Here is a 72,089-nt window from a genome sequence, read left to right as displayed (position 1 = left end):
GGTACCAGTCAATCGTTTCAATAGATTGAGTCTATTATAGGCTTTTGTAGTAATGACTTTCAGGTGTTGGGACCAAGTAAGGTGGTGATCATAGGTAATTCCCAGATATGTGACAGTATTACTGATTTGAATAGGCACCCCATCAACGTACAGAGAGAGATTGCGTGGATTTCTGCGGACTTTGGAAGTTCTTTTGGGTGGTAGGAATATGATGGCTTGGGTTTTAGCTGCGTTGATAGTAAGCCGCCAAAGAGTGCACCAAGTGTGAAAGTCTGTAACTTAATGTTGAGCTGCTGGATAGTTGTTCCAAGTGCGAGAAGGGCCGTATCATTCGCATATTGGAAGAGATGGACCTGATCTGGCAGTCGGGGCATATCTGCTACATACAGAAGGTATAGTAAAGGAGACAAGGCTGACCCTTGTGGTACTCCAGAGAACAGAAAGATCGGATGTGACAAACTGCCTCGTACTGAGATATAGGTGATACGATTCGTAATAAAATGGTAAATGAGGCGAATGTAGGAGATAGGGAGCTGAAATTGCAGAAGTTTGTATATGAGCCCATGGTGCCAGACTTTATCGAATGCTTTCTCCAAGTCAAATAAAACTAAACAGGAAGGATTTGCTGAATTATAGTGTTGAGTAATGAGCGTTGTGAGTCGAAGTATTTTATCATTTATAGAGAAAGCTGGACGGAAACCTGCTTGTGTGACTGGAAGTAGGCCGTGATCTGAAATGAAAATATGTAATCGTTTAACTAGGATACGTTCCAAGATCTTACTGAATGTGGATGTAAGTTGTATAGGCCTATAAGACGCAACATCCTGAGGAGGCTTATGTGGTTTGGGAAACATTAGCGTCTTAGATGTTTTCCAAGCTAAAGGAAAGAAGCCAGTTCGCAATATGAATGTATAGATATTCGCAAGAAGTAGTAATAGTGAAATAGGGCATTCCTTGATATGGCGATACGTCACATTATCTAAGCCAGGTGCAGTATTTCGTTTATTATTGAGAACTTGAGAGATTTCGTGAGTGGTGATTGGGGCGGAAACAGCAGTATTAGGAGGTAAAACATGAGTAGGATTGAGTTGTAGTTCTGGTGATGAAGTATTGAGTTTGTCTGCAGGGTGAGGCGTTTTCTCAAATGGCGGTGTGAAGATAACTTGTAGGTGATCTGCAAAGGCATTTGCTTTATCGCTATCGGTACTAACAGGTGTATCATCCAATAAAATGGGGTAGGGTGTACTAGAGAATTTTCCACAAAGCGCATTGAAGCGGGACTAGAATTTAGTAGGATGCGATGTTTCAGACAGGGTGTTGCATGTCTTTACCCAGCACCGGAGTTTATATGCTTTGATGTAATTGTGCACTGTACGTTGAAGTTGTTTGTGATGTCGGAGTGCTTCTGGGTTGCGAGTGTGGAGATATTCTCGATAGAGCTGACGTGAACGTTTGATCATGGAGAGATAGTGTGGCGGAGTACTTTTTAAAGTCATAAAAATTATTTTTTCTCGATTTTCTCTTAAATTACACATGAGTGTTTACATTTACTATATCATTTGGTCAGTTCATTGAGATCTAATGATGGTATTTGTGGACGTCTGTTTTTTTTATTTTTTTATTTCGTTAAAAGTTAATAACAGTGCAAAATTTCTTTGAAATGAGGCGCGTAGTATCAACAGCCGTTAAATCCATTTTCCTTTTTTCTTTTTTTTTTTTTTTACTAAAATTGAGTTATATATCGCTTGTTACATGTTTGATCTAAAGGAATTCCATGGAAACAGAATTTAGTTTAAAAGCTTAATATTTCATACTAAAAAACTAGTTCAAATATGGGGCTTTGTTCGCGTGTATATGGAGCTTCACTGCACGTTTTGCGAGATTACCTGAAACTAAGCGAAATGGACATGGCGGATTTTGATAGTAGGCGCTTCAAATCTTTTCCTTCTCTCTTGCTCTGACAATTCCAATTCACAGATTTCTTCCAATAGAAATAGATGCACTTTTCGAGTCCATATATCATTTTCACGACATATTTATTTGAGACGAGACAGCCTAAGCGTTTGTCTCATGCTCCCAATTTCATATTTTGGGCTCATCTGTACAACAAATTAGTTATCTCTAGCTCGATATAGTCATTATATAAGAAAAAATATTCTACAATGTAATTTGCCTGGCTATCGATACAGTATACCTCAGTATAGTTAGTCTTGTATGAAAGATTTCAAATGAACGATTGAATATCTTTGTCCCTCATTATAGTCGTGTGGCTATTTTCTGTACTGGGCACCTGGTCCCGGGTTCAATCCCGATGCTTTCTTCGCATGAAAGTCCGAGTAGTGTCTCGGACTCAACTTTAAACAGTAAATCATGTATCATATTGTCTTAATTCTGAAAAGGGAAGTTAGTTTCAATCAATCTAATTTACTATAGCCTACTCACATATGTTCGTTACAGTCGAACATATAGGTAATGATAATTGATAATCTTTTGCTTCTGAAAAAGAAATGTCTGAGCGAGTTTGTATCCGAGGGTGATTAAGTATGCTTCGACCCTTGCTCCTTTCTAGTTACGGCAGACACTTGTAATTCTAGGCATAACATCATATATCCTTTAGACCGATGTCCACAAAATATGAAGTTTTTTTTTTCATTTTTTCTCTTTTCTTTACAGGTTATTGATCAGCAAGAACTGTAGCTGATTGCAACAATTTTAAAAGAAGCTCCATCTAACTTCCAAAGAAATCCATGGTGATTTAATGGGAACTCTTGGGTACTATAGTCCCTAATACGACCTAATGAAACGATGGTACCACATTTTAACTGTTACCACGAGGAAAAGAATAGTCAAATTGCACATCATTTTGGCAGGCAGGCAAGTGACTATCCATCACATAGCAGAGGCATGAGTCATTTCAACTGGAAGTATGCATTCAATTATTCTTATATATTAATGAAAATGTTCTCTGAACGGTGGGTTCCTAGCATGCAAACGGTCGGTCTAAAAGAGGACACGTTATGTGACAACTCGAAATCTTAGATTGATTTTGATACTGTTATTAGTGCCTGCTAAGAAGTTAATAAAAAGAACATCCCGTAGAAAACTCCGGTGCCTATCACCATGTAATGATTTTATAGGTAGAGGCTAAATGACGGTCCGAGCTAGTCTTTTCCCTTTCACCAATTTATTATAAAAATTGTTAAATACAAATGTCTTTGACTACAAAGAATAAAATAGTGACTATCTTGTTATTGATCAGATGAGAAGAAATAGGTGTTTTGCACGATGTCCCTTCTCTCAAGACAGTCTCCAAGGCACCTGCTGGTTCTGGCGAGTCTTGAAGGATAGCCCCCTCAGCCCAAGGCAGCTTCGCGAGGCTTGGTTGTAGTAAAGATCCCTAGTCCAATGTGACCTCGGGTAAGGATAGGTGTACCCCTAGTCCAATGCGACCTCAGGGCGGGTGTTGGTTAGTTGATCAGTTGGTCGACTGATGCCAGGTCCCTCGCCGGTCGGAGTTTTATCTGTCCTCTTCAGGTGCTTTCGTGAGGTCCGCCTTGTTTCGGTGTTCCTCAGTGTCTTTCGTGTCGGCTTCTGGTCTGCTACGCTGTTTACAATCAATAACACGTGTTGTGTTGGCATGTCCTTCTGTCGTGATGTGGGGATCTTTACATCCCCCACACTGAAAAAAATAATCTGCAAGATTAATTTTGAGAAAAATAAACAATTGTTCAATTGCTGAAATCAAATAGTTGATGTACCGGGGTATTGTATTCCCACTTCTTTTCGAGTATTTGGCGAATGGTAAATATTTGGTCGATAGTTGATCGATTCCGTCTAAATCCGCACTGATAATCTCCAATAATTTCATCTGCGTATGGGGTCAGTCTTGCTAACAGAATATTTGAAAGGATTTTATAGGATGTTGACAGAAGAGAAATGCCTCGATAATTATTACAGTCGGTTTTGTCGCCTTTCTTGTGGATTGGAACAATGATTGATTCTTTCCACTCTTGTGGCAATTCTTATTTGTTCCAGATAAGGAGAATGAGTTTGTGTATCTTGTTCCACAATTTTTCGCCTCCAGATAAAATTAACTCAGCCGGAATTTCATCTACACCCGGAGATTTGTGTTTCTTTAATTTCTTTATAGCAGTTTCTACTTCTATTCGGTTGGGTTCTGGAATATACGGTTCTGCGGTGTGTATCTCCTTTTCTCCACGAACCCTAGTTTTTGGTTGCGTGTTAAGCAAATCGTCAAAGAAATCTTTCCATTTATTTAAGATGCTATCCGTGTCAGTGAGAACTGTACCGTCAGATTTCTTTAATATATAAGCACAAGGTTGATAGCCTTTCTTAAATTCGTTGATTCCCTTATACATGTACCGGATGTTTTTATTTTTACTATTATCTTCAAGTTCCTTAATTTTAGCTTTCAGAAAATCGCGTTTCTTTGTTCTAAAAGTTTTGGAAGCTTCCCGCCTGATATCTGCGAAATTTTGTGTAGTCATTTCATTCGGATTTTGTAGCCAGTGTAATTTTGCCTGTTTTCTCTTCTCTGCTAGTTTTATGCATTCCTGGTCGAACCATGGTTTGTTCCTACGTATTTCCGCGTGTCCCAATTTTTCTTTTGCTGAAATTTTAATGCTATCTCTAATTTCAATCCAAGTATCCTCAACACTAGTGCACTCCGAATCTTCTAAAGCCGAGAGTCTATTCGAAACTTCAATCTGGTATTCCTCTCTTACCTGGCTCTCTTCTAATTTCTTTAAATTGAATCTCTCCGTTTTCGGACAATGAGTATTACCATTATTCAACAATAACCTCTCTCGTATTATCGCTGCTACCAGGTAGTGGTCAGTGTCACAATCAGCCCCTCTAAACGACCGGACATCAATTATGCTAGATTGCCTTCTTCTATCTACTAAAACGTGATCAATTTGATTATGTGTTTTTTCGTCTGGTGATGTCCAAGTGTATTTATGAACGTCGCGATGTGGGAATTTTGTACTCTTCACGATTAGGTTTTTGGATGTTGCAAAGTTCACGAGTCTAACACCGTTGTCATTACTTTCCTTATGCAGACTTTCGTTCCCTATAATCGGTTTGAAAATATCCTCTCGTCCTACCTTCGCATTGATATCCCCTAATAGAATTTTCATATGGTATCGCGGGAGTTTGTCAAATATCCGTTCCACTTCGTAAAAACTGTCTTTTATATCGTCATCCTTACCAGTTCATTAATGGTTGGTTTCTATGTTTATGTCACATCCGGTGTTTATAGCCTATATCGGTTGGGTGTCACTTTCATAGTATTAGTAGGCGCCAGTGAATTGAGTCTTTCTAATGGTTAAGATATGTTTAGCCAATTGGTTAAGTTTTTGTTTTGTAACAGGGCTTATGAGAGGTGAGGCACAAATTAATTATTATTAGAACTAATGAAAGGAGAATAATCGGTTTTGGAATTTGGAGACTTTTCTTTTTCTTTTTTAAAAAAGAAAAATAGAGAATGTGATATTTTGGTCACTGTATAATGTTGTCAAGAGCCTGATTTTATGAACATCCTGTATAAGGAGAAAAAATGACGTTAAGCATGCAGGTACTTCGTATTGAAGAAGCGATGCTAGAAACGAGAAAGCATTGTATTTCGACCTTGCAAGGATTAATGATTTTGAGACTAAAAAAAGAAAGAGAAAAATGTTGATCTTGCATTTTGCTAGAAGAACGGAAATACTAATGTAGCAAAGTTAAATAACAGAATGAGATACAGTTTATAATTGAGATAAAGAAGTACAATGTTATGTCAGTGCATCTTTTTTTCGTTTCTTCTGTTCCCGGTAAGTACTTGGAATTTTGTTATTCTTCTTCTTGAATTTGTGCCTCTCTCCTTAATTTTGTGTTCCCTCAGTTTGGTAAGCGTACAATGGCTTCAAGCAGTCGATCGCAATTTCTCGAATTCTGTGTTTGAATTTAGGTGGTAATTCGACTCGATATAAATTTGAATTAAGCTTCTCCACAATTTGATCTGGTCCTTCGTAGTGAATGGTAACGTGTTCAGGTAAACCAACCTTTCTTTTAGGGTAAAATACTAAAACAAGGTCCTCTGGATTATAAGTTGTCTGTCTATGACGTTTGTCATAAAACTGCTTCTGTCTTTTATATGCCTGTTCCAGGTTATTTTGTACTTTCTTCCTGATGGTTGCTAATTTATCTCTGTCAATTTGTATATGTTGTATTGATTCGAGCATACATTCTGTTGGGATCCTAGGTTCGTATCCGAATAATAAAAAGCTTACTGAATATTTGGTCCCTCCTTGTACGTATTAACATCAAAAATAACTTTCGGTAACCATCTCTCCCAATCCGTATGGTGTTCTTGTACGAAAAATTTGAGACAATTTTGTATAATTTTGTTGGTTTGTTCTACTAATCCTATTGAAGCATGGTTATATGCGGGCGAGTACTTATAGGTGAAATCGTACTTCTGCGTTAAATGTTGCAAACAAGCCGCCCCATGTACTGGATGTTGGTCCCAATACAGCGTTGTAAATGCTCCGAATTCGAGAATGATATATTCCAAAAATGTCTCTATATTTTCCGCATTTACTGCGTCGACTGTTTTTGCAATCACATAACGTGTAGCTAATTCCGTGGCTACCAATATGAATTTATTGTTTCCTTCTTTACTTGGGTATTGCCCGAGTTCGTCATATACCCATGTTGTTGCTATCTCTCCCACCGGGTGATGTAGTAGTTCGGCCTGTTTCTTTTGTGGTAGTTTCTTTAGGCGTTGGCAGTCCTGACACGTACGTATTTTGTGAGCAAGGTAGTTTTTGAGATGTGGCATATAACATTTCTTTATGGCGGTTTTATACGATTTTTAGAAACCAAAGTGAGGGTTGGTCGCTTGGCGGTGGAAGGTTGTGAACCACAAGTTGGCTAGCGATCTGGGTATGCATAGAAGATATAATAAACCATAATCAGGATGGTTTTCTTTCTATATAATATGTCGGTTTTAAGACAAAAATCTTGCTGATTTAACTGTAGAGATATTGTCCGGTTCTTTCCCTTCTAAAACATAAATGATGTCCTTATAATTGTTGTCCCTACGTTGCTCTTTTGCGGTATTTGGGAGAAGGTTGTTATTTTGCACTTCTATAGTATTAACTTAAAGACTATTTGACTTGAAGTAATGATAATTTTCGCCTTTTAAGTCGCTATTTTCTTCATTTTCTTCTTCCTTCTTGATGTCTTGCGTTTGTTCGAGCCTACTGATTATGTATTCTGGATGTTTGGACCCTTGTTGGTACTGTATATCGAAATCATAACTAGCCAAGAATAGTTTGTATCTGGTATATTTTCCAACTTTATCAGGTTGTGTGTTCATTGTCGCTATGCACTTTGCGTCTACGTATAGATTAAATCTTCTGTTTAGTAAAAAATAGCGGAATTTACGCAAAGTATATATGAGTGCGTATAATTCTTTTGCCATATGCTAGCCTTCTGTTCAGTTTTCGTCAAGCTTCGAGAACAGTAGGCAACCACCTTCTCAGTGTCAGTTTTTGGGTCATAGCAAGCGAGTATTCCAGCTATTTGCATTAAACTGCTATCGCTATAGACGTGGATTTCTAGCGAGTCGTCAAAATGACCGAGTGATGGGGCATTTAAAATGCCTTCTTTCAATTGTTCAAAAAGAGCATCGTGCTTCTCTGTCCATTTAAATTTAGATTTAGATGTTACTAATTGCTGCAAAGACTCGATTTTTATCGCAAAATTTTTTATATGCCTCTAAGGTACGAACATAGGCCGAGAAAACTTTTGACAATCCGTTTTGTAGTCGGTCTCTTAAAATTTCTTATTTTCTTGGCTATCTTTGGAGATATTTTAATGGATTCTCCACTAACAAGGTGCTCTAATACGTTAAGCTCACGGTAACCTATGTGTGTCTTCTTGCGTGATGCTCGAAAATTGTGTTTTCTAAGCTTCTGAAATAGTAGTTCTAAATCCTGCAAGTGCTGTGGAAAGTTATATGTACTGCTGACAAGGTCATCCGCAATCATATAATTTTCTGTTATGACTGAGTTCGAAAGTCATGTATTTACGGCACTTAGGATGCAACAAAATTTGGAAGTATGAATTCGAAAGGTCAATGGTTGTTATAAAGGTTTTCCCTTTTATAGAGTGTAGAACGTTCTGTGTTGATTGAAATGTCACCGATAAATACTTGGTATAACTGTTACACTTCTGTGGATTAAGAACTATCCGGAATTCTTGCGTATTAGGTTTCCTGAGCACCAGAAGTGGAGAGCAGTATTCATTATTGCCTGTGATCCGAATTATTTTTGCCGTGATAAGGTTTTGAATCTGTTTGTCTACCTGGATCCTGATATGTAATGGAATTTGTGGGGAACAGTCGTGAAATACAGCAGACTTAGAAATCCTAATTTTATAAACATATCCCCTAAAAATCCGATGTCGTCAGGAGCATACGTAAAAACGTCCATATATTTAAACAATAAATCATAAACTGCTTGTTTTTGCTTTCTGTCTAAGTTGGGGTTGACGTCAAAGAGCTCTTTATTGAAAAGTTTCTTTGTGTATTTTAAGCGTTTTTCAGTTTCTTCTTTTGTCTCAAACTGGTACGCTTTTTCTAGAAAACTTGGTTCTTCTAAGGCGTTAAAAGAAACTTCTTGCCCTTCCTGAAGAACCGCCATTGATGTATCCCTTTTTATAGTGACGCTGTTGCCATTAGGATTTGAAATTAAAATTGTCATTTTGTTTGTTTCTATCTTCTGGTCGAGAGCATTTAGACCAGAGACACCAGCGTGGCAGCCTGTGAAGTAAAAGAAGTTGTTATATTATGGGATACCTCCTACCTGTGTGTCCCATAATATCACCTCACGTGTATACTACCACTAACCTATCCATTAAATTATCGGATTCACATTACTACTACATTTAACTCACTACTATGTAGTACAGAAACGCACATGAATTATTTATTACAACTTACGTATTAATCAGGGTATTTGTGTTGCAATCTTCCTCTACAAAATTTTTCACTCGTATACAAATGAATGCCAACTTGCCAGAACAACACTTCTTAACCAACTGGCGCCCGATGCCTTCTAGGACCTTCTAGTAGCCTTTTACATAGTATGACAGCACCACCAATAGAATGCAGTAATACTTCCAGACATACACATGTGTCCTATTTTCCAACCCCATCCCATAATACCACCTTTTCCTCTTTCTCTGTCTCTCTCTCTTTCCCTATATATATATGTGTGTGTGTGTATATGTGTATACAGGGTGTATCAAACAAAACGTCCAGTCCTTATAAATACTAAAAGGCTAAAGGTGAAAAGATAAAACAAAAGGTGAGCTAGGGAAATGTCATAAAATGCATTAAGGATACTGTATTTGTTACAGGGTCCTCTATCATCTATCACTGGGGACCACTTAAAATTTAAATAGGAAATTATGTGGTAGGACACATTATTGAAAAAAATGGTAAAACAAACTACGGTTGTTAGCGGCAGTTGTACCTGTGAAGAATCGATTATGAAAACCATGGAGATCCAACGGCTGAAATTGTTAGCACTTAGGCAAAGCAAGATACTTTTCAGATTTAGTAAGTGCATTAATTTCTTTGGGTATTATTCTTTAGTTTTACGTTTCTTTCAAAGTTAAAGTGCCACTTTCAAGCTTCAACACTTCTTTTCTTAATTAAAATGAACAAAGAAAATACAAAATGTACTTAATTTAGATAGGATATTCCAATTTCAATGGACCCCATACAATCTTATGTAGACGGTGGTTCAGTGATAAGAGTATTCAACTCTGGTGCGTGGGGTCAGTACCCTAGTTCAGTACCTGCTCGAGCCCACTGGGCTTTGTGGTGGACAAACACCCGTGTTCTTGTTTTTTTTGGCTTTCCTTCCATTTTCTTCATTCCACCATTGAATTCATTTTTCATCATCACCGCCTCCTTTAGCCTCGCCGGCATAACCATGAGACGTAAAACAGAAAGCTTTGATTTCATGAAGTTAATGATTAGTGGAGATATATGTGTGCCGTTCACATCTGTTCTATTATCTTTCTCTTCTGCGTTCGTATTTCATTACAGTGCATACTTATGACACTATCAATGCTTCACTATAGTCATACAGCATACCATGCGATTTCTATTTCACTTTGCAACTTCATTTTTACACTGAACACCTTTGGGTGATTGTCTGAATGTTGTATTTGTTTTAATTTTCCAGTCTTCCGCTATACCATTTCGTATTAACAGCTACTGTGGCAAAAGCTTTCATTTGAACGGTGTTCATTTCATAAATGATGCCCCACATATGCTGTTTTATGATATGTTTGATGATACAATAAATGACATAGTTTTTCATTTAATATTTTTGATTGATTGCCAGTGCTCTATGACTAGGAGGGGAACTGTGAGAGATATAATATTGTCCATGCAGTGCGTTCTATGATATTTCGCTATCTCAGGTTTTCTTCAGCCTTTTTATGCCTTATACCAGTAAGAGCTAAACGTTTTATCTGACTGTACAAGAACTTATATTTAAGTGATGCCCATTTTATAAACAGTGCCCTCCCCCACACAAATTCCTACAAAATGTGTTAGTTTTTTGTGATCTTTTTTAATGATATATCTTCCCATTTAAAATTTTCGAGTGACTCCCCAGCACTCTATGATAGGGGACTGTATGTTAAAAGCAGCACCATCCATTTAATGGCCCCTATGCTATTTCCTTATCTCACTTTTTGTTTTTTTCTTTTTATCTTCAGCCGTTTATGATTTGAAGGGATTGGACGTTTTATCTAATACACCCTGCATATTCTATATAGGCCAAATTTTAAGTTTAAATTCTACAATATCATTAACGTTTAAAGAAAAAAGTCTAAAGATAAGTTTTATAGCTCCTACCAATCGATAAATCCAATTGGCCAGAGAAAAATTATATTGGCACAAGTGGCTTGCAAGGGAAGTCACATCAGTAAAGATTAAAGTTATTGAGTTGATTTTGAGTTTAAAGTCCCGTTCAGCAGCGAGGCTATATGAGAGTAGACCTACTGATTAACGTGGAATCCGAACCACATGAGCTCCCTCCGGGAATCGAACCCGGGTCTCTCATGCCAAAGGCGCGTACCCTAACCGCATAGCCACGAAGGAGCTACAAGGTTAAAGTTGTCTAATGTACTGTAGCCTATAGGTAATTCTTAATTACAATAATGAGTAAACCTATGTTAGGCAACTTTTCTTTCGTCAGTTTGATAGGACAAAACTTTAATTCTTAGTAGTATGACTTCCTTCGCGAGTCGCCTCTGGATATTGATAAGCATAAATCCTCATGCATAGTTTTTGAGAAAATCGATGGAAACGATCTTTACGTAAACGTGAAAATTGATGCTGGACGATTACCGCGCCATCTATGAAGATAAATCTGAGACTGAAGTACTCTCTATATTATCATCAAGCTCTTCATTGTGAGACTAGGAAGATGACAGTACACATCATGATTAATGATACATAATCCAAAATTACGATTAACTATAATTTATGATTAACCACAATATTGTTCGAAGATAACACATCGTTATAATTATATATAATATAAAACTGAAAAGAATAGCATGCTTGAGGGTTAATTCTCATAAGCAGAGTTGGCATGGGTCAATGAAAACTTGACCCACGACCCACTGACCGACCAACCACCGTGACCCACGACCCACTGACCCACCATGACCCACCAACCACCGTGAACCACTCTGACCCACGACCCACTGTGACCCACTGTGACCCACCACGACCCACCCCCACCGTGACCCACTCTGACCCACCGTGACCCACCACCCACCATGAATTACTCTCATCCACTGTGACTTATTCTGACTAACCAAAATCCATCGTCATCAACTTTGAACATGATCCACGGCTTCTTCTGTACTGACCAAAGAGTTTACACTTGTAATAAAACAAGACTGTGAAATTGTCACTAATCGGAGTTTGAATTTCTAGTCAATCGCTCAAGCACCACTGTGTTAGAATAACGGTGGATCTGACCTTTATGATATAAAATGGTAAAGTTTTTGTCAGTGAGGGAATTGAAACAGTTCGAGGTGGGGGGAAACTAGTGTGTGCCTAAAATATACTTGTAGTAAGACAGTATTCTTGCAAGTGTTAATTTCTGAACGCATTGCAAAAGAAACTTCTATTCGCAGGAAAATATCCCTGTACAATATGGAAAAGGTTATGGTTTCTCAGTTCACAGTATTTTTCTCACAAAAAAACTTGAAAAATCAGTTTTTTATAGTTTATAAAAGTGCTCGGGTACCCTATGTGAGAGCATCTCCATAAAGTATGCTCATAATTGTAATTTATGTAATCACTAAAACACCACGTTAAATTTAAGTTGCAAATATGCATAATTGCAATTATTATAAATATTTATTCAAAGTAGTTTACCTAAAGCATAGAAGAGACTTACTAAAAAAATAGGCACAAAGTTCAATAACACAAATAAGCCATTACTAATACAAATATACATTTTCTGTAACTCGTAATTTTCCACCTTAAAACAAACCTGAAATCGGGTTTATTTCCTGTTGGTAACTTTTTTGTAGTAAATCATCCGCAGTGGAATTATGTCCATCCTTCAGCCAAGAAATAACTAGCTCGTCTATTTTGAGCTTGTCTAGCGGTGGCCATTAACATTGATGAACAACAAGTTAGACAATGTTTGAGCACTTAGTCTATTTCTAATATCAGTCATCTGTAAATTCATAAGGGGAAATCCACGTTCGCAGTCTCTCGTGGAAATTGATAATACTTCTACCCGATTTCTGCAACTCCTCATCGACAATCTGCTTGTTAGACTGATAACGATTTTTTCTTGGTCAGTTTTGAAATACTCAGCAAGAAGTATCATCTCTCTATCACCAGACAACATCTTTTCCATATCGACCATGTCAGTTGGCAATGTCGACTCATGGAGAACAGAAACTTCATCTACCACGCCTTCGATAGGGAATCTTGTGAATAAATTATCAATTAAAGCCTGATAAACTGATGATTTCTTATTTGTTTATAAATGTAATTTTTGCAATTACACATGAAGGTTTGATGCCATTACCAAGTTCCCTCCCCCGTCTAGAAAGCAAAAGGAAACGAGGTTCTTGGAGTGTTCAGAGGTGAATGGGAATTTCCCTCCTTCTTCCCCTTCAATTACGACACTGCTGTTTGCCATGTGCCAAATTACGATTAATTTAAATTAAATTATCATAGTATAATTATTTCCTTGTTGAATTATCAATATTTTCAGTGGAAAAAATGATGAAATTTCAAAGTTCCTAATCAAGGTAAGTAGACCAACGTAAAGGGAAAAAAGTGTAAATTTTCCATATAATTATGCGTACAATCTAAACTTGAATGTTCCGTGTAATTAAGCTTACAGTACAAATTTTATGCCAATTTTAGTCACAAGTTTTTGGGTTGATTGCCCTGTGCTGTAAGTGCTCCATATAATAATCATAAGCTTCAGCAATTATTATAGTAGAAAGCAATGGATATATCAAGCCAAGCACTGTATTTTTTGTTTCCGATTTTTTTTCTTAAATAACATCGATCGTTTACGATCATTTTTACAAACCAACTCACTACCAATTTTCCATATATAGAAAGTGCCCCCTCCCCCACATAAAGGAGAATTTTTAAAAAAAATGCTAGGACACATTCTGTTTATTTTCAATAAAGAGTTAATACACTGGATTTCAGCTCCGTAAGTTTAACGGCTTGCGAGATACTCTTTTTTTTTTTTTTTTCAAAAATTCGAATCCGTTCTATCTCCTTAGGATATTATGCATTATAATAAAAACAATATAACATCCCAGTTTGGATTAAGGCCTAACTATATACCAAGAGTAATTTCATTTGACTTTGCAATTTGACCGTGATGATCAGGCACACATAGTTACATTCATTTTTTTATATAATAATTTATAATGTTATATTACAGTGATTCAAAAATGTATTTTTTCCAGTATTAGCTCCTCTAAAAACTCACAGATCTCGAAAGCCAAGTGTAGTGTAAGTCCTATTGCTATTATTACAATTTAAAATATCAATATCCAAAAGTGCCTGAAGTTCTTTTTTCACTTGGTTAGATATACTCACCTCAGGTAAGTAGACAGAAACAAGTGGAAAAGAAAGGGAAATGAAGGTGTCGAAAGTAAAACGGAGACAAATTTATCAGTCTTCAGAAGATACAATGCAGTGAGCAGAGAGGGTCGGTAGATCATACTGAGTCGGTGGGTCGCAGAGGGTCACGGTGGATGGTGGGTCACAGTGGGTCATGGTGGGTGGTGGGTCGCAGTGGGTCACGGTGGGTGGTGGGTCACAGTGGGTCACATGCTGTTGACCCACGACCCACTGACCCACTCAGAAAACTTGACCCACTGACCCACCGACCCACTGACCCACTCCATCTCTGCTCATAATTAGGAGGAGTGATCAGAAAATAAGATTACAAAGCCAGCAGTGAAACATATATTCATTGTTTCATAGAAACAATACAGCCAACAGACAGTACATACATAAGGTTATTTTTCGACATAGTCTCTATATCGGTTGAGATATCTTTCGCATCATGGGATGAGTTTGAAGATTCCCTCCTGGTAAAAATTCTTGTCCCTGCGTGTTCAGCCACGTTGTCACAAAATGTTTCACCTCCTTGAATGAAGTGAAGCGACGGCCTCCTAGGCGCTCCTTCAAGTGCGAGAACTGTTGCTTGGAGGAAAGTCCGGGCTGTACAAAGGGTAGTTGATGATGTCCCAAGGAAACTGCTTCAATAGCGCGCTAGTGATCTGGCCATTGCGCTCCTCGTCGGTGACGTTTTCTCTAACAGCCGCAAACCTTAGACACCATTCTCCGACGTACTGACGAGACATTCCAGTCTCTCCGTAAATGTCTACCAGCTGCCGGTGAATGTAAGACGCGGTTATATGTTTCGCCCACAGAAATCGAATAACTGAGCGGACTTTTTCGCGAGACCAGTTTTCCAAGCGAGTCGTCATTTGATTTTACCTATAACTAGCGCCGTAGGTGGTGGGTGGATGAAACTCTGCACAGTCGCTAATTCCATGTATTAAAAGTACCGCACACTCCCCACTTGTCTATAACAGAGGAAACTCCAGAAATATCGGCCTTGTAACCTTAGTTTCTGATCCTTCCTCGTACTTTCTTTATGGCTTTGCGCAATGCAGTCTCAAAAGCTCTTGCTTTTGTGTGAGAAGTCCTGGGTTCGATTGGTTAGGACACTTAAGAAAGTGTAAAAGTTTTTTTAGAGGCCAGCCGTCCTGAGTGAGTTTTTCTGGGTTTTCCTCAATCACGTCAGGTAAATGCCGGATGGTACTTAATGGTCCTAAGCCTCTTCCTTCCTTCCCCATTCCTTTCTCCCCCCCCCCAATTCCCCGGACAGTCTGATCGCCGAAGGACGTTATCTCGCATGCATTACGACCTAACATGGTTATAGATGCTGAAAGCTCAGAAATCCAATTCCTATTCCTAATCCTAAATTAGTAGTTTTCGACAAAATCGGTCCTAAAATATATGTCATGCGTAGCCAATAACAATTAGACTAACGGTTTTTGTTCTGCTGAAATAGATTATATTCTCCTAACGGTAACAAGCATACTTCTAATAGTCATACAGATACTGCTAACAATTGTAACAGTTTCGTCTATGATGAAGAACACGTTCGTTGCACAGAAATATGTTGTGTGCGTGGGTATTGTTATTTGGGAATTATGGGGAAAAGACCTTTTTGGCAGACGAAGAGAGTGAGATAATACTCTTAATTCTAAACAGAAACATCCCTAGCTACATCAGCTTAACATAGGAAAAGATGCAAGATTAACCAGGATGCCATTTTGATTATGTGGGGATCCATCCTCTGGATTCTTAAGTTATTTTATCAGGCTTGTAGCTAGGGGGTAGCCAGGGAGGCTGAGCTCTCTTGTCAAACTTTAGTTCTCACTGAAACCTTCAATTGTCAGTTTAGAGAAATATATGTTAAAAAAAAAACCACACACACACACACACACACACACACACAGCCAAGAAATTATTACAGCCTATTTTGTTGGAAGAAAAAAAAATGTTCCAAATTGGTTATGGAAGAAACGCTGAAAGAGGGATGGATTTACTCTTTTTCTTTTCTTTTCATGAAAGTTTGAAACGGTTTTGCCCCCTGGTGTACTGTATAGGCTATTCACTAGATAGAACTACATATTCATTTTGTAATCAGTTTTCAATTTCCAGAAGCTGTTTAAAATCACATTGAAATGAACTAATTCTTCAATAGTTTGGTTTCGACGTAGCTTATTAAGGAAAAACGTACTCGTAATAATACTATTTATGTACTAAAAATAACTATAAATGTAAGGTGAAATGAAGTTAACCCCCTCCTTCTCAAAAAGTTACTTCGCCCTTCAGTCTTAGTGTTCTGACTACGGGCCTATATAGATCTAATCAAGGCCACAATATAGTACAAATGAGCAGGCCCGCAACCAGAGGGGGGCTAGGGGGGCCAACCCCCCTAAACTTTTCGTGGCCCCTTCAGACCTCAATACAAAATGCTATTATTAATACAAAAAACAATTTGTAGGAGAATTTTTAATGACTTGCCCCCCTAACATATTCATGGCCCCCCAAACCTTTGAGGCCGGTTGTGGGCTTGCAAGTGAGGAGTGAATTGTACGTACTTAAGTGTTGAAAAGCATTAACTGGATTTTGTGAGAATAGCTGATTGCCCCCAACGACTTACAAGTCAGATTTACGAGAATCTCTAAATAGCATAGAAAATATCAATAATTGTCTTCCTTTACATGTTCCAAGAACAATCTTCGTCACTGCCTAAGTTAAATAAAAAGGTCATACCCTTCCCGTTACTTGTTTCATCTAAACAAAATACAATTGGACCTTATGGAACATTTTGTACCTTATACAAATGCATGTTCAAAGAATTTCTATAGTTACGCGACGTCACTGTGGCCAAGGAATAACCACTCAACTTTTTGATGAAGAACGTCAAGAGAGAGACAAAGTGAGAGATTAAAAAAAATGAAAGAAAGAAAAAAGTCGAATTCATCTCTGGGTTCGAGGCTATAGAGGCGGGTGGTGGGTTGGGTTTCCGTATGCTAATCTTGCCCCCCAACCTCTCCATCTACTTGAACCACGTCATCCCATCGACAGGAGGGACGGTTGCCCGCCCGTTGGCCACAATTTCCCCCTTCGCAGCAACCAGACGCAAACCAACGCCAGGGATTGGAGAAATATTTAGAAGGAAGAGGGGAGAGCGACTGTGGAACTGTAGCGGCGAGAGGGAGGGGAACATACTACGAAAAAAAAAGAATAAGGGTCGGATTAGGGTGAGGTGGGGGATCTGAAGGGAGACCTCAATTTCCGTTCTGGTGGACGTATTAAAACAGGTTTTAGAAATCGCGTATTGACGGACGGAATGGGTTTTTCTTTCCACTTCTAGGGCAAAGGCAAAACTATCGGCTAACGTCAGTAGGGTTCGGCTTCTCCCGTGACACAGATCGGTTCCGCGAGAAACAGCTTCGCACAGTCTCGGCAGCTCCCGGCTTGCAAGATCGGAAAATTCACTTTTTTTTTTGTTCCCTTTTTTTTCGTCCAATCTTCCGTCACGGCAACGAGAACGACGTTTGTGTGTGACGAAACGAAGGAAAAGAGAGCGAGCGCTCAAGGGCGGGGGGAAAAGAGTTTGAAATTGACGGGGACCCCCGATGGTTTGTGCCGGCGTCTACGCTGAGCGCCTTGCGTCTCGCCAGAAGTGACAGAAAAATTCTTCACACGCAGCGCATCACAGCGCGGTGAGTTTTCTCATGCGCATCTCTCAAACCAACCACTGAACAAGTTTCCCAACAGGAAGAAAGTCAGGGGGGAAAAAAGTACACGAAACAACAGCAAGAAACAAAAAAACTGCGCTAGTATTGTTGAAGGTTAAAGCAAAAATAAGGAACAAGAATTTTAACACAGCAATACCAAAAGTAATTCTGGACAAGTGACAATTTTTCAACTTGGCATTAGTGACTTAACATAATGAAACAGACCTTCGTTTGAAGTCTCGGAGTGTGTGTCCCAGTAACCCAAAAGTGTTATTCTACAAGTGTTATTTTTTTATTATTATTCATAAAAACAGTGAAGAAAAAGAAACAAACAAACGAAGAACTACAGTAATTTTGCCTGAACTTTGTACCTCTTGGACTGTCAGAATTATTTTTATTTTTGTTTCTACGAAGTTGATTTGCATTTTTCTCTAAATGCATCTCTCGCCCGAATTGGACCATCAAGGACAATATTTGGCCAAATCGGGCGCTACCATTGAGGAGAGAATGGCATCCGAATTGGCTGAAATTGGACTCCAAGATGCTCTTGCGGAACATCACGGGGAGTTGGTTCAAACCGGAAGTCCCAACTTCCTGTGTACCGTTCTGCCTACTCATTGGCGGTCCAACAAGTCTCTTCCGGTTGCGTTTAAAGTGGTGGCCCTCGATGAAGTTATGGACGGGACCTTGGTGACCATAAGGGCTGGTAATGACGAAAATTATTGTGCTGAGCTACGTAATTGTACTGCAGTTATGAAGAATCAAGTGGCCAAGTTCAATGACCTACGGTTCGTTGGAAGAAGTGGCAGGGGTGAGTAGTTTGTCTTATTTCTTAATTCCTTCTTAGGTCTCATTTATCTTAGAATTTGTATTTATTTATTTGTGAACAACACAGCAGGCATAAGCCCAATTACAGTGTTGATCTATTACACAATACTTTACTTAAACATGTTGTTCATATTGCAGATGTCAATTTCTTTGTGTTCTCTATATATTCTAAGAAGAAAGAACATTATCCTCCAGATTGGTTACTTCAATAATATATTGCTTTTTTTTTTTTTTTTTTTTTTTTTAACAGAACACTCCAGAGTTGTCAACACGAGTTTTAAGTTTCGGGACACGAAATAGTGTCGACATCAGATACAGTTGAACTTGTTTTGTATTATTTTATGGAGAAAAATCAGATCAATCATATTTCGCCTTTGTTCAAGTGCGGGGATGAAGTAGTTGTCTGTTGTTTTCGTAAGATCGGTAGATTTCAGTTCTCTTGTATACTATATACAAGTATTTGATGAATTTAGATTAGACCTTTTTGCATGTGGTATTAGTATTGCTGTTGCGATGGGTTCCAGATCACAGCAGCATATTCCAGTTTTGATCGGACATAGGAGTAATAGGCTACATTTTCGTTTGTGTGGTAATATTGTTAAATTCTTTTCCAGTTCTAATTATGAACCTTAACATCTTAAGAGATCCGTTAACTATATTCACAGCATGGTTATTAAATGTCAGTTTCGAAGCAAACGTAACTCCGAGATCATTGACTGAATTTAATCTATTTAATAAGATCTGGTACATTGAATAATTAAACTCTATTTGATTTTTGTTTCTAGTAAACGATAAAATACTACATTTTATAAAGTTTATACTAGTACTATTGACGTATTTGTTTGACCTAAGGTATTAAGTTTCACTTTGCAATACACAAGGTCCTATGCTCACTGGAGAAAATCCAGAAGGGTATGAGGGGGACATGTCCCCTCCAATCTTGGAACTGCGGGGACTCCCCCCCCCAATAATCCGATTTGAAATGTGTTTTGGGGGAGAAATGTGATTTTTGTCCGATTGCCACAAAGGAACGTACGATAAAATTGATGTCCCCCCAGAATAAGCCTCAAATCTGCCCGCCTCCCAACGTTGAAGACAACTGTGCTCTCCTGGTCCTCCACAACATTGATTTTCAACTTCATACATATTTTGGACATCGCTTAAGAAAAATTATGGGAACGGCCTAAACCCCCCCCCCCATGTTGCTTATGCTCAAATCCCCAGTGGTGTCATCATAAGTAGGTTATTTTGATTTCAGTGGTAGGCAACTCGCAGACTAACTTTCCATTCTCTGTACATGCCCTGAAACATTTTCGCCTCAGTATAACACTTAACAACTTCTTTTCATTTCTGACGTAATAGAAACGAACTTTTTGCGTTCGATTACATTTTATGAGCAATATCATCAGAACTTAGATATGAGGAGAGAAAGAAACTTCGATTAGAGACACATTAAACGTTAAATGAAGATTCTGGGTTCTATAGAGTATTCTATCAAGGTTTGTAGAGTTTATACGTGATTAGTAATTAAATTTCAAACTGTATTCTTATCAGTAATATTAAGATTATTTGCCTAACTATTATGCGTTCTCAGAGGTTCCTACAGCAGTGGCGTCATTTGGGAAGGACAGGTGGGCAATTGCTTCTCCCCTAAGTTTGATGTGCAACTCTTATGTCGGTGGTCAATCTTGCTCCCCCTCCCCCTCCTGGCGAAATCTGAAATAATGATACAGGCCTATAGGCAGGTCTTAGAATGTAACGCATATTGCGCCATCGAAATTATTTAGTGACATAATTTTTTATTCAAAACAGGACAATGAAACTGAAAAATTATAAATTTGAGGGAAGAAAGATATTTATTTGGGGAACAGATGATACATTTTGGGGGAGAAGAATGGCAAATTTTGAGGGAGAATGGTAAATTTTGAGAAGAATGGTAAATTTTTGGGGAAATGGTAATTTTTGAGAGAGAGAGAGAGAGAGAGAGAGTTGTAAATTTGGGGAGAAGAATGGTGAATTTTGAGGGAAAGAATGGTAAATTTTTGAGAGAAAATGGTAATTTTTTTGGGAGGGAGAATGGTAAATTTTGAGAAGGATGGCAAATTTTGGAGTGAAATGATAATTTTTGGAAGGGAGAATGGTAAATTTTGGGAAGAAGAATGGTAAATTTTGAGAGGAAGAATGGTATATTTTTTTTGGGTGAAAATGGTAATTTTTGGGGAGGGAGAATGGTAAATTTTGAGGGAAGAATAAGAAATTTTGAGGGGTAGAATGGTAATTTTGGAGGGAATGGTAAATTTTTGAGGGAAGAATGATAAATTTTGGGGGGAAGAGTGATAAATTTAGGAGCTTGTGCCTAAGCTTTTGGGAGAGAATAAGTTTTCATGTGCGTAACTATTAGAAGAGAAATAGATACAGTCCGCTACTTAAAAGCATTTTTGTATCACATATGCAGTATAATCTGTCAAAAAAGTAAATGCATGCTTTTTTCGCGGGATAGTATCTTTTGCCCCTTGAAGTATTGGAAAATATGAAAAAATCAGTTCGCTTAATAATGTAATTGACCTTATTAAAACTTTTAAAGCTTGCATTCTGGTGAAATGACAAAATATACTACGTATGCAGTTTACACAATACATAACATAAATAGTATAACAAGCAGGGAAAACAGATACAGGTATATGGTAAGTTCTACAGCAGGAACATAAAAATCACTTGCATGTTTAAAGTTTATAGTAGGAATGTAGCATGTGAATAAATGGCGCAGTGGGTAACATTGTTATTTCACAATAACTGAGCCATGTTCAAATCTTCATCAAGTACACTTTTTTTCTTTTCATGCAAGGAGCAGCAATTTCATTTAGTATTAGAGTTTTAGACATGTTTTCATTGTTAGATTTTTTTTCTTATTTTTTGTAAGATAGTAATATAAGACTACAAGTATGATTCTAGATCAAAAGTAAGGGTGTTCCAGATTTATTTGCATTAATAAAATTTAGAAATAAGCTTACATCCGAAACTATATACATAAATACGTAATTGAAACGAAAGTAGCAAGTGTCTACTAATTGACTCAACCAGCATTTGTGTCATTGTCCGTCCGTCTGTTCGCTATAACTCTGCTAAAATTTATTCGGAGTTTAATGAAACTTCGTATATCCCTTCCTTCAGTCTTTGAATGTAATCTTATTGTTTGATGTTGCAAGAATATATAAAAAATAAAGGGATAAAATCCTCCCCACTACAAGTTTTCACATACAGAAAAATCATTTGCCACACTGACATTTCGAACTATACTCTCTGTTTTGTTTAGAACTAAATATGAGTATTTCATTTTTAAAGAAAAAATATTTTAGTTAGCATATATTTAGTTCCAGACATAAAGCTGAGGGAAGGCAATAGCTTTATGGACTAATTAAAGAGAAATCGGTTTAGTTTTCAGTTGTAAACCTATTTATATTTTTTATTAATAGAAAAATCTACAACAGTCTTTATGTTTCTAAAATCCTACTTCATCTTCTTCACTTGACAGAAAAAAAAGAGGATGTAGAATAACACCTAAAATTGTAATCGTATTTTTCTTTTTGCTGTTGTACCTGACATGCAAAAAAGAAAAGAAAAAAAGCGCGATGAAGATTCAAACACTGGTGGTGGGGGTAGGAGTACTGTATGGATCCAATGAGCCACGGAATAGTATGGAGCAGAACATGTGTACTCTGTACAAATGTTGCTAATAACCGTAAGCTATGACGGAACATAGTTTTATTTTCTTCTATTTATTAAGTTTTATGATATTTCTACAGTAGCTTGTGTGAACTGCAAAGAGAAGGATATCTAATACATTTATAGATTTTGTTAGGGATTGGGCCTTTAAAACATTTAATTAAATCGCAAGGTTTTAGAAAGCTAAGCGCACCGATTCCACTCTCACAGTAAAGAGCAAGTGTAAAATTTCCTAAAATTTAGAAAGTAATTCAGATAGCGGATGTAGTCACAATCGAAGGGAGGAAAGATTCAAGACTGGGGTTACGTACTGGAGATGAGGTTGTTTTGTCTCAAAATGGTTTCATGAAAGTGGTGTCTCAGAATCCACTACATTCATGAAATTATCACAGTAAATGATGACAATGTAAAGTTAAATAAAGACCGTTACAGTAAATGCCTTTTTAAATTAATAGTCCAGGATTCGATTCTACGTCACAGATAGTGTTGTTCACGAGACAAAAAGCACTAATCGGTTAGCGTACGCGCCTTTGGCATGGGAGACCCGGGTTCGATTCCCGGCGGGAGCTCGTAGTTCGGATTCCAGATTAATTAGTAAGTCCCGTCTCATATAGCTCCACTGCTGAAAGGGACATTTGACTCAAAGTCAACTCATCTCAAATCAAGAAGAGATAAGAAATAAGGGTTTCTCGTCTCTTCTTGCACATTTAGTAGAAATCTCGTCTTGCCTCGATGTTGGAAGAATTCTTTCTTGTCTCGTCTCGATTCTTGGAAAGCCTTTCTCCTGTCGTAAAAATATATACAACACGTATGTCCAGAGTTTTTTTTCTTAATTTCAGGAGGTTTGTTTCAATTCGTTCCCGTGTCATTTGATCTCATAAGCAACCTAGTTATGACCTTAAGTACTTCATTAAAATTTGATGTCAGAGTGACCAAAATGAAACATTTAAAACAGGAAAATGAAACATTTATAAAAAGAATCTACAAATTTATAAAAAGAAATCTTAAAATTTATAAAATTTATATAGATAATGCATCATGAAGAGAAAGAGGAGGAGGTTATAGTACATCAAAAGCATTCTGAAAAAGTTGAGAAGTGGATATTGACTTTGTGGGGACATTTGTCCAAAGAATTTAGGAGAGTACATCAGTGAAAATTTTTGTCCATGAGACGAGATGAGACGAGAAATGAGGTTTCTCATCTCGTCTCATGAATTTTGATGAAGATCTAATCTCGTCTCGATTCTTGAAGAATGTTTCCTCGTCTCAATTTCGTAAAATAAAATAAAAAAGTTCTTTTTCAAATCCGGGTTCCGGAAAATTTATTTTCCAGAACTGGCCACCCTTAATTTAAATCATAGTGATTAATGAAGTATATTGTGAAATGACTTGTCTACCTTTAAACGTTGATAAATACTCTTTATTGTACTTTCACAATCGTTTTATCTACTTATATAGCTTTATAGTATGAATCATGTAACACTACAATAGTCCCTGACAGTGGCGTATTTAGGGGGGTGGCTATCGGGCTCAAGCCCCCCCCCCCCCCCCGAAATAAATTTGTTATAGACACAACTTCATTAAAATTTGTTGGCACACAAGAGGAAAAATATAAGTGCTTATTCACGTCTTATGCATACTCCCCTCCCCCGAAACAAAATCCTAAATACTCCACTGGCTCCTGAGATCTAAGACTCGGATGAACTATTTTTTGCTCTCGAGACTAGTGAGATTTCTTGTCTCCTGGACATTAGTCATGAACCTTGGGAAGGGGGATGGACTTCCCTGGAGATAATGAGTCTACAAATTCCAGTTCAATTAACTGTTTCCGGATAATTTCTTAAGGGCCGAAATAATGATTTCGCCGTTTATGACGCTATAATTATCAAACAGTTAAATTTCACTATAGTAGGAAGGGTCTTGGAAACAAATGTGAGTTCATTTAATAACATATCGTGAGTATTATATGGCCTAGTTTCCAAATTTATCATATTGTTTATTAAGTTATATAGAAAGGTACAAGCTCTGGAACACCCTTAAAAGTAAATAATGTGAACGTATAAAAAAAGTTCTTTACAAAGGAAGAAGAATAATTATATCTTGGGTACACGAAGCTTTCATGACAAAGCTTTCATGTCATGGCCTGTAGAGTCTGACAGACACTTAGGTAAATTGAATTGAATTGAATTGAATTTTATTGCGTTCAATGACATTGGCTGATTGTCATATTGTATAGAACATGCCAATGATGTGATTATTCAAGTATATTTTCATATTATTATACTAAAATCATAATAACTATTTTTACAATATTTCCTAAAAAATGTGGTTTCCTTATACAGAAGATACAGATTTAGAAAAAAATATAGAAAAATATAATATGCAGAAAATTTACATTTACGACCTAGCAGAACCTAGATCAGTTTGCAAGTATTCCTCCACACTGTAAAAACAATGATTTAGCAACAGACTTTTGAAACTTTCATGTTTGGAAAGAGACTTAATTTTATTAGACAATAGGCTAAAAAGTTATATGCAGTTGTTTTCGGAAACAAAGTACAGTGGACTCTTCTTAATTCGAAGTCCTAGGGGACACGAAAAAACTTTGAATTATCCAACAACATTCATTTTCACATATATAACAAAAAACAAAGCAAAGTACTGTACATCAAAAACATATTCATATGGTGTAGACTACCTTTAAAGCAGCTTATTATTTGCGTGATCGAATACCGCAAACTAACAAATGACATTGACTCCACATAATTCAAACACGGGTACAATGGAAAATATATTTACGTACAACACTACAACATACATTGAATAGCCCAAACAATTAAACACCAGTAACAATTTGAATATTCTGTTCTCACTTTTAAGAAGTCGTAAACCTCATTTGCTTAAATTTGATTGTTTTTGTACGGTCAATAAATCCTGAATTTCATGTATTGCGTGGAATACGATATTAATAACATTTGGTTGACTTTATCAATAATTCATCTTAAATTTTCAGCCAATTCTGAAAAAAGATGAGATTGGCACACGTTCTCTATCTTTACTTCTTCCCCAACCCACCTTCATGTTTATCATTACATAGATTTTCTATTTATCTTTTGTATTACTCTTCCCTATGGCTGCATCTGGATAACTGAAAACACGTTAAAACTGTATTTCTCTGTTTACATCTGTCTAACATTAAAAAAAAAAATAAAAATCAAGTGTATTTACTTCGAATTATCCAAAACATAGGTTCAAAAGTTCGATTTATCCACGATTTTTTACTATTGTTTTCAATACAGTTTTCAAGGGGAATGGACTTCTGTTCGAATTATCGAAGTTCGAATTAACGAGATTCCATCTGAATTCTTTTTGTACAGTTCTTGTTTCTTGTGGACCAAAAGTAATGTGGACCAAAAGAAGTGGCAGAATATTTAGGTCTTTGAATAGCGTTCTGCAAGAAGTATAATATGGAGTATTGGTGATTATTCTTATCCCTTTCTTTTGGAGTATAAAAGCTTTCTTAAATTGAGTGGAGTGAATTCTTAATTTCTAAAAGGCTATTCCATATCTGATTTTGTTGAATGCAAAGTTTGCATTAACAATTTCCACAAAATTTCATACATATATATACAGCATCTATTTCTTAACTATTGAAATTTAGTTTCCAATGAGGCATTGAAGGGGAAGAAGAAGCAAAACTGATGTTATATATTGATTTCGTATCACATTTATGGATTCCGAAATATAAACAACATAAAATGAAAATTGCTTGTAAATAGATAACAACTTCGTCATCATAAATGATTATAACAGTTCAGTGATTGATTCAGGAGTTCTGCTGTTAGCTCAATAAGTTTGTGATTAGTTTCATTTATGATGGTAATGTACTCAATGTAATTTTCTCCTCCTTCCCTCCCCAGCCCAAAGTGTATAGCTTTCCAAGTAATAATTAAACATGGTTATTTCTACATAATCCCACATATATGCGGCTAAATTAAGTAAATGTGATGCACCTATTTTTTTTTTAACTAAGTTACTGTATTTGCGAAAAAGGCAATCATCAAAATAATCCAAATAATATACGTACAAACTCGTTCTGAAATCAACAAACTAAATATTTAGTACTGTTAAAAAATAATCGGTATTGCTCATAAGTGTATAAAACAACTTCTTTGATTTTAATTTTATACTAAGCCTTAATAAGCAAATTTATACTGAAACATTTTTATTTTGCGAAAATTTAATTAAAACTGATAGGCTAGCAAAAAAGTTTTTTTTTTAATTTTTTTTTTTAAATCAGAAAGATGACTACACTTTCTCTGTCTTTCCAATGTACTGTATTTATAAGGAACAGTTCACAATAGTCACAATTTGATAAAATTCGAGACTTTTTACGGTATAAATCTGTTTCATTTTTTACTTTTAATTTTGTTTTGTTTATAGCCCATTGATTTAAATGGGAAGTCATTTTTCTGTTTACTTATAAAATTGAAATTCTAATGTTTTGATTTTAAGGATTTTTTTTTTCTTCCTTCAAATCAGTTTATAAAAAAAATCAATAAATACATTTTATTACATTTAATTCTCTGGTATACAAATAGTCTGATAATTAAATTTAATACCGTTAGACACTTAAAATAAAAATGTAGAAATTCAAAATTTTTCAAAAGAAGATTTATGTTCAATACATAATTATTACATGGTGAAATATAAAATTAATAAAATTGTGACAATTTTTTATTTAAAAACTTTTACATTATTTTTATTATAGAAGTATTACGTTTATATATGTACAATGTAAATTTATTTTGAAAAAGTAAGGAACATTTTAGCTAGACTTGGAGAAGAAACCAGTAACTATTAAAGTTCCACTCCATTCCAAAGGAAACAGAAAACTATTACCTCAAATAAGTAATGAGCTTGAAATATGAGAGGATCATGACGTAGTACTGAATACTGTTAAGAGTCTTCATCCCGGCGAAATTAAAATACCGCTAATTTTACAGTAATTATGTGATATCTTCAAATAGATAAAATATAATCGAAATGTGGAACAAGAGCGCCCTAGACAATATTATTTTACATGAGATACCGTTACCACGACTCACTTATCTGCTTTCGATTTCGAGCCATTTTGAAAATCGGCATTTATTTTCGCGTTTCTAAACAGCTGAAAACGGAAAGCCGCTAGGTGACTTGTGATAACGGTACCTCACGCAAAATAATATTGTCTAGGGCGCTCTTGTTCCATATTTCAATTATATTCTATCTATTTAAAGATATCACACTATTACTGTAAAATTAGCGGTATTTTAATTTCGCCGGGCCGAAGACTCTTAATGTTAAAAAACTATTCTTAAAATACAAGTTGAATCAATAGTCCAAGAATGTTCCGGAAACATTTTCAACGAACTTAAAAAGGTCGTTACTGACTTCTCTATGTCTCTGCGTGTGTGTCTGTTTGTCTGTCCGTCTGTCTGTTATTTGCGATTTTTTTTTTTTAATTTTGAGCCCTTCATTTGATAGAGCATCAAAAACTATCTAAGAAAGTGATGGAATTTTTCGCGTCACTCTTACCGTTCCCGAGATATTGGCCAAAAAATGGCCGATTTCCGGAGATTTAAGAAGCCATATATCGGGCTACTTGTATAAGCCCACTTTTATTTATTTATTTATTTATTTTTAATGATTCAATGACAACAATATAAAAATTCCAGAAAGCAGATGATATGAAAAATGTCAAAATACGAATTTTTCGAGAAGTAGACTACTTAAAAACTTATAATGTTTACAACCCATTAGCGTGATTATGTCAGTTTTTGCTTGGGAAGGGACACGAAAGCAAGGAATAGGCGCAAGACTGAAGCACAAGTTGAGTCTCATTCTTCAACTATACTATTGACCAAAATGTATTCATATGGTAGAGAATTTCGAGGAATGATCGACACTTATGTTGTAAATTACAATTCCAGATTTTAGGTTTATGAGAAGAAAAATCTAGAAACTGTTATTAGTTTGTTTAATAGCGGTTCATAGATTATCTGGCTTCCTTTTAAATTCTTAATATTCTTTATTATATTTTATTTATTCAATAAAATTTTAAAAATTATGAAAAATGTAGTGAAGGAGCAAAGTTACTTCTATAACACAGTTAAAAACGTAAAATTGCACATAACAGATGCTTCAAATCTTTCCCAAAATGCACATTGTGTTCTGTGTCTAATATAAAGAATATTCAAAGGTATGTCGTAATGTTTTAATATTTTATTTTTGTTTTGAAGTAAGTCTTATAAGGTACAGCGATATTAAAGAATGAAAAGTGGCTTAATTTAGGATTAGGAATCGATAGATTTGACTTAAAATAAACAAAAAATATGGGCTCTACCTTGGATCAAACTTGGAATCGGTTGCCCCACTACAGGTTTAGTCATCAAATCTCATTCCTCTTACCGTATTTGATGGCGATACTTACGATATAGTTTAGAAACTACTTACGTTCTAAATATAATTTTTGTCCGTTACTGGTAGACACTATTTAGGATAATTTCAGTTTTAGTGAACTTTGAATATCATAAACAAAGCTTCTGAATTTTCAGTTTCACAATAATCACAATTTGAGTGTTTTCTTCTAAAGAAGTATCAAGGAAAATACCGTGTAATAATTATAATGTAATATAAAACGTTATCTTTATCACTATTAACATAACATATAATCTTAAATTTTACCAAATCAACTTTTTCCTTCGAAATTTACTATAATCTACGCATCTATCCCATTTGCAATAATTAAAATACGTGGAAATAGATTGCAAGACTACCGAAAAATATACAGTAACTATTGTGAATAAAGAGTTTTTTTTTTTTTTAAGTTATGGTCAGTCTAAATTGACACGGTAGTTAAAGATCAAAGTGTAGGAAAAAATCTCTGCTGAAATAACAGTACGCAACGTACCTAAATTTTACAGAAATAGGCCATCTTCCTAAGTTGCGACCAAAACCATTATAGAGTATGGGGTCAATCACTCACGGCCATCTCCATAGACATGTCAATCATGGGTTCAGAACAGATCTGGACCTAGTAAGGTTTTTTCTTTCTTTCTTTTTCTTTTTTTCTTTTCTTTCTTTTTTTGGCAAGGACAGACGTAACAAAGAGTAAGTTATGTGCTATAATTTTCTTTCAGTAAATGAAAACGAAATGGAACTTAGATTTTGACGAATTTTCAGGAAAAAGAAATCACTAATTCACATCACTATGTATTCACAATAAAGTCACGATCACGGTTATTTTTTAGGTTTTATTTTGAGTATCGGGTAGTGGCCCTTGACTCGATGAGTTTTTTTTTTTTAATATATGGATTGGAATGATTGACGGGTAATTTGATTCCATCTTTTGTTCTGTACCACTGATGTCTGAGCCAACAACTGCCGCTGGTCAGTACAATAAAGTTTGATAAAATCAATTAAAAACAATTTCTCTAAGCAATCCGAAAGCGAGTATACAAATATTCTTAGGTAGTACGGTAGTAGAGACGATAAGCGATTTTGCATCGAGTATATTTTAATAGCATGAATTTTTCTACATTAATCTATTTCTTGTTTAGGTCTATTTGTTCTTATTTATTAAAATCATTCCTTTACTCTTTGAACTAATTACTATAATTTATATATATATATATATATATATATATATATATATATATATATATATATATATATATATATATATATATATATATATATATAATTTCAAAACTTTGAATGCGTTTAGAGTCCAAACATTCATGGTAGACTGTTTACTATAAGCGTGTTCTCTATCACTGCAGTCTTACAGAGCACACTGGAATAATGGTAGTTGGTTTTCGTTTTCATCGCAGCCAATATTAACCCCGTCTCTGAAAAAAAAAAAAAAAAAATCTGTAAGAGGGTTCTCTTCCCTAGCTTGCTGAATAGATAGACAGAATTGTGTAAATTTTAGCATGCGCCTCTCCCGCTCCCTTCCCCTCCCCAAGTCCTTGTATAGCTTGAAATCAGGAACAAATTTAAGTCACTCCCAACCCTGTGTGTATATATATATGAATCGTTTCTCTCCCCCCCTACAAATTCGCGTTCTTCGTCCACCCTTAATCTGAATCCTCTGTTGTTTTACATCACGTTTTGCAGCCGATATGAGGCGTGAGGGATGCTGGGAAGAGAGTAAAATTGAACATGGAAATGTAAGATTCCGTGGGAAATAGGGATTTTAAAAAAACAACAATTTATTAGAATGTACTGTGCTTTGGTTTTTGTATATACATACATATAAAATTTGAATCTGAAAGACTTCAATGTTTTGAAAATAGAAAGAGTAAAATACCTAGTACATATTTAGGAGGCATTCACATTTTCCCCTTTGAAAACTGGAAAAAAGAATTATATATATTACAGGAGAGGAGGAATTATTATCTTGAAAGCTATACTTCTTATTTATTTACTACGGTAACGGAAGAGTGAAAATACAAAATATTGACCAAACTGATTTTAATACACCGTATTCCCTCTAATATAAGTGCCTCTGAAAAATGTGTGTTAGTTTGAGAATGTTTATTATTCGTATCTAAAATTTCTATAAGGCCGTTTATAGAAAATTGAAGATCATCATTGGCTGCTAAACCGTTATTCGGGATATGTACATCTACAGTTTAAATTAAAAAAAAAATCTATTGGTATTTTTACTACTTGTTCTAAACAACTCAGTAACGTTATTTTTTTTTCTTACGATAGGTAGGCCTATATATTGATAAGTAGTGCTGAAAGTTATTTCGTTTCGTCTCCAGAAGTTCAAATGAGAACACATAGTTTAGACAAACAAAGCACTAATAGCAATTATTCACATACGAAAGAAGTTACTACGTCGACTATCAGTTTGATTGTGAAATCTCATAAAATTTTTATAAGTGGTAAGTCTAAAGAAAACAAATCTAATAGGCGTGAAAATACATTTCTTTTCTTTCGTTTTTTTTTTTTTTTAATCCATGAATGAAAAATGATTTTATAATAGGAAGAGCCTTTCAAGTTTTTGAAATGGAATTGTTAAGATTATTCTTTCTCTTTATTTTCTTTACCACATTTTTATTATTAAAATCAAAAATCAGCTTACCGTAAAATAATATCTATGTATTTAACTTTTTTTCTTGCATAATTACAGATTACTAACAGAAAACCTTTTCAATTAGAATCCACTGAAAGCAAGATATATCCAGAAAAATCCCGAAACAACATAACTTCTTTTTCTTCTTTTTCTCGAAGGCATGTGTATTGAACCATAACTGTTTCTGCCTTTAATAGAAATGAAATCCTTGAGTCTTACGTCCCACGTTTATGCCGGATAGGCAAGAGGATGCGGTGATTATCAGAAATGAATGAAATGGCGGAATGCAGAAAGTGTGAGGAAACGGGAGAACCCCGAGAAAACCCATGCACATGGTGTTTGTCCACCATCAAGTTCACTTGGCGTGAACTTGGATCGAACCAGGGACCCCATGCACCAGAGGTGAACGCTCTACTACTTAGACACCGCGGCCTAATGATTTAAAAAAAAAAAAAAAGATATTGGTATTTTGATCACGAGATGCGAGGAGAAGGCAACGAAAGGAATACTGTCCTAAAGAGAGGTAATCTCAAACGCTACAACTCGGCGTAATCAACCGGGTAAAAAGCACACAAATGAGAATGTTTGTTACAATATGGTCATTCCTTATATCAAAACAATAAGCTATTCAATAAGTTGATTTTTACAATGCTTTTTTTAGGTTACTTTCCTGTTGGCTAGAGACAAATCTTACAACTTCTATTTCACACTCTTCTATTTCAACTAGAGCTCTGAAACTTTATACAGAAATGTAAACGGTATAATTACAATTCAAGATTTTCACATAGACTAATCTTTATTGTAGCTTATCGTTTTACTGTAAATTAATAAAGTTAGTTATATCGAAATAATAATCATCGCGTGCCTATTGCTTATACAACCCAACACTCACGAAAGTTTGGTTGGTTGCAGACGACTAGACGTTCAGTTGACTACACAATAACATGTTTGAGCGTTTACTTTTTTACATCAAACCATTTAGGTGAAATTAATGTTGAAAATAGTATAAATTTAGCCGTAAAACTACCAATAGAAATTTATTTTTTTAAAAAACAAATAACGTTTAAAATGTAACATCAGCCCTTATAAACACATCAGTATTCTTTAGAAACGAAAAAAGTGGACGTCTTAAAACAATCCAAGCCTATCACTGGCTACTGAATAACTAATTTGACAAATTAAATGCAAGTCAGGCTTATAGGATACACTTGTCCTCTGCATCCAAATGCTGTGTTTACACTCATTTCCAATGGAATGATCGGCTGTGTATTTCGTAACTTCTTTGTTTGTGCACTTTGTTATATTAGTTTATTAGCCAGCGATTCGAAGTTATCTTACTGAAGAATTTCAACAATGTAGAGTCGTGCAGAAAGTGAAAAACGTTTTGGCATGGTTAAATAAAAATAAAAGATATCAGAACAAAACTTTATTTACAAAGCCACAGGACCTTATTCTACTTTTCTATGTAATCTTCATAGTTGTCAAGACACTTGTAACGTAGGACCATTTTTTTTTATGCCGGTGTTATACCCATCTGCCGTCAAAGATTTGAGCCAGACCGTCATTGCTTTCTTGAGTCCCTTATCGTTTGCGAACTGTTTTCCACCCAAATATTCCTTAAGTTTCGTGAATAAGTGAAAATCATTTGGTGCCAAGTCAGATTCTTTAGTACTTCGTGGCTTCCCACTCTGATCTTCATCATGTACGCTGGTTTTTCCTTGATTAAACATAATGCACCATTTCCTCACTGATGACTTGTTCATTGAGATACTACCTGTTCATTGAGATATCTCTCCAACTGTAGAAATTCGAAATTCGTGAGCATAATTAATTATATAACATACAACGAATATATTACTGCTGTAAAATTGTCTCGAAATGAATAGCTCTATTCTTATAATGAAATAATAGCTCTACTTTTATTAAAGTTTAGTTAGATTAACAACTAATTTTCGCTAATTAATGGACAATAAACAATATCTTGGATATCTATCAGTGTATTGCACATTTTGCGTTCAACTTTTAATGTGTACACTGAAAGATTTTTCAATAGAATGCTTAACAAATCATAAGGTCAATTATTGTTTATTTTAATTTTAACCTTTCCTCATGTTAGGTTCATTGTAGTTTAATAAGGACGCTGTGACAGCATATCAGTCAGTGATTCATTGTAGTTTTACGGGATAAAGTAAATAAACTGGATAAACTTGTGTGTACGAGATAAAGTAAATAAATTTGTGGCTAGAACCTTTGCCATTCATATTGTCAAAGAAAGAAGTGAGGAAAGAACTCACTAACACTTTTATTTACAGCAACATCAGGACATATGATTGGTGTAATAGGACACTCGAAACTGATTTAATTCAGATCATAGAACTGAACCGAGAACATATGAATTAAAATTCTATTATGTTATTACCTATACTTCCACCACTGGTTTATGCTAAATAATAGGCCTATTTATAATTTTAATTATATAGCCTATGCATTTTTTTTTTATATTCCTGACGCTATGGGTGTTTAATTGATTAAACATTTTTCATAGTGTCTTGTCCTTTGAGATGATCCTACATCGTATGCAATGTGACAAACAAGGGGCCCATGCAAGTTGCAGTAGTTAAGGATATCAAATAATATTAAGATTAGAAAATTTATTTGCATAGGAATATTTATTTATACGTGCTTTTATTAAGTATGTCCATAACTTGTGTTATAGACTAAAAATGACAACCTATTTTATTATTTCTATGCTTGTTCTTTGTAGGAAAAAGTTTCTCCCTCACCATCATGGTCAGCACGACTCCCTTCCAAATAGCCACTTACACCAAAGCTATTAAGGTGACTGTAGATGGACCACGAGAGCCTCGAACCAAGTCAAGTAAGTACATTAATTTTAATCTTATTCAAGTCTTTGGTTAGCAACGTGTAAACTATATAATTCAATGTTTTAAAATTGAATTCTTCAAAAAATTAACCTGACTTTTAGATCGTTTCCTCTGTTTTTTATAATTTAGTTGGAATTTTGGCTATTCGAACGTAGAGAGAGAGAGAGAGAGAGAATTTAATATTCTGTCCGGTTGCCCTCACTGTTCTTGTGCCTAACACATGTGCCTTTGGTGTGCGCATGATCCTGGATTCGATTCCTGGTGGGAGAGCATAAAAACAATTGGAATGCATTACGGTGATTTGGACTGTACCTCAAACTGAGGTCCATATCTCTTATAGCGACGGTGCTTAAAAGAAACGCTAAACAAACAAATTTTGTTTGCTTTTGTATTGTCCGAACAACATTTGCTTAGAAGCTTTGTTGCTTTAAAGAAGGGCCATTTCTCACGCTCTGAATTTCTCAGATACAATAAGCGCACAGTAATTGAACCAGAATAGGTCACGCAAATTATTATAGAAAAGCGCCCTTCTTTAGAGGTTAAAAATACTGCAGGGGCTCATGTGTAGAGTGATTATTTATAATGATTTCGATTAAAAAAAAAAAAAACTTATTTTACCATGCTGTAGCCAACGTAGGATTATCTATACCCGGTGACATGGCGCAAATTTAATGATGATACAACGTATTTAAACTCTCTACACTATAGTATTGAAGTTGGCTCTCCACTGCCAAGCGATGTCAAAAATATTAACCTCTCAATGAGGAGTCGAACTTAGTTTCTTGTATTATAGAGTTTTGCATTACCATATTAACATGCAAAATAGGAAATTAATAATTCTCTCTCACTATTTTTTTTTCATCATCCTTCATTTGATTCTTACTTGAAAAGACCAATCACAAGAAGGGTATTTATCTTATGTAATCTACAGAACGCATACAATCTTGGCCAAACTCCGTATAGAGGTAAATCTTAACTTACTTACTAAATACGTGAAAGTTTTTCGTGTGCAACTTTTTTTTCCGTCATCAAAGTTGGGTAAAATTTCCAAAGAAAGAAAAGACAAACTTAATTCTACTCAGAACAAAAATTACGGGAAAAATACGATTGAACAAACTTTCCAACCGTTAATTTAAGGTTAAAAGTTCTTCTGCAACCACGAAAGTCAGTAAATTTATTAGTAAATTTCTTAGCAAATAAATCAATATAATGTTTATTATTATTATTTAGTTTAGAAATTGGTCTATCTTTCCATACGGGTATTAGCCTCCATTTTTCTCTTTGGTTGTTGAAGTCAAGAAGCCGGTATCATACAAGTATCTGCGGTGAAGGGAAGGGGGCAAATATAAGCTATAGAAAGCTCAACGATATTTGTAAAAAAAGAAGAAGAAGAAAAAGAAGAAACTTGTCTCAACAGCTTTTATTATTAATATCAGTAGTATCATACTAGTAATAATAGTAATAGTATTTTTTCTACTGGACAACGTGTTATATTCGTTGCTGCTAATAGTACTGAACTCATTATGGCGAAACCCGTGTGGTGTAACCAGATCTTGTTCGCTCAAGATTCAAAATACACAAATACGCATGCGTGTGAAAAAGAGGCCCCCTTCTGTGAAGCATACTTATATCTTTCCCACTAGCACACCAATAAAACCCCACTCCATTGCATTCAATTCTCGCACCACTACCTTCTCTCTCTCTCTCTACTCCTGTTGATATGGAATAACAAAGCCCACGTTGGTTTTACCATACCTCACCTCGGTCTGTGAATGGTTGAAGACGCTCTTGAGCCGAACGAGTGATACTTGTAATTGACTTTTGAGACGCATAGATTAGAGAGAGATGGTCACCACGGGACATAATGTGCTTCTTTTCTGTTTGGATATTCTTTAGCGTTATTTATTTTATCCGTTGGTTACCTGGAAGGACTGGTTCTCTTTACTTAGCGTTAGTTATATAATATGTATATGTGTGTGCAGCCATCCAGCTATCTTTTGGCTTCACCATAAGATATGATATCCTGTATCAATGAAGTTATTAAAAGGGAAAAAGAGGAGTGAGGGAAGGAGAGATGTTATAAGTATGCCATTTTACATAAAGGAATATATATATATATATTTTTTAACCTGCACTCATATACATACATACAGATTTCGGACATGTAATTCGCTTTTAAGAAGGACTACTACAATATTCTTAACCTTCTTTCGTGTTTGATATTGAGTATTGTACTGCACAGAGCAGGAACGTGAACGTTACAGAAGAGATATTAAAGAAAAAAATCTGAAAGCGTTCGAGATGTGAATATGGAGGAGAAACAAAACTTTAGATTGGGTAGAACGGAAAATAAATTAGAAATTTAGAAAAAGGTTTTGGAAGTGAGAAACAACAGAAATAGTTAAAAGAGGAAAAGGAATTGTTTAGAGCAATATTATTGGAATTGTGAGGGGAAATTAGGAAGAGATTCCTCTCTAAAGATGGTATATTCCCGTAAGATGAATGAAAATTTCCGTAGGGAAGGATGTGCGCAATGCAAGATATAAATATGATTTTACGTGTTAATGTTCTAAAAATTACGTAATCCATGAATTTGAATATAAATATCTTTTTTGTGATATAAAGAAATTGTTTTACTAGGAATGTGATATAAGGTAATAAAGAGGGAGATAAGAACATGATCCCCGTTGATAAGCGAAAAAAACGCATTACAGCAAGAGATTAATGATTAACAAAAGTTTCTCAATTTTCAGTAATCTGCCAGTAACAGAAAATACTTGTGATAATAATGCCTTTGCGATGTGAAGACTAAATACCAATACATCCACAGTGACGTAAATATGGGAGCAAACGGGGCTGCATGCTCTGGGTGCAGGGGCGGATCCAGGGGGGTGATCGCTTCCCCCAGAAGAGGAAACTTTCTTTTTTATGTATAGGGGTATATAAATAAAACCAATCCCAGAGTTTGAAGTTCTTAAAAGTAGCTCTAAGTAGCAGTATGACAACCCACCGCCCCCTCCAGAAGTCGGTCCTGGATCCGCCTCTGCCCGGGTGCCGGATTGGGAGAGCACAAAATTGGGCAGATATTTGGGGGAGCGTTTTGGTTTGGTTGGTCAGGGGGCGCTAAGGCGAGTTCTTGTCCCGAACGACAACTAGCGTAATTGCGTCGCTGTTCCTCCAACTCCAATTGAAATTCTGAATGTTGAATATCAATTCTGATAACTTCAATTGACATTTTGAAACAAACATCAGTTCCCCCAACTCCAATTGGCATTCTGATTGAATATTCTTCGTCTTTGTAAGGAGTACTCTTTTAAATTCGTGAATATCGATATCATCTAGTGTTTATCAACATGAATTGTAGAATTAATGGAGTTCCATACATAGCTGTTGCTTATAGGATGTATGTAACGATCAGTATCGTTAGTAAAGTCAACGAAGTAGAAGGTAGACTCGTAATCAGGAAATAAACTGGTGTGTACAAGGAACTGTATTCAGATTAGGGTAGAGAAGCCATGAGAGATTGTTGCCAAGAGACTCAAGTACCTGCCTGCAAATCTACCCTTTTCTCTTATCAGTCTAGTTAATTAAGCACGTTCTTTTCTTCCCGAAATCCTCTTCAATATTCGCAAGAAAATACTAAATCAATAGTTTGCTCATATCCATTAGTAACATTTTTGGGTCTAATCTCGATCATCTTCATTTGGAAATTTTCGATTTAAATTTCACTAAATTAGAATGGTGTAGAAAAAAAAAAACACTTCGTATGGAAATACCGGAGATAGTATAGACTGAGGTAGTAGTAATCCTTAAACGTAAACTTTTATATACCTACATGAAATATTCCTAAAAACATGCAAGTGATAGGCATGTCAGAACACAGCAGCAAAGTATCATAATATCTACCTCAGTTTCAGCCGGGCTGGGGATAGCCTGCTCTGTCTGTAAACTAGTGCTGTTCAAATAATTCGAATATTAGTTTTTGAATAATTATTCAAACATTTTTCTGCTATCCGATTGGTTGATTTGGAGCACCATGGACAGGTTAGCATATGGGATCTGAACTACATGAACTGCTGGGAAACACCGCGGAGGGCATACACGCTAACTATATAGCCATGAGGGAGTTTCGAATACCCTACTATTCGTTTCGAATATTGAAATAATTATACGTTACACTTATAATCTCATTATATGCGTTCTTGGGAAATATATGGTGATGGCTTTCTGTTACCTTTCATTAGAAATGTATACTCTTTGAATGATACTCTAAAGATTTTCGCAGTTGCTCATTGCTACTGCAGGCAAGGACGTACACAGGATGGGAGTCGTGGGAGTTCAGATCCCCCAAAATCTCAAATTTTCTATAAATTAAGTCTAATTTTAGGGCTAATTTTACAAGTTTTTAATATAATTTATGCTCATATTAAATTTGAATACCCCTCCGAAATAAATTCATGTCTACGTCCATGATGACAAAACAACTGAATAATAATATGAATTTTCTGCTTTCAGTCGACATTCGAAAGCAGGAAAACCGGCTTCGTGGGTATGGTTTTGGTTTGTTAGTTTTGTTTTCGCGAATTCTGTCCAGGAATTGGAAATTTAAAATGTATAAAACGATAATCATGGCTGTTGTGCTGTGTGGTTGCAAAACATGATCGCTTACTCTGAAGGAAAAAAGGCAGATTGAAAGTATTTGAGAATAGAATTCTGAGACGAATATTTGGACCAGGAGCGTCATTTCAGATTTTGCTTGGGGGGGCAAGACCCCTTGATATAAGTAAAATTTCGCATTTTTCTCTGATTTACTACTATTCTATTGACAAAATCTATATACATCTCAAACTCAGGGGGGGGGGGCAATGCAAATGCAAATGGTCATGTAGCAATAACGTGAGAAAATAGGAATGCTTTCAAAGTTTTAACTGGAAATCCAATCGGAGAACGACTACTAGGAAGATCTAGTTGCAGATGGGAGGACAATATTAAGATGGGTCTCGCATAAATAGGAATACAAAGTAGAAACTGAATCCAGTTGGCTAAGGTCAGAAGTCAATGGAGAGCTTTTGTGAACGCGATATTGAACCTCCGGGTTCCATAGCTATAGAGTTGATTAATGAGTACATCTCTGACTGCAGGAACGCCTATATCTTTCCTGTAGATCGGGCTCCTCACTATGAGAACGCTTTACAGACCAGAGAAATGACAGAAGAAAAGGAAGGGTATCTAAAGACTATTTCGAAAAAGAGAGAAGAGATCATGATTGGACTGGTATAAGACCTGGAGGAATCATGCTATTAGTTATATAGGAAATGGCAGAATCGAAGAAAAGATACAGAGGTAAGCCGCAATTGAAGTATGGCAATCAAATAAAACAACATGTAGTGAAGAAAAAGTGCATGGAATGAAGTGTCTGGCTTAAGATTGGGAAGAGTACAAAGTTGCGACAAACTAAGCAAAAGATTAATTACTTTTTTCGAATAGATTTTCATTTTAGTAGTATATTCGAAAGATCTATTATTCGAGTAATGAATTACTCTAATTTTATCAGCAATAGGCCTACTACTCTAAACCCATCAAATATGCTCTGTATGGAACAAATGAAGGAAAGATTGAAGCAAAAACTGATTCATATAAAAGAGGAACCATATTCATCCAGATGAGAACAGTGAAGAAGGGGGTTCGAGGAGGGTCTGGATTTGTTACACATTTTGTGCGGCTTTCTCTTTCATTTCTGTTCCGACTGTCATTAATAGTAGAGAGTTTTACAGTCGAGCATGGAACTCGATATAAGGGAACGGGGTCCAATCTCTCTGCCGGCGTTTATGTACAGCCTCCTCCAACATAAACAGACAGCGTTTTTATTGGGGACTCTTGTCTCTTCTTCTCTCGTGGACCAAGAATGAAAGAAAAGACGCCGACAGACCCGATTTTTTTTTTTTATTTTAAAATCTCCCACAAAGGTTTATAAATACTCTGCCAGTTACAACAGAGATATTTTCGTTGACTTCAAAGCCACAAAAGTCTTCATGTATCATGAGATGTATACTTAAACATATACATACATTTGTACTTTACTCAAAAATAAACAACATATCAATTATGTGTGTACTTTTTTTTTCGTTTATTCGTTTTCAAAAGTTCATACTATAATTTTCTCATTACCTTTCGAAAGTTCAACAGCTTTTATCGTCTAATGTTATTCTAGTTTGAAAGGCTTTCACTTCAGAACACCGACGTCTTAGCTAAATATTTCACTTTCACTGTGTCCTATCAGTCTCTTTAGTTGTCAGTGTGTGTTTATTACACACAGAACGTAGAAGGGTAATACTGGGCTAATCTGTTCTTAAAGTGGTTACAGTTCTCTCCTTTGGTGACGGAGACGTCGCTTTTCTTCAAAGTGAGTACATCCGCTCTGAATAGTCCATACTCAATTAGTGCTGCCAGTCAACATATGAAGAAGAAAATTTGTTTCAGTTGAGTGATTCCCTTCTTTACTACTGTAGTGGCTAGGGCACTTGCCTTTGGTACCAGGGGTCCCGGAATCGTTTCCGGCAGTAGACACTCGATCCTACTTTAAACTGTAGGTTTGGTCCTCGTACACCTTCGCTGTTGCGAGTCGTAGCGTCCATGGAGACTGTGGAACTAATGAGTAAACAGAATAATACATTAAAATAAATAATGTAATATTGATTTAACGTACAGAATATTATGAATAATGATTAAGAATAGAGTTTCCTCTAAAGAAAAAAAAACACACTACAACATTGTTGCTGGCAAAGGATGTAACTACCAATCAATCAATCAAGAATTCATGCACCTTAGTACCAATCCTTCTAGGAAACAAACTGATAAAACTTCTGTATTAGTAGCATTTAACGGGCAGAACATTATCCAAAGATGAGTCATATGCGTATATTATTAGATCTTATTGAGCTGAAGAAAAAAATGATAGGCCTAAGCATGAATGTCAAATGTCATGTACAATTTTCGAGAAAATGGAGATAAACCAATTAATTTGTAAACCTAAAAATTGATGCTGTACTAAGAACCATACCACTTATTGAGGTGAAACTAAGACTGAAATATCCCCTCATTATATTCTGTTTAAATAAAATCACACACACACACACACACACACACACACACACACACACACACACACATATATATATATATATATATATATATATATATATATATATATATCGTTAAATTCCTATGCGTAGTTTTCCTCTCACATTGTCATTCCACCAATTCTGTTATAATAATTCTTTCACTAATTTACCTGTTTCCTTTAGTGAATAGGATAAAATGTGTGGAACGCAGAACTAAAAACTTTCATTTCAAGATTTTAAGAATTCCAAAAGTTATATATTCTCTATATGTAAGAGAATTACAACCTTTCTCTTATATAAGTAGTCTCCCAATCTGGCTCCTGCCCTTTGTTTTTGGACTTAAACACGGTAAAATGTAAATCAAAACAGAAAAAGAGAATATGAAGAAAAATGTTCCCATAGATAAAGGAAGTTGTTACCAGACAGACAGATACGTGCACGTTTCTTTCTTTTTATTTTTTGTTTTGAATGTATGTGTGTGTGTGTGTGTGTGTGTGTGTTACTTTTACCGTGCAAAGACCACATAAAAAATGCATCCCGTGCACATGGTATGGAAGTGTGCAAAGGAAGGTGTGTGGTGGTATATAATCTTTGCGTGCGTGTGTGTGTGTGTGTGTGCGCGAACAGAGAAAATATGACAGAAGGTTTTCTTGGCGGAACGAAAGGTTGGGATCACCACACGTTGTTTGCTGAAGTTTGGGTAAGTTTGTGTATATCTGTCGAAGGAAAAGAAAGAGAGAGAGAGAGTATGTGTGTGGGAGATAGAAAGAGAAAGAGAGATTGAACTTTAGAGGCAGGCTGTGCTGGTGCTTGCAGGGGGGTTGCCGAGATGGTGTTTATTCTCCAAGGGTTTTAGGAGCTCTAGAGCGAGCCAACTTCAAAGGCGGTGCCGCCGACAATTAAAGGAGTTTTATTGGAGGTTTTTCGGGTCTTCGTCAGCCAGAACAAGTCGGGATTTACACCAGCTAACACCAATAATAGCATTTTCTAAACAATGCTGGCCCTATGTTTCGTTAACTTATTTTTGTTGTTGATATAAGCAAATCACATAAGCAAGGTATAAAATGTTTGTATGTTAGTATATGTGTGATTTAGTCCTACATTATAGATGTCAAAAGTCATTTGCTTGACAGCTATACTATCTACCTACACACATATACGTTGGGTATATATATGCACATATTATCTGTCCTCTTCATGTAATATTCTATTTACTATAATAAGTATTTCAGCATTTTTATTTATATATTGACGACTGGGGATTCTGCTTCATACCAGTAATATAAGGAAATATAATACCTAATAATTCATTAAAAATAGTTATAATAACATGTTTGGTCTACTTCTCATATTATATTCTAATTAAAACACACAATACTATTTAATACTTTTAAAATCATTTTATCCATTTTATACATTTGTACTGTCCTTTAATTTATCATAATTTCCATGAAATTCACATGTATTAGTCTGTAATAAAAACACTTACCTAAATTTTAATCTGTTTTCAAAACACAATATTCTTCAGCAAGAAATACACATAGGTATATCAGTACCAACTTCTTCTTCTAGCATTACCAACCAAAAAAAAAAAATATATTTATGGCATTCCCAGACTATGTACAGGACTTTTCAATCTACTCAATAATACCAACTACAAATGAATGGTTAATTACTAAAATAACGACAAAGTAATAGAAAACGAAAATACCCCTCGAAGACTTTTCACATCAGAAGTACCATATACCATATTAGCTCTTAAAATCATCTAATTTAGCTACATCATTTAGATAATTCGCATGGTAACTCAGCATGTAAATGTGGCATCTATACGCTCAGGAAATGCATTTAAGGTGACACCTATAATTGAAGTGATATAATATATAAAATTGCACAACACTCTGCGTAAGTTATCAATTTACATAGAGCAGCTTGTATGTGGTATGACTGGACCATATCCCTAGAAATTTCACTAAGTACTTTTTCGCTTTATCACAACTTCAAAAATCATTTTTTTTAAAAAAAAAAAGTAAAAATGCTGAGCATAATTAAGTTGTTCTTTATTTTTAGACCCTTTTAGATTTAGTAATAATAGTAATAATAATAAAAGTAGTATCCCCAACTTGTAGCCAAAGTAAGATTCTCACTTATCATGGAATAATTTTATCGTAAATAAATCAACTATTAATGTATAACTGTAACGAAAGAGCCTATATCAGCGATGTTTTTAGAATATAATGAAATGAAATTTGCAATTTTACGTCCCACACTTTGGCCATGTGATCTAAGGCAGACAGAAGATTAAGGAATGATCATGAAAGAGTTGGTGGAATACGAAATGAAGAGGAAACCGGAGAACCCCGAGAAAACTCATTGATACGATGCTGTATCCTACAACGCACATGATCGAGCATCGAATCAGAGATTCCCTTGCATCAGAGGTGATGTTTTTAGAGTAACGTAGAGAATTGCCTACTATATGAAACCGGAATCTGAATCCAAAAATTAACATGACATTAGCATATTTGAGAAAAAAGAAGTCACGGATATACTGGTAGGACGAAAATAGTTAAAAAATTGAAGCTCTGGTGATTGTGTCAATTGTTAACAAAGAAGAAAGAAAAATGAAGTATAGTATTGTAGTGTAAAGGGAAGAAACGCAGGTATAATGAAAATTCTACGAACTACCATTAGGTATTTAAAATGTGAATAGGCTATAGGAAAGATTAGAACAGAAAACCAATAATGAAGCATTAGAATTAGCAGGGGAGGGGAAACGACAATATTTGAAGTAAATTATTTTTCGGTTAAGGAAAGCTGGCGTTTGACAGATAAGCTGCACTTAGAGATACTGTAAACAAAACGAAGAGAAATGTTATTCGCCAAACATTGCCATCACACTGTTTCTAGGTAACAAACGTCACTGATCGCACTATTGCTTGCACTTGAGAGTTGAGGTCCCCTGTCAAATATTCCAAGTAGGCCTAATGTCATTTTTGTTATTTGAAAATAAAACGATGCAAGCCATCCTGTGATATCATTACGATTATAAATTAATGACTTCTTAAATGTTCTTAATTTGTCGCCTGAGCTCTTGTCTATTATTGTAAAGCCTTTGGAACCGCGCCTCCAACATATCACTGTTCTGCACAACATTAGACGCCAACTTTCCCTAATCGCTCAATAGAAGTAAGAAAAGAAAAATGTTTTGGACAATGTTGGAGAAGACAGTGAATTTTGAAGAACGTAATAGAAGAAAAGTGGAAGGAGAACCAAGAATACTGAAGAAAGATTACAGTTAATCAGGATTGCCCACGACGAGAGACGAGACAGGAGAGAACTCTTCCAATAGGGGCAGACAGACACTCCTTCCGAGACGAGACATAACTTATGGGTGATCTTTTCGGAACGAGATGGCCTCAACTTTTGTCTACGATTGAATTGATGAATGGAAAAACAATACAAGTCCAAAATAAGCCATCATACTTAACATAAAAAAATATTGTTTAATATATAGAACAATGGATTCTTATGGAATGGTATAAGAGTTTTCAAAGTTATTAGGTAATATAAAAATTAGCTTCATGTGTAGTACAGCATATCATAATTTCCTTATTGAAATATTCATGAAGTGCTATTTTGGAGTTGTGCTGCTCTTCCACTCACCGATTGAATTAATGGATTCTATAATCCCTACGCAAAGATAAAAAAAAAAAAGAAAAAAAGAAAAGAAAAGAAAACTAAGAATTGTAACGCGTGGAAGCATAGTACATTCACTGATGAAAGAATATGTCGTACTCGGGCTATTGGTATCGACTGTTACAAGAAACATCTGGGTAGGTAGGAACTGTGCACTCAGTGTACGGGAAAAGATTCTCCATCATGCATGCATACACACGTATATAGACATACTTGTTTGGAGTAGAAGACAACCCTTTCTCGTGAAGATACTTGCGCAGTGGCCAGCCCAGTTACAAAACGAAAACAAAACAAACACGAGCAAAAGATAGAAGAAAAGGAAGAGAGAAAGGTTTAGAGGGAAAAGTATGGAAGTAGAAAGAGGGGGTTGCAAAAAGACGGTTTCCTCTTCTGAACTGGGTCCACTTCTCTAATTGCGTTGTCCTGCCGCCACAGAAGTTCGGTGGAAATGGCTACTTGGCGTTGCTATGGAGATTCCAAACAGAGGCAAGTAATTAGCAACAAACTCCATGAGAATAACTATAAGAGAGATTGATTTCAAAACTAGAGAGAATAAGAAGAATGAAAAAGGGAACTTCAGATAAAGCAAGAGGCAATTGGAAAAGACAAAATATTGCAATTAACAAAATTTTCTTTGAAAACACTTCCACTTTCTTTCCTGTTTATATCGATATCTGGGAGAAGGACGATTACAACTAATGGGCATTCTAAAATCCTACTCTAAGACAAAAAATGGTAAACTAAGACAGTAGTGCAAGAAAACATGAGTTTCGTTGATCAAGGAATAGCCTATGTCCTATTTGGGTTAGTATTATTGAGGATTTCATTCATTGAGGCTCAATGAGGCTCGTGCCTATTTACCATATTCGAATCGCGCTAGCCAAGGCCTGTCACTCACGAGTGTCATTGGAGCTCGTGCTTAGTCGGATTGAGGCTCTGGCTTGCTATGCACATATAACGCTTGTGCTTACACGTGTTCACGAGTTAGGGTATCTCTGTTACTCATGAAGTAAGTTTCGTAGTATGCAAACAATCGATTTATTCAGATTTCCACGTTACGTGCCCCTTCATGAAAAATGGGAAATAAGTGCGTATTAAGATTATTAAAAAAAAAAAAAGAAAAAAAGAAATCAATTCTAATGATGGTATTCACTAAATTCCATAAATCAATGTGACACTAAGAACACTACAATATATCATTATTAACATGTATATTTATGTCGCTCTTGAATTCGATTCAGAGCATATGTGGTTCTATTTTCACATTTATTTGTAAGTATCCTTCTGGCATAAAGAACCTGGCTGCTCCAAAGTTGCTTTAATTTCACTATCTTTTTAACTAGGACGATTTCCTACTGTTAAAATGAATTAACCTTCATTGATTTTTCTTTCAGTAAAAAAGTACAGCATTTACAATATAGCTAATTAAGTGTCTCATCATCTCCTTTCTCATGCCTCAAATTAATAACAGGGTGTTCCTTGTATTTTTGTTCGAGATAACAATCAAAGGAATATTTTACGAAAGCCCAAACTCCAATTTTGGTGGCACATAACGTAGGAACCAAAAACTTGCCTATTCCATATACGTACTAATATTCCACATTTACTCATAGTCTATCGGCATGCCAAACTTGGTTAAGGTATTGAATGAGATTTAGAGATCCTTTTCGTCATGATCTATCGGCGTGCTAATCTTGGTTAAGATTGAATGCGTTTTAAAGATCTTGTTTACTCATGGTCTATCGGCATGCCAAGTTTTGTCATGATTGGATGAGTTTCTAAAATTGTGTTTAGTGATGCTATATCTGCATGCCATGCTTGGTCAAGATTGAATATTTCAGAAATCTTGTTTAGTCATGGCCTATCGGCATGGCAATCTTGATCAAGATTGGATGAGCTTAAGAGATCTTGTTAAGTCATGGTCTATCGGCATGCTAAGCTTGATCAAGATTCGATGAATTTCAGAGGTTTTGTCTATCCATGGTCTATCGGCATACCAACTCTGGTCAAAATTGGGTGAATTTTAGAGGTATTGTTTAGTCATGGTTTATCGGCATGCTAAGCTTGGTCAAGATTGAATGAGCTTCAGAGATCTTTTTTAATCACGGATTATCACAAGCTGAGGTTGGTCAAGATTAGATTAGTTCCAGAGATCTTGTTTAATGATCTTGATCGGCTTGCAAAACTTGGTCAAGATTGGGCGAGTTTCAGAGATCATGTAAACTTTTTTTTTTTTTTTTTTTTTGCGAAAATTTGACTAAATTTGACTTGAATCGGAAGCCAAAGACCTGCACATTGTAATATTTCATATATGCACTAAGTTCATGAAGATCTAATGTGTCAACCAAGATCAATCAAGATCGAATGAGTATCATGAATTGCGTACGTTTACTATCCTTGCACTTGAAAAGAAAGAAAGAAAGAAAAATCAAATGGAGAAGAAAAAAGGAAGAATTTTTAGTTCGAGAACCGAAAGTAATTGAGGAAGAAAATCAACGCTTTAAGCTTGTACTTTATGTTTAATTTTGAAATGCTAACATTCATGCTGCGGAATCTGGAAAAGTAACTAACATGATATTAGACAAGTTAAAAAAAAAAAAGCAGTGGAGAATATAAAGATGAAAATAAAAGTAAAAAAGCCGAAGCCAATGGCGATGTAGAATGAAGTTATCTGTAACAAATACAGAGTTAAGAGGGTGTAAACATAAAACAAAAGCAAGGATAGGAATAACGAAAGAAGACATGTATGAAGAAGAAAAGTTCTCATTGTGTTGTTCTTTAAATAAAAAGTTAAGAGACAGAAAGTCATAAAATGTTTCACCTGGTATACTGTTCAATATGAGACGATGAAAAACCTTTTAAATTATGGGTGGGCAAAAAAGGTGAAAATAATTAGCTGGATCGAACCGAAAGCAATGAAGAGGTGTTATGAATAGTACAGACGAATTAATCACAATTTAAGAAAAATATTTGTGATTTTTGCCAATGAATAAATATTATTGTATATTAGTAATTACAGTGATTCAAATACAACTTGGAAAAAGAGAAAGGATATTGAATCAATTATTTTCTATTAAAAATGAAAAGGAATATATAATGTAGATTTGTCCATTACAGTCCTGAGATAAAGTAGTCCTTCATTCAGTTTGAGAATTCAAAGGTATCTCCAAAAGTAAGCCCAAAACGCAAGTGGACGTTATGCATTACATGTATCTATTAAGCAAGACTATGTATACACAACCTAAAAAAGGGATACGAAAGGGAGAAGAGAAGGAAATCCCTGCTAAAAGCGATAATTCTCTGTTACACATATCCATCGATGGATTTATTCGAGAGCACTGATAGCGTACCCATACACATACACATGAACTACTCTCTTTCTCTATATAGAGACATACATATACACTCCCACATACACAAACACACATCGTCTCTTTCCCTCTGTCTCTGTTGTATGTGCATATATTTTCACTTCGGATCGACTCGTGAAAAATTCATCGATGAAAATTGATTGGCCGGGGGTTGAGCCGGCCAACCTCAAAGAGAGGGCAAAATGGGAATCTATCATCAAACTGGCGGCCGGGGTTTTAACACACATCGTGTCAAGCAGACATGCATTTGACCTTCCGAAATTGAAACACACAAGGGTGTATGCGTAAGTATGTGTGTATAATATGTATATACCGTACGTATGAGTATGTGTGCTTTTTGGGGTTGAGGTTATAGGTTTTGATCAGTCACCGGTTCACACACTAATATCACATCTACAATCACATGATTCTGCATAATGCATACTCACTATGTGATTTACTTGAAAGGATTGAGCACTATGGTGTTGAAAGTGGTACTTGCAGGGAATATGTATTGCTATCACACTTTCATATCAGGAAAGTATGTAAGTTCATGAGACCCAAAGTGTAAGTTCAGCTATATTTAATTAAGAGTAAACAGGGTAAATGGTATAGAATACAACAAAATCAAGCTGTTTGTTATACATATATAATCTTTTAACCAATTGGTATCGAGTTCGGTTATCTGGCCTAACAATTGTGGAAGCTCGTAGGCAGTAATATACCTTAATTATTATGCAGTGTAGTATGTTAAATAGACAATTGTCATTCCCTTGATAATCAGAAACAGCTCTTTCCTTACAAAGCAATTTAGTATATTAAATAAATTCTATTGTTTTCAATACTACAGCGTGTACTTTATATTTAACATCATTGCAACGTTGCTTAGTTTTTACTTTTAAACTGTTCATGGTTTTCTTAATAATAATAATAATAATAATAATAATAATAATAATAATAATAATAATAATAATAATAATAATAATAATAATAATAATAATAATAATAATAATAATAATATAAAACTCAATACGTTTCCATCAACATAACTAACTACAAAATAATATTTGACTTGTGCAAACCTCAAAATAAAATTGGTTACTCTATCACATCCTTTGTTTCATATAGTGTCTGAGCAATTTTCAGTTCAGTACAACTTTAAATTTAGTGCCAGATCACCCTGAAAGGACCCGCAATATATTTAGGTTACAATAAATTATTTGATAATAACAATAATAATATACAGACAACTTTGTTTCTCTTCAGACGTTGAATGAATTAAGAGACTTTGTACAGAGTATGAAGTATAATGAATTTATATTGTGCAATTCTCAGCAGAAAAGTATTTAACACTCTAATAGTAAAAGAAAGAAAGTCTTTTTAATTTAAAATATGAGTTAAATTGACTTAGTGGAAGAAAAGAATTTGAGAAACCCAAATTATTTTTCTATCTCCCTCTTAACGATTACCCAGATACAAGCCTGTTACTCCATTTTTAAAAAAAAAAAATTCTTCTAGAATGTTCTGTTAGAATTATGCGAATAAAATAATAAACATTTTTAAAAATATGAAAATGGAAAATTTTGAATTTTTGTGGGATTGGTTTCCTTTTTTTTAAAGTTTCAAAACATAACTGAACTCCTAGAGATAATTTAAATAGGGGAAGGGGGTGAAATCTAATCTAATTCCTTATAATACAAACTGAATTGAAACAAGGTGACAAGACAGACAAAATTTAAAGATACTCAAACTAGTCGCAAATGAAAAAAAAATAGTATTCACAGGAAAGAAAATCAAATATTTGTTCACAAATAGAAAATAAAATAGGTTGAGTATTAATTTTAAAATAAAAAAAAATAATTTCTGAAAACCTATTTTCAAGAAATTATTTTAAAAATCAGATTTTTTTAGTATTACATAAATTCAATTTTCATAGACTGTAAATTATTGTACTGGTATCCCAATAACATACAAACTTCAAAACATAAGTACTTCATCCTTTACTATATAAAGTTTTATTTTGTGGATTTATCAGTTACCTTTGAGTTTTCGCTTGATCTTTTAGTGGAATATTTATTTATTTCTTTAAAGTAATATGAGTCTAATCTATTGATGTATTGTTTTAAAAATAATAGTAATAATAAAGTAGAATAAAGGTAACTTTTTACACAGAATAATTTTTGAGTTGTAATGAATGTTGGATACAGATACTTCCCTCAAGTTATCACAAAACATTTATAGGATCTTTATGTAAAAATTTGTACATATAATTTGGAAAAGTTGCTTTTGTGTGTTTCATTAAATAATTCAGCAACTGTTTAGTAATTTATCTCTAGTTTTACTGTTTGAAATTCTCTGGGTTAATTAATATTTTACAAGGAGAGTATTTATTTAAAATAGTCTGGTGTCTTAACTATGCACATTTTTAGTTTAATTTCTTATACTGTACTGCTCATTTCATTGAACTGTAGGTGAAGTGATGTAACGTAATGTTCTCAAAATATTTTAAAATAACAATAAATTTAAATTCTCCTTATTTTTTTCTGCTACGAATTACATTGTTTCAGTGAATAACAGCCGCCCATAGATATATCATTAGAACAGAAAATGACTAAGATAAGTAATTCTTGATTTTTTATTCTCTGATACATGTTATATCTCTTTCTTCCTTTTATATTAAAATATTGCATTGAAAAAACATGGTAACGGATCTTACAAAATTTCTTATCGAGAAAAATTGTAATTGAATAAACATTACGTTTAGATTTTAATAAGCAACAGGTAGCCTAAGCTACGAAACAATTAGAAAAAGAAAATAGTGTTATTTTGGAAGAAAAATACCTAGGGCCTAAAATATCTTCCTATTTTTAAATGTGATTTTGTAATTTAATGTAATATTTTTATTTTTACAAACTTGGTAAAAACATTGACACCTAGAAAAATATAAAATTTATTTTGATGTTGCTATTATTATTATTATTATTTCTAAGCCATTTGTATTTACTAATAGATAAAAATTAAAATTTTTGAGAGCTAATTAAAAAATACCTCACCTTAACACAAAACCTGTAAATAAGAGAATTTGCCGTAATATAAGATACGTAAAAAGAGATTATGGGTGATTTAAAAACAGAATTAATTTGTTCATAATATTAAAATTGTGACATTTAAGACGAATTATAGAATTATATTTCTTCCAACTACTTCTCTATTACATATTAATGTAATCATAATTCCACTTTGAACAGTTTAAAATGATAACAAGGCATTATTTATCAAATAAGTTATGTACAATGCACTTTCCTGAAACATGATACAAGTAATAGAATTTAAAATATTACATCGATAGCTTTGAAAAATGTTGAAAAGCTAACTGCAACGCATTAGTGTATTTTGAATAAGGATAGTCAATTATTACTATCAAAAGCTAGTGAATGGGTGTTTTACCAGGTTGTTCATTATTGATTCACCAATCACTATAATTAAGTAATTTGTGCAGTTAGATTAACTCTTACACCCGCTCAAATTACAGAGTAAAAATAACTTACTGAACTCCTTGATAAACAAGATATCTAGTTACAAGGTTTTACATATTCCACTGCATTTGCGAAATATGAGCTAAATTTATCCGAATAACCATTTCATCCGAAATGTATTTTGGAAAACATATGTTAGTTTTAATAATACAAGGATGTCAGGATTTTAAGTTACGCTTCCACTATAATTTCACAATATATTGCCAAGAAGTATAAAATAATATCATTCAATAGTAGTTTCACTTAAGCTGGAATGTTCTTGAAATATACTTTGTTCATATTGAGCAATTTTGTTAGTTTTACGAATGGTTCCACTACTCCTTGGTGTTTCGGCTCACAAAGGCCGACCAGAATAATTTTAGTTGGATAATGTGTATTCAGTACATGGACTCCTATCGTTATTAGTTATGACCTTCTAGAGAGTTCTAAACTTCGATGCATTATACTAAATCAATACAAATAACTTTCTCTCATACCGAGAATCGAATTCAGATGTATGCTGTTAGTCATGCAACAACATGAAAATATAGTTCAATTCCATTAACAGCAATTTATTGAATCGTGTGTTCAAATAATATATTCACACAATCAACACATTATTTTGTTGTTATTGTTGTTGAAAGTTAAGAAACCTTACAATAATATTAGTTCATATCTCAGTATTTTGTATTTTAAACGATTTCCATCAGTGGGAGTGTTCTTACATCAAATTAAAATATTTTAAATAATCATTCAGTGAAATAATAATTCTGAATTGTTTGATACCAAAAATTCACTACTTCCCCTTTCTTTTATTGTAAATTTGAACATTTTTATACTATCTCTATGTCTCTTTCTGCGTATTTTCTTTCCTATTTCTTTCATAGGACTATGCCAATTCTTCCGGTGATGTACATTTCATGTTTAGCCTCAGAATCACTGATGTATCATTAATTTACTGACGTTTACGAAAGAGGCAAGAATCTCGTAATTAATAGAAACGTTAGCTCAAAATTCCCACCAACAAAGAAACAAGTACTAAACAACTCAAAATAAAATACTATTATTCTTCAACAAGAATACTGCAGTTTTCTCTTTTACAGCAAAGAATTTCCTCAAGTATCTAAAGTAAATCTTGTTTTTGTTTGAAGAACCAACTGCATTTTTTAATTAGAAAAATATAAAATTACAAGTTTTAAATCAAAAAGAAAGAGAATTGTTATAAATATGTACATGCTTATTTGTATGTAAATGGTGTTTACTAATAGAAATTTAGAATTCCATACTTTTAAATATTCATAAAAGACAAATCTGCTATCATATATATTATGTAACATGAGCTTATGTGTAGTTTATAAACCCGTGTCATACTTATAGTTACTTTTACTCTGTATCATCTGTATGAGAATTTATTTAGTGCTTGAAGCATTTTCTCTATGGATCATCCAGCCCTGAAACACAATAAGAATTGTGCACACAGTATATTCATATATTTTTTATTTTATTTGTAAACTTTGTCTTGATGAAAATTACATGAAAAGAAACTAAATATTGTGATAATGTCATAACATCTTAAGCTCAAATATGGTAATAGTAGCTACAATTTAGAGTCTGTTATTAAAAAATATACATTTTTATTACACTACTTTTTTTAAACAATGGTTTCTTCAGATTATCAGAAGAGGGTACAATCTAAGGAAGACACTGCAGCCCTGAAACACAATAAGAATTGTGCACACAGTATATTCATATATTTTTTATTTTATTTGTAAACTTTGTCTTGATGAAAATTACATGAAAAGAAACTAAATATTGTGATAATGTCATAACATCTTAAGCTCAAATATGGTAATAGTAGCTACAATTTAGAGTCTGTTATTAAAAAATATACATTTTTATTACACTACTTTTTTTAAACAATGGTTTCTTCAGATTATCAGAAGAGGGTACAATCTAAGGAAGACACTGCAGCCCTGAAACACAATAAGAATTGTGCACACAGTATATTCATATATTTTTTATTTTATTTGTAAACTTTGTCTTGATGAAAATTACATGAAAAGAAACTAAATATTGTGATAATGTCATAACATCTTAAGCTCAAATATGGTAATAGTAGCTACAATTTAGAGTCTGTTATTAAAAAATATACAATTAAAAAGTAATAGTAATAGTGGCTACTTTAAAGATTCTCTTCAGAAGTGAACATAATCTGTACATAGAAAATATATAAAAAATCGTCTTAAAGAAATAAAAAAGCAAAGTCGTTGAATGTTCTCTCACCAGGTTTTCTTCATCTTCTGCCAGGACAACATCCGGGAGCGTTTGGACCGTTTGCCATGATGCCTCCGCAGTGGCTGGATGCCGCTTACATGAGCTACAACTGGGACTATTTCAGGAGACCCGAGTTTGCCTGCAAACTACCAGGAATGTGTACCATTATGAAAGGTAAAACAACAATTCAATAGCTTTTCTAATGTTTTATCGGGGTATTTCTTCATAGGTATGTGGGGTGGTTAGTAACTAACGTGCTAATTATTATTATTATTATTATTATTATTATTATTATTATTATTATTATTATTATTATTATTATTATTATTATTATTATTGATGTATATTACAGTGTTATAGTATCAACATATAGCGTCTCAACATGGGCATTAACGCTTCCTAGGAAACTTTCTCGTTTCCAAAGAGGATTGAGGGCCAATAGACTATTTATTAGATTTCATGATCTGTTATTTTTTTCTTATGATTGCACGAAAACCATTACTTATTTTTCAAATTGTGAAGTGTGTAGATATTTTTTTATAATTAGACCCAGTGGCGTATTTAGGATTTTGTTTCAGGAAGGGGGCTATGCATATGACGTGAATAAGCACTTATATTTTTCCTTTTGTATGCCGACAAATTTTAATGAAGTTATGCATGTAACAAATTAATTTCGGGGGGAGGGGTCTTCAACCCGATAGCCACTCCCTAAATACACCACTGAATAGGCCCTATTATTATTATTATTATTATTTTCCCATCAGCAATGAAGAGATGTAAGGACTCTGAAAAATAAAAAAAGGCCTGTTTTGTTGGTCTTTTTCTTTTCGAAAGTGAGAACAGTAAGCTTATATTTAAAAAAATAAAAATACACTTTTCAGTGGGAAAAAATCCCTTTCACTTTACATACATTTTTCCAGGCTAATTTTAAGAACTGAAGCCTTTTCCTGGTTTTTTAAAACTACTCCGTCCAAGTCTTACATTCAGTCTAGTGCATGGGTAGGTAGATTGGGTTAAGATGACAAAGGGAGCTTAGCAGGGGCTCACTCATTGGGTGGTTCACCTGATCCGGACCCCCCTCCAAAACTTCCGTAACTCAACATACATTTGTACACTTTCTCAATAAAATTATACTTGTTTAACGGAGAAATAATTGATATAGTATGAAAATTTGATCAAACTTCATATGTAGACCTATTCCTTCTCTTATAAAAACAATCTATTTCTATCGTTTTTTGGAGAAAATATAGGTGGAAGCATTATTCAGTTACTTACTCTTTTTTCGAGTGCAGAATAATACCCGTTCAATACTACATAGACGTAATGGCTTATAGTATTGGACCCCACCTAACAAAAATTTCTGGTGCGCGCCTGGAGCTTAGGACAAATGTATTAACCCAAGGGGGCTTTTGACTTGAAAAGTTTGAGAACCACACCCGTATACTACATTTTCCAAAGTAGGCAAACCTAAGACATATTGCAGCATAAAAGTAAATATCAAATGAGCAGATAAAAGATTTGTTTCCTATTAATAAAGTATGTTTTCTAAATTCGATCTGACTTAAAATAAATAAATATAACCTATATATATTTTAAAATTACTGTTTTAATTTAATGGAATAAAAAAAATATATATCACTCAAACTAAACTCCCTAGCGTTATAGAGCACGAGAGATGTTGCCGACCAGATAGCTTTATCGGTGGGTGATGTGTTGTCAGTATATTAGTTAGCATCTCAGTTGCTTTTGACTTGTATTCAACAAAATGAGTGAAAAATTATCGATTAAACGAACTAGTTGGTTGCTTTCTAAACTTCATATTTCCAGTCTTATACAGTTTCTAATACTCATTATAGTTTGATATTTTAAATTCAAGGTAATGTAAAGTGTGTGCTCATTACGTATACAATGTTATCCAGATAATGTTTTGAATGGAATCTTTACTTACTGACAAAATAATATTAAAAACGACGATAATATATTAGACCATCAAATAGAAAACACACCTCATATACATAAAGTTATTTCTAAGAAAGCAAAGAAAACTCAAGTGATGCAAACAGCAGATATAGAGTGAAATAATGGTTTATAGTCTTCTAAAGAGTCTTTGGTAATAAAAATATAGAAGCCTTCATTACCTACAGAACATCAATAGATTGAGAAATAAAAGACTTATTGAATACATGCACAATTATTTTTTCAATTTTAAATAAGTGAAGTTTAACGTTTGATAGACCCAAAGTCATAACAATGAAAATAGTAATCAATATTCATTTTAATATGTAATATTTTAATAAAATCTTAGCACAGTCCTAAAATAATAATCAATGTTCTTTTTATTACGTAATATTCTAATAAACCTTTTTGCACAAACCTAGAATAATGATCAACATTCATTTTAATAAGTAATAAGACCTATTGCTATAACGTAACGGAGTATAAAATCAGTTATTAAACTTACAGAACTACTGTTGCACATTGCAGGAGCAAATTCAAATTTCGATCTAACACGAAATATAAATAACTATATCAACAGGCATTTTCTCTTTTCGAAAGAAGGATGAAAATAAAATAATAATAAATCTCGTCATACTTGCAAGGACAGCAACTAATCTTCATATTTATACATTCTAGTCAAATAAAACTTTATTTATATTTATTTTTATAAAACATATTTATAACTTTAACAGATAGTGTACACTGATTACACTCTATTTGCTAAAGTTATAAAATACTTTACCTATTCTATTCAGAGCCCAATTCTAATTTTGATCTCACGATTATACTATAAATAAATACGAATTCTCTCTGTTTAAAAAATAAATCATTGTCTCTAAATGAATATAATAATAAAATAAATCATTGTCTCAAAATGGATATGATAATAATAATAATAATAATAATAATAATAATAATATCAAATTAGTAATTTCATTTCAAAGCTTCATTCAGTGAAGGTAGGAAGAGTAAATTTTATACCAACAAAGTCCATTCTGCCGATTTAAAATACGGATTATTAATTTATTAAATTAAATAGTATTGACTTTGGTAGTGAATTTTACCATGTTTTATTCTATATATGTATTAACGAAAAAATGCTCACAATTTCAAATAATATATCAAAGCTTTAAAGCACCAATATGCAATACACATTTTATATACAATAGAAAAAATTATATTAAATTTTCATACCGCCCACACATTTTATCTGAATAAAAGGCACTCATTAAGTAATGCACTGAAAAGTATTATAAAAACTATTACTTGTAATAATCCCTCAAATAGTCCACTGTCCAGCAATATGCAAGCGCTAACAAATACTGTATTTGCATTTCAATATTTAAAAAAAAAAAAAAAAGTTTTCCAATCTAATTATTTGGTTCTATGCAAATTAATTAATGAGTACATAAATAAAAGTTTGTTTGTATATATACTAGCAATATAATATTTCTAATCCATAATGTTGCTTGCCTCATAGATAATTTCCAATACATTAATTCTTATTGACATTATTAAATCTGCTTTTTAAAAATTATCTATATTTACTTCGAGCAAGGTTATAATACATTGTAGACAAATATTAATTTAATTATAAAATATTGTTGAATACTTTCATATATTCATATTATATATATATATATATATATATATATAATATCTTTTCTAATATAAATAAAATAGTTTCTTTGAGTGTCTGTGTGGGGCCTAGGGACCAGTCAAGTGGACCGAGGTTACCAAATTTTGGTCACACTTCGTCCAGGCCCCAGACCAAGATGAAGCTTTTCTTTTTAATTCCAACCAGGGGGTCTCAGGATGGGGCGTTTACCGGGACATATAAAATTAGTAGAAAATGACCGTAGATATTAGTGTCGAATTCCTAGTTTTTGCGGTCGCTGAGATCAATGATGAAACTTCGATCGCATTAACTTCCAAATTCACCCCGTTCGACTGCGGGCCGGGGGTCACCTGGGAGGGATACCGAGACATATAAAAATAATCCAAAATGACCGATATTAGTGTTGAAATTCATAGTTTTCGCGGTCGCTGAGATCAATGGTGACACTTCCATTAACGATGACTTACAAACTCAGCTTACCATTGTATGCAGACCGGGGGGCACCTGCGGGTGGTGGTTACCGAGACATGTAAAATTAATCCAAAATGACCGATATTAGTGTCGAAATCCATAGTTTTCGCAGTCGCTGAGATGAATGGTGAGACTGCCACAGCGTTGACTTCCAAATATAGCCCCCAATGGCTGGAAACCAGAGACGTTTTTTTTTTTTTTTTTTTTTTAAATTCGAACCAGGAGATCTCAGGGGGCGTTTACCGGGATATGTAAAAGTAGTAGACAATGACCGATATTTGTTTTTCTTTCGCTGTTCAGTTTGTTTAGATATTTTATCTGACCAATGCGAAGAATGGGTATTTTAGGTACTTCAACTAATATATATATATAAGAGTACACTTTTATTTATTTTTGTGCATTGCTCGAACTCAAAGTTAAGTTTATACAGTAACGTGACGATTGATATTCAAGAATGTTCTATGCAAATTACACTAATTCATTTTTAAAAATTTTCATACATACCAAAGCAGTGTAGAGAAACAAATAAATATGCATACAAGATTTGTTGCAATTTGTTGGTTAATAGTATATTCGCGTGTGTGTGTATATATATGATCTGGAATCTCTCGCAGGAGTAGGAGAAAAGGGAATCAATTTTTGAAAATACTGTTCCTCTACTAATTCTTTTTTTTTAAAAAAAAAAAGGGGGAGGGGAACGATAGCTCGAGACCGAGATAGGAATACGTGTAGCAGAAGACAATAATAATAACGACCATGTAACTGACAGGACCTCTACGTGTCTCGTGGGATGTGGCTCTCCACAAAAACGAAACATCATACATAGTCGTAGAAAACTGTAACTTTTCCCCCGCCTTACAACAAAAAATACAAAATGATTTTCGTGAGCCCTCTCACTACTTGTTTTTTTCTGACGAACAAACTGAAATATGAAGCATGACATAACTGGTACGACTTTAAAAGCAAAAACATTCCTGCTTCGTGTTGTAAAAACAGTACAATACCTTTTATGCAAATCCGAGCCTCATCAAAACAGAATGTTTTAGACAGAATTGATTCCCTAGCTTCCATACACTCACTTGATGCTAGTAGTTTTAAATATAAAAAGGAGTGAAGACCACGACCAAAAAAAAAAAAAAAAAAAAAGCTAACATTACATGCATAACCCCCGGTCTCTGGTTCTTGTTTATTCAAGGAATACTCCGGAGATCTGTTGTGTTTGTAGTTTTCCTACAACCGATCCAACTACAATTTTTATTGCTAGTAAGGGAGTATAATAATAACAAGTTTACCTATAATTGTGCTGAATACACGAAAATTAAAAAGCAATTAGAATTTACATGATCAAGGAAATAAGAATAATAATATTTTTTGAATGAGAAAACTATTAAGTCTCAATATTGCGGGAAGGAAAACAAAAACATTCTTCACTGATACTTTTAGCAAAGCTTTATTATAAGTACACTGATGTCCAAAATGATTGTCGTATATCTACAATTGTCTTCTTGTACAAAAATGATTTCATAATGATTTTGCAGGGTACTTTTAAATCTGACACTGTGTATATAATCGGGAACGAAAATTAGAATGAGCGAAACAAAATGTTGCTAAATGGACAAGAAAGTTTTATTTTAGTTTTATTGTTCTTATTTACTGTTCTTTTCACATGAAATTTGGCACACACATGTCTCTGCCGATTATACACATACTAACATTATAAGAAATACCGAGCGAATTTGTTATCAAATTATATCCCTACAACAACATATTTATAGACATGCGACAATAATTTTGGACATGAGCGTACATATTGTGTTTACGACATAGTTTATCAACCACCCCATCACTTGCTTTTTTTTATTTTTCAAATTAACACTTAATGACTATGCTGTTCCATTTTTTTTTTTTTGTTCTAAATACTAATTAGATGTATTTTACGGTAAAACTTGACACTCCAAATTACAACTTTAATTGGTAACCTGTAACTTAGAAACCATATCACAATCTTTCATATGCTTTCTAAACTCCTCAAGGATTGTTATTATGCTAAGTTTAGTCAAAATCGGTTGAGCTTCATAGATTATGTAGTTTTTTTTTTTTTTTTTTTTTTTTTTTTAATTTGGCTCAGACGAAACCCCAACTTTGATGAGTATTAACTCGGGAACCAAAGACTTGTGCAGCGTAGTATTTCATATGCATACTAAACTTAATGATCTATAGCTACCATGTCAAATTTGGTCAATATTCTATGGAATGAATTTCATCGAACACATGCATTATATGATAAATGATTATTTATTTTAAAATAAAGGAGAAAAACAAATTAAGAACAAAAATAAAACACTGTGTGGTAGAGAAAGTCTATACCACCAGTATTCTATTATCTCTTGCAATCCTCATTTGACTTCTTGGTCTTGAAGTAACTATTATCCTTTTTCCGTCCTTTAGCTGTAGTTTTCTTCCCATCTCTGTTTTACCTAACACTGTGCCTTCTATCACATTTTTCTAAAAGTTTTTTTTTTTTTTGCTTATTTCTACTCTTTAACAATCCCTTAACCAATCAATACCTCCTGTTTTTAATTATCTTCTTTTGCCCATGTTAGTCCTGTTACCGTACGCGCCTTTGGCGTAGGAGACCTGGGTTTGACTCCCGGAGCTACTCATCTGGTTCAGATCCCACGTTAAGCTGCATATCCACGTCTCATATCGCCTCACTGCTGAATGGACGCTAAAATCAAATCAACACTGTTTGGAAACAAAAATGCAATTTTCGGAACCTTTTTACTTTCACTGTCGCCAGAAGTGACAAAATTACTTGGCTTATCCATACTTCAAACGAAATATTTCGTAAGTCTTTCTTGTTCAAATGCCCACAAAATACTTATATATATATATATATATATATATATATATATATAATATATATATATATATATATATATATATATATATATATATATATATATATATATATATATATATATATATAAATGGTTTGCTTGGGAGTTTAATATTCCCCTATGAGATATGGATCTTCCAGCTTAACGTTCTAACAAATCGAATGACATACACCTACAGCTAATTTTTAATTTTTCATGTGATTTCAATAACGTAATAGACCTCCAAAATTACTTTGGCTAAGTACTAACTATATTGCTTAGAGCATGACCACTAAACGTTTTCTTTTACCTAAAAGAGTAAAACAAAAGTCCGGGCGGATTTTCTCACACAGTTCCCATTTTTTTTTTTCTTAAACCAATTCGGCAAAACTCGGAGTTGGAATAAATAGTTACAATTTCGATTCATGCAAATATTGGTATCTATTGACCATAAAGGAATATGAAATAGTCGAACGTAGCTCAGAGGGTGCTCGTCTGATAATATTGCGCGGGAAAAGAGCTATAATTTACCCAGCAATGACATGAATGGATGTCTATGATGGGAATGGAAACTACGTTTGAAGTTCTGTTGTGTTAAGCAGTACAGAAAAAGTCATTTGAAAGATGGAAAGATATTTGTATTTGCTCACATTTTGCAAACATGCAAATAAATGTTTTCTGTCTTGTGATATGGTAACCTTGGCTTTGAAAGTTCTTTATACTTCTTACATAAGTAAAATTAAACCTTCCCTTTTAAAACTGGTAGTGAATAAGAATTGAGTGTTACAGCCAAACATGGAAGGTTACGTATTTCTTTTCGTTTAGGGCTGAAAGTAGGAGAGCAATACTTTATTGTTCTAGGGACTAAGGGGTCGGTCGCCATTTTGCTTAGTGGTATACAATGGAAAACCGAGATGGCTGTGCTTCGGAGCCGCAAGGCCTTAGATCTTATCCGCACAACCCACATTCGATGACTCATACATTAGGAAGGAGGGAGTACATACATATCCTATAAAGAGAGGGAAGCAGCAGTTGTATTAATAGTAATAATACTAGTACTAATAGTAGTAGTAGTATCAACTGAGTACATCCCCTCTTCTGCTTCTCATGTATTCCTCCTTTTGACCCCTCTCAGCAACTCTCAAATCGGATTAGCTGTTGCGAGAGAGTGGATGGAAGCATCAGACAAGACGAACTGACGAACTGAAAGACCATATTTGATTTTTATTTGCATTCTCTATTTTTCTTGCTTATTTTGCTTTCTCACTAAAGGGACAAGGCTTACTTTCTTCCTCCTTTTCTCCCTTTTCCGCTCTGTTCTCCCTACTATGTTTCTACTACATATATGTGTTTGGTAAAACTTTTTTTTTTTTTTTTTCGGTGAACACTTGCTTCTGCAATATGTGAACTCGCCAAAAGAACTTAACATCAACTTTCCAGTAATATCACCACGGTAACTTGAGTTGTATGTTGTTTCTAAATCAATACTTGAAACAATAATTTTAAGCTCATTCTATTTGTCCTTAAGCTGAAAAGACACAGTATTAATACAGTGAAACTTGTCTAAGTTTACCATCATTGGTTACACACACACACACACGTAAAATGATCAAATTACTCAAATGGCAGACTTGCAAAGTTATTTGAACCACATTGACATTACTCTAGATAGACGATTAACTTTGTTAAAAACTTGAAATCACAGGATGGGGCATATCGACGCAAAGGAAAGCTGCTGGTCCTGGTAAGTAGCCGATCTTCTTCCTCCGCTGTTTGTGACGATAGTACCACTCTTTCACGACATTTCTCGCATCTGATTGGCCGTTATTTATGCAGTCTTTAAAACTCTAATTTCAACAGAGGACATTGATAAAAAAAAAAAAAAAAAAAAAAATGCGACTGTAAATTTCTTATCTATGTAACTACATGATCTTATTAATATACGAACGAATTAAACTATTAAGCAAACAAAATAAACTAGCAACATAACAGATTTTCGTGTACAAAGCAGAACATTTAGAAGAGAGCATAGTGCTAAAGTTTCGGTCGTTTGTCTTTTAGTCACGCCACATAAAGGTGGGAACGCACTTTGCAACTAGTGTTAAGACTTAAACCAAAAGTTCTTTCTTCGATTTTCAGGATCAACATAGGCCTTTGTCGTATGAAACCAGATTTCTTCTTTATAATGCAAGATTGCCTAATAAACAAAAGTCAAAGCACAATTTAAAGCTTGGCACAATTTTTGCCAAAAGCAAAGCAAAAAAAAAAAAAAAAAAAAACTTAAAATAACCGTAACTTTGGCAAATCTTGTCAACGTCACGTTAGCTGATAACGGCTTCCATAACGAAGTGAACCTTCAATTCCAAAAGTTATCTGAAAATGATTAAGACTCGAATTTTTAAGTAGTATTCAAAGTTGCATTCGGACTTGTAATATTTCTTCTACCAATTCCCTGCCTTAAATGATGAATTGTCCTATATGTGATTGTAAGGTTATGCCTTAAGAGAGGTGGATGGCGAGTTTTTTTTTTAAAAAAAAAAAAAGAAAGAAAGAAGATTGTATAAGGATCGTAATTGGGTATTATTTTCCCTATTAACTTCTTCATATTTTATAATTATTCCATACGAACAACTTGCATAAAATGTATTATTACTTCCAAAATTGTAACTGTTATGTCAAGTATATTATTAAAGTTATTACGTTTTCTTTTATAGGTGTTGGAGCTCCACTAGGACCTGAAGACACAAGACGGCCCGACTTGTTTCTGGCTCAGAATGGATCATCAGCTTTCCCCGCTTATCTCCCTACCCCTGCTCATACTGCTTCAATGCTAACTTACCACGCTGCAGCCGCTGCGGCATCAGAAGTGTCAGCAAGGAGCAATGGTCTAGCTTTAGGACTTAGCCCAGTCTCAAATCCGGAAATCACCACGGACAAATCAGCTTTGATGTTAAGCGGTTGTGTTGGAAGCACAGCTTCAGCAGCCAGTGCGAATTTAGGACTCACCAGCAGCCTTTTCTGTGGACCCACTGCAACAGCAGCTCAAAGATCATCAACATCATCATCAGGAGCTAAAACTAGTGAACTCTCTTTAAGCCATCTTTCCCACGATATTGGTTCTTCTGGTTTTGTAAACTGTGGACTTGGTTCATCACCAAGAGATCACCATTCCGTCGTACTTCCTCCAAAATTAACCGCTTCACCCTTGTTACAGTCACAATTACTTGGTAACCCGGGTTGTAGTAAAAACAATACGACATATTCTTCAGCGGATTCTGAAGAAGAATCAGTGAAATCAGCTTTCCAACAGGTGAAACCGTCGTCACTTCTTCCAGGATTCGTCACTGCGTCTTCTTCATCACCAACAACAACATCATCCACATCCACATCTTCCTTATCCACACCAAGTAAAAAAATTACGTTCAATAACATAAACTCGAGTCTTCCCCTGAATAGTGTTGCTACTAATGAAAGTATATCAAGGACGGAAGTACCGTCTCATACTACCACAACATCTACAGCTTTGTCAATTTTGTCCTCCTCGTGTTCGGGTGCGACTGTATCAAGCTTTTCACAGAAGGCTGTATGGAGACCGTACTGAAAGTGTGTTTGACTTCTTTCTTCTTATTCTGCAATAAAAATTAAGGTAAAATTTCTAGGTAATATGCATAGCTTTCAGATATAACGTTGTCTAGAATATAACAATTTCTTACAGTCAGTCGACTGAGATCTTCAGGAAACTCCAACTGCACTACATGTTTACATATTTTCAGTTTTCTTATTAAATATGGTTTTAGGAAATGTAAAAAGTAATAAAAAGAAGGCTGTGAATATATTATTTGAGTTTCTCACACAAGTAAAATTTCCATGCGAAATAGTTTTACGAACACATTGTACTTTAACTTACTCTAAAGACAAAAAAAAATTGTTCTTGTATCTGATAATTTAAGTTTAGAACCAACCGAACTTTTGGTAAATAATGAAGAATAAATTGTAGTGTATTCCATATATCAAGATAATGACGCGTGTCGTGAAGCATTTCTGATACGTTGATACGTTTGCTAGTTTCTATTACTTTGATGCTAAGGGGTAGTTAATAATATTCAATTATTATTTATTCTGTAACAAATGAAAGTCATTTATAAGCAATACCATTAAGGTACTTTAAAGCTGATAATTACCTAAGGCTAAAATAATCATCAGCGAAAACTTCAAGGTTTGATCATTCTTTTCTACAGTATCACATTTTCAAAGTAAAATAGCTTCTTGATTTTTCCTTCGATGACTAGAAATAATAAGAAAAAGAAGTTACGACTTACTGTAAACTTGAAAGTAGACACGAACTACTTATCTTGATAATTTTTGTTTAGCCGAGTGATTAGAGTGCTTGCCTTCAGTGTATGAATGTAAAGATTTATGTTCGATTATTGAATATAAAGTAATTTGTTTCACACAAATAATAGTTTTAGAATTAGAAATAAATTATTAGTGCTATACTGTGAAATAGAAGGAACTATATTATTATCTTAACTTTAAATATTCATGTACCTGAGTTTCAACACTTTCTAATTTTTGTAACTCGCCTTAACTTTGTAGCAAAATACATAGTTGATAGAGTTTTGTACCACAAGTCTCGAGCTTAACATCGAGAAAGGAATATGGAAATCTGTATTCAGAATAAGTTAAAAATAAATCCATCCGAAGTCAACAACCAAGACAGGTTGTAACTACAAAGTCTGTCTTAGATATTTTGTAGCTTCCATAGTTGCATTGATAGATAGAGTTGCAATCAAATTTTATAATTGTCGTGTTGCTTTGTTGTTAGGTATCTGTAAATCTTATCACCCTTAGGAACATTTGAACAGCATATTGAGTACAAGACTACCTAATAGTTTAATCAAAAGATAAAATATATCTGGTAATGTAATAAAAACCGAACTTGAAAAGTATGTTTTCATGTCCATCATATATAGTATTCTAAGTTCCTCAATGGACATTGAGAAGTGTCAGTGCAATGAATTCATTAATCGAGTACCTCAAATGGCTTGCAAACTTAAAAACAGACAAGTGTATTATGTTGTAAATATATAAAGTTTACCAATCCAATAATAATTTACCAGTCAATATTTAATCAATAGATTAAAGTTTCAGATGTGAATTTGTTCTAGATAATTCTTTCCCTTTAAGATATAAATATGTACAGTAATTATATAAAGAAAATATTTTTAATAAAAAAGCAACTGTAACAAATATTATAAATACATTTTTGTACATAGCAACTTGTAAAAAGTGAATGGTAAAATATTTATCTTGTGTACATATCAAAGTATATCTATGAAGAAGAATATATATATAAAATAAATGTTTGTATTTAGAAACGAAATGTCAGAAAAATGTTTTAAATAGAATAATAATACACAGGTAAATAGGTAGTGATATTTATCGAGAAGTGATATTAGCAGATTTTGTCACTTGTACTAAGGTTGTGAGGGTCACCGTATTTTTGTATTATGTTAGGTTATAAAATATGAATTAAAGTACAAACTACTTGCAATAAAACCTTAAAACATTTAAATTTGTTTTTCTTTTTCTTCTTGTATTGATCAGGTATTTCATATCAATAGGAAAATTGCTATTTGCAATTAAACAGACAGTACAGACATCATATCACTATCAAGATGACGATGCAATTATTAAACATGCCATTAAATTCAGTCAATTGTTTATTTAAATCGTTCTTGTTGTTTGTGGAAGATTAGTTTTCCTTATTATAAAAACTTACGATAGTGTTTGGTTTCTGTATTTTTTCTTTCCTTTTTTTCCTAAACGTGAGAAAAGTGTGGAATAATTGGCATGGAAATTGTATATAACAGTTTCTCAATCTGGGGGTTGCGAAGATAAGCGGAACAGATAAATATAATTAAAATCTAATAGCAGAAAAAATTTTAACCTATTTTGAATTTTGTTCTGATAGGCACATTTTTATGTTTTGTACATACTGTTAAGAACAGCAAAAAAATAGATCTACTAAACATTTTCAACAAGTGCAGAGTTGTTTAAAAATCAATTTAAATGAAAGAGGTACGATACGAAACTAATGAGAACTGCATATTGAAATATCAGAAAAGTACAAATGCAACAAAACCTGCATATTGAAATAAAATTGAAAGCTAATGACATACCTGAGCATTTCACTAGTCCGGCAATGACTGGTTCAATCTTCGTGATACACATTATCAAGTCATGTAAAATACTTTTTAAAGAACTGTCCAAGTTTTTTAAAAACCAAAATTAGAGCTCACTTTATTTTCTTTTTTATCATATGACCCAAAATTGAGAGTTACGAAGTTTTGAAATTTTCACGAAGCCTCCATTTCGAAACAGTATGACGGATCGTATCCGATATCTGTACTATGAATGAACAGACCAAATTTGGTTTTAATCCATTTGTTTTTAGGGAAGTTATTGTATCCACTATATACAGGAAATGGATTCTACTATTATAGAAATAGATGGATATCGTAAGATTTCTGCAATAGATATAAACCAGAAATTATAAGGGAGTCGCTGGCAAATAGGATATGATAAAATTGGGGTTGTGATAGGAATTAGATTGAGAACCACTAGTATATACTATTTACTTTGATTTGTCTATTACAATTGTGAATAAGAAAGAAACAAGTGAGATTCATTTCCCAGTGTAAAATTTCAGTAGACTTCTAAACTATGTAAATTCAATACTCGAACTTGAAGTAGTACGTATGTAATAACTGGTTGCAGTAGGGTAGTTGTAATATCAAAGATAGGACCTATTCCTTTAAAACCAAAAGTCGTTTATTTCAATCAATTTCGGGTTGAATAAAGGGTTAATAGAGAAGATAGAATATATTTTGGATACTGAATCGATTGCAAAAAAATCGCTTCTCAATATCGCTTACAGTTTATGCCCTATGAAAATCAGTATTGAAATCAGCAGTACTAGTACATTCAATCATTTACGGTTTCGATATAGGGTTGAGAGTTGTGATGATATATAAATAATCATGATATATAATAATATGTTAAAACGCTCTATCGATTACCAAAAAAAAAAAAAAAAAAAAAGCCGCTATCTATGACCGTTTCTGTTCGATGGTGATATATGTTGAAACTGGAAATGCTTAATTTGAACTGTTTCCGGTTTGAATAGAGGGTGAACGGAAAAGATAAAAACCTATTCTTGACAAGCGGAATAGAATGGAGAAAAACACATCTCGATATATTTTACACTTTTTGCTCAGTATTGATACCGGACGTTGTAGTAAATTTCAACCAAGTGGAAATTGTTAAATGGACCACTTTCGGTTTGAATAGAAGGTTAACAGAAAAGATTGAACCGATTCCTGGCAAGCTGAATCGATTATAAGAAACCACGTCTTGATATCTACTGTATTACCATTTTTGCTTTATGAAAATCAATGTTGAAACCGGAGGTAATAGCAAATTTCAACCACTTCCGGGTTTTTGTAGAGTGTTGCGGATAAGTTCTTAAAATAGTGTATTCTTCGAAGTATAGTTCAAGTGTACTTAACAAGAGCTACCAATAAACCAGTCACACTCCTTGGCATTTCAACAACCAGTACTAAAATTTCTCTTTTGGTTGCTGGTGCAGCAGAATACCTAGAGAAGACACAGTGACAAGATTTCACTAACTCATTTATACATAATAAGTATTTCTTGTTATTTATTTTTTGTTCCTCCACAAAAAAAAAAAAAAAAAAAAAAAAGCATAAGCTATAACCGGATACATGGGAATTTAAAAATTAATCCTTATTATTATTATGTAATTTTACTTATTAATTTCCAAAAAAGGGACGAGGGGGAATTTAATTTTATAATCATATTGTGAATGCAAAGCATTGAAAAGGTACTTTTGAATGTCGTTCAATCTAGCTTTGGAACTGCTTTGCCTTAACCAGTTACTGATCTCTCGACGAGTCTGTTTATTATAACACTACATAAGGCCATAATGTAAATTGACACAGGAGGAACTATATTCAAGAAAGCAGTACAGATATACGCATATGTAGATGACGTAGCCATAATATCGAGAACAGTGAAAGATCTGAAACAAGCATATTTAACATTAGAAGCAGAGGCAACATACATAAAATTTTAAATTAATGCGAGAAAAAATATTATCCTATCAACATTTGACAAAAGACTATAGAATGAGAATAGAAGACCTGAAGTTCGAAGTAGTTACTTAAGTTAACGGTACTTGGGATTGACAATAGACAATGAAAATAGGATCAGCGAAATAATTAAGGATAGAATACAGGCAGGTAATAAAGTTTATTTTAGTAACATCGTGTTATTTAGAAGAAAGTTATTGTCAAGGAACTCTGAAATGACAACACATATGGCTCTAGTGAGACCACTCGTAACCTATGGCGCTGAGATATGGACAATATGTAAAGTAGAAGAACTGAGAAAGTTTGGAAAGAAAATCATCAGAAAAATATATGGGCTGGCACAAGAAAATAACATTTGGAGGATACGAAATAAAATGGGAATAAACAATATAGACTATTACAAGGGTAAGACATGGTAAAGCATATAAAAGTGGAAAGAATAAGATGACCGGGACATGCCGAAACAATGGAATGAGATGGGTTGTCAAAGAGGATACTGCATGAGAGAATGTATGGAAGGAGAAGAGTAGAAAACCCGAGAAGAAGATGGATAGATGTATAACAACAAATATAGAAGTAATAAGAATGAAAGAGTGGAAAAGGAAAATTAATGATAGAAAGGAATGGAGACGTAGGGTCTATCGTTGAGGAAGCTGAGATTTACCCAGGGCTATAGAGATACGTGGTAAGGTACGGTAAGTTTGTTTAGAATTTCTAGCCTTGTAGAAAAAAAATCTCGTTACGTACTGTTCCAAGAAAATACTATATCCATAGTTTTGATAGATTGTTATTATAAATATTTTTTTTAAAAAAAAGAACTGCACGAATATTATTTTGATAAAAAATTTGAAGAATATACGTATATTTAATTTATTGAAGAAATTTTCAAATATAGACTACGACGACCTATTACGCTGAAATTAATAACAGACAGTAACAGTGAACAGGGAAGAAAACGAAAGTTGGCTGAACCCCAGGGGCGTAGCCAGCGTGTTTATGTAGGAGAGGCCCGCCGTTTTTGAGGGTGGACCAGCTACAATGTACAAAGCCAAAAATATTGCATTGCAGCTAGTGTTTTTGAGGTCTGAAAAAACCGGAAAATTTTAGTTTCTTCTCTCCGTTTTTAGATTATTTATTTATTTATTTATTTTGCTTTTTCTTCATGTATTATATTCCACGTAGTTTTTACTATGTTTAACCCTAGAAATGATAAGGTGAGTCTTTCAGCCTCATGACCACCATTTTTATTAAGAAGCTGCTTTAATGAAAGTTAAAATTTTTAATATTTTATGAATTCTCACAGCGTCTTCTGTATGTTCATTCGTGATATGCCTCATTCAGCTTGAATGATATTTTAATTACTTATTTCAGCTTTTTGAGTTTTTCATACTTAATCATGACAAAGTGAGCCTCTGAAGCTAAAATGAAAGTTCAGTACTTTTCTTCTATTCTTCATTATTACAATAATCAGTGGTCACTAGATGGCAGCACTGGCAGGTCAACTTATTGCAGTGAATAAATTTCTTTGTACAGGTTATTTAAAATCCAGGTTATTTCTCACTGTTTACTGTTTAGTATATTTTTTTCTCACCTAATGGATTGTGGCCTTATTTTATGCAACACAGAGAGCCTCACACATCTTTATTCGCGTATAATGACAAATTCACACTTGTATCTTATGTTTCGAAGGAAATTTCTTCAGTTCTACTTTTATCAAGCATGTATCTCAGGGGCGTCATTTCAGACTTCGCTTGGGGGGGGGGACAAGAGCACCACCGACATAAGACTTTCATACTTTGTATTAGTATGTATATTAGTATACAAATGATTAAAGTATATGTGGTTCTCAACCTCTTGGGGGGGTCAATTGCCCCCTCCTGCCCCCCTAAATGACGCCCCTGATGTATCTCGACAATAAATTTCACCAACACAAGAATAATAAGCCAGATATTACTATACAGGGTGTTTCAAAACAAATCCGACAACGTTTGGGAGGTGATTCCTGACACCAGGATAAGACGAAAAGTATAGAAAAATCTGGGTCCACAAATGCTTCCTTTCGGAGTTATAGGATGCCGAAAATATGAAAAAAAAAAATGAAGTTTAAAGGTTCATAACTCCAAAACTATGGGACCTACCGTAGTCGGGTCAAGACTTCATTTACGAACTAATATGAGTGCTATCCAAAAATACGTGTTTCAGAATCTTGCGGTACTCGCGCAACAATTTTTATAGAGGCAGTTTGGCTACGGGAATATAATTTGAAGCACTTACCAACTACCTCTATAAAAAATTAGAAATGCTGCAGGATTCTGAAGCATGGCCATTTGGATAAGGCACATAGTAGTTCCTAAGTGAAGTCTTGACTCGACTACGGTAGATCGCATAGTGTTGGAACTATGGACCTTTAAAGCTAATTTTTTCATGTTTCCGGTAGCCTATAACTCCGAAAGGAAGCGTTTGTGCATTGAAGTTTGTCTTTACTTTTCGTCTTAGTTTGGT

General features: G+C 34.2%; 1 protein-coding gene across 2 annotated transcripts; it reads left to right on the top strand.

The window, feature by feature from the left end:
- The first annotated feature begins 17,483 nt into the window (after nt 1–17,483).
- On the top strand, nt 17,484–66,472 carry LOC145662864 (uncharacterized). 2 transcript variants are annotated; one of them, XM_081728805.1, is made up of 4 exons: nt 17,484–18,736; nt 34,368–34,481; nt 54,460–54,621; nt 64,128–66,472. In XM_081728805.1, the coding sequence occupies exons 1-4, from the start codon at nt 18,361–18,363 to the stop codon at nt 65,012–65,014; spliced, it is 1,539 nt and encodes a 512-aa protein (XP_081584931.1). In that variant the 5' UTR covers nt 17,484–18,360; the 3' UTR covers nt 65,015–66,472. The 2 variants fall into 2 exon arrangements, with proteins under 2 accessions (XP_081584931.1, XP_081584932.1); XM_081728806.1 differs by having other exon boundaries at nt 17,485–18,736; nt 54,481–54,621.
- The last annotated feature ends 5,617 nt before the right edge of the window (nt 66,473–72,089 follow it).

Source organism: Thermobia domestica, chromosome 10 (genome assembly GCF_964235325.1).
Source record: "Thermobia domestica chromosome 10, izTheDome1.hap1.1, whole genome shotgun sequence".
NCBI classification, from domain to species: domain Eukaryota; kingdom Metazoa; phylum Arthropoda; class Insecta; order Zygentoma; family Lepismatidae; genus Thermobia; species Thermobia domestica.
The sequence above is the reverse complement of the archived record's forward strand: the minus strand, read 5'-3'. Positions and strand labels throughout refer to the sequence as shown.

Bases quoted from the DNA above. Each gene is read 5' to 3' on its own strand.
- LOC145662864 (XM_081728805.1), top strand. From the start codon at position 18,361: ATGCATCTCTCGCCCGAATTGGACCATCAAGGACAATATTTGGCCAAA. The intron at 34,482-54,459 runs GTAAGTACATTA...TTCTCTCACCAG, and splicing joins AGAGCCTCGAACCAAGTCAA to GTTTTCTTCATCTTCTGCCA. The intron at 54,622-64,127 runs GTAAAACAACAA...TTTCTTTTATAG, and splicing joins AATGTGTACCATTATGAAAG to GTGTTGGAGCTCCACTAGGA.